General features: G+C 41.3%; 2 protein-coding genes across 3 annotated transcripts in view; both read left to right on the plus strand.

Annotated features, from left to right (window-relative positions):
* The first annotated feature begins 30,770 nt into the window (after window positions 1-30,770).
* Window positions 30,771-49,647, plus strand: LOC147429726 (uncharacterized). The gene is made up of 3 exons (XM_086495964.1): window positions 30,771-31,097; window positions 48,577-48,807; window positions 48,968-49,647. Exons 1-3 carry the CDS (start codon window positions 30,999-31,001, stop codon window positions 49,232-49,234), a joined length of 597 nt encoding a protein of 198 aa, XP_086352090.1. The 5' UTR covers window positions 30,771-30,998; the 3' UTR covers window positions 49,235-49,647.
* A 22,221-nt stretch (window positions 49,648-71,868) lies between these two features.
* Window positions 71,869-72,089, plus strand: part of LOC147429727 (uncharacterized) — a 2,327-nt gene continuing 2,106 nt past the window's right edge. Inside the window, exon 1 of one of the 2 annotated variants that reach the window (XM_086495963.1) lies at window positions 71,869-72,089. This exon is cut by the window's right edge and continues 463 nt beyond it. The gene's annotated coding sequence lies outside the window, so the exon portion shown is untranslated. The other variant, XM_086495962.1, reaches the window with a different exon arrangement.

Below are 72,089 nucleotides of genomic sequence, written 5' to 3' on the forward strand. Positions count from 1 at the left end.
TCTCTCTCTCTCTCTCTCTCTCTCTCTCTCTCTCTCTCTCTCTCTCTCTCTCTCTCTCTCTCTCCCTCTCTCTCTTTTGCACCCTTCCACCACATATCCCCCCCCCCCCCCCAACTCTCCCTTCACCAGATTTTCCCATTAGCATGAATACTAGTGGGAAGGTGGTGGCAAATACCCACACATACACATATGCACACACATGTGTATGTATACATATGTATGCATACTTATAAATATGTGTGTGTACACACACACAAACACACATATATATTCTCCAAAATTGTGATGATGAGAGTCGCAATGGAGAGCCCACATTGTGGATGGGAGAGGAAAGTGTGTAGGTCTAAGTCATGGGCGAAAATGTGAGGGAAGCAAGTTCATATGTGATCAAAAGCTGAGCACTCTAGTAGTGTGCGGTACTTTTGAACTTGTAGTGAGCATAATGTGCACACTGGATTTGACTCTTATCCATGGCCCCAATGCCTTGTCTCGCATCAAAGGGAGTGGGAACTAAGTCGAATGGCTGTGAATGTGCGTATCATTGATAAGGGGATAGGGCTCAAGCTTGTAAGGGTAAGTACGGTTTCCTCTTTCAGCAAGAACATGGTTTTGTAGTTGAGGGCAATATGGATGTTAAAGGGAGGGAAGGAGGAAAAGAGACATCATGGGAGTGGGATCTCTCTAAAGAAAGATATAGAGGAAGAAACAATAAGGAAGGGTGTAGGAGAGGGATACACTAAAGCAAGATGATGGCAGGAGGGGGGAGAGAGAGATGTGGACATGTTTAGAGTGTAGGACAGGTATAGAAATAGATGGATAGTGTTAGAATTAGGGTTGCAGGAAAACACACACAGCTTGGAGAAGACAAAGGAAGCTCAAGGCACACAACAGAGAGTGTATTACTTAGAGTGCAATGGAAAGATAGATAGCCCTAGAGTGATGGGCGTATATACAATGCACGGGGCATTTTTTTCCCTCCAAAAGAGGGGAAAAAATGCCCTAGCGGTCCTACTGTGTTCACACACATCACTACCACATGTATATGGTAACAAATCCCCCCTGGAGTGATGCAGTGAACGAGAGCTGGCACATGAGTAAAGGGAAGTGCCATGCACGGAGGACATGATCACTCCACAAAGAGGAGTAAGCTCAAAGCTTTATGAAAAGCTTCGAGCTTCTCACAAGACAATGCCTTTGTGAAAAGATCTACAAGGTTGTCCTGCGTTGGCACATATGCCAAGCTGATCTCTCCTGCTCAGAGCCTCTCCCTGACATAGTGGTAATGCACCTCAATGTGCTTTGTGCGAGCATGAAAAACTGGGTTCCTGGCAACTGCCAATGCGCTCTGACTGTCAGTGTAGATAGTGTTGGCAGTGTCCTGTCCAACACCCAAATCAGCCATAAGGCATCTGAGCCATACACACTCAATCGTAGCTGTGAAGCTGCCGTGTACTCATCCTCACAACTAGAAGTGGCCACAGTAGATTGCTTCTTGCTCAACCATGATATACATGAACTACCAAGCATGAAACAAAAACCACTTGTGGACACTCGTGTGTCAAAACAACCAGCCCAATCTGAGTCCGAGAAAGCATGTAAGTATGGCAGCAATGATCCCCCTCTAGGATAAAACAAGCCAAGATGTAAAGTGCCACTAAGGTAGCAAAAAATCTTCTTGACATCCTGCCAAATGCTTAGATCCTGGGCTATGCATAAATCTATTAACCTGTGAGACTGCAAACTGAATATCCAGCCTCGTGTTGCATACATAAATGAGGCATCCAACAGCAGTTTGGTAATGAGTGACATCTGCAGGATCACCAGCATCATGAAGACTCAATTTCAAACCTATTTCCATGGGAGTGCCAATAGATTTGCAATCCTCAAGTCCAAACTTACATAGCAATGTCTTTATGTAACTTTTCTAACACAAGGCAATACCACCATCACACTGCTTAAACTGTATACCCTTGAAAGTAGCATTCAAATCAACCTTAATTTTCGCAATATGTCTCTCATTTGGTCCAGTGATCAGCAAATCATCTACATAAAGAACCACAATGAGAAGTACATCACCCTCACGCTTTACATACAATGTGCTTTCTATTGTACTGTTACGAAAGCCTCGTTTGACCAAATGAATGTCAGCTTTCTCATATCGAGCACGAGGAGATTTCTTCAACCCATACAAAGCCTTCTTACATCTGTACACTTTGTCCTCTTGTCCTTTCTTGACAAAACCATGAGGCTGTGTTACATAAACTTCCTCAAATATGTCACCATTCAAGAAAGGAGTAACAATGTCTGATTGATGTACATCCCAACCAAAATGAGCTGCCAATGCACATAAAAAACACAGAGTAGTCATACGACAAGTGGGAGAAAAATTCTCTTTGTAATTTATGCCTTTTTGTTGTGCATACCCTTTGCAACAAGCCGAGCCTTATGGCAATCGATCTCACCATCTCGCTTGCATTTCAACTTGTAAACCCACTTTGTACCAATGGCCTTTTTGCCAGGAGGCAAATCACATAAAGTCCATGTGTCATTTTCTATAAGTGCATCATATTCTGATTGCATATGGCACCTATCCAATTTTTTGAATTCTGTGCTTCATCAAAAGACAGATGTTCATCAACATCATGTAAGCTAGACACAGCCAAAGCATAACAATCTGATGCATAAGTTGCATGGCGAGAGCCTGAACGAGTACGACTAGACAAAGGTGCATCCAATTTATTGTCACGCAATGTATGCACCAGCCATTTTGGCATACCTCTAGCCTGCTCATTTTCAGCCCTTTCCTCAACAAGTACATCATGTACATCTGCATCAATAATAGACTGATTTGTAACATTTTCAAAAACCCCCCATAGGCTGTACATTTGCCTCATTGGAATTTACATTCAAACTTCCACCACTAAAAAGAGGCAACAAAGTGTCATAAATGTCTTGTGAGCTTACATTACTATCTCTAGTACATGACAGCAAAGGCTGAACAAAATCTTCCACAAACACTACATCCCGTGAAACTGGAATACACTTTTTTTGTGGATGATACAGCCTGTAACCTTTGCTTTCAGCACTATAACCAATAAAAATACATTTGATAGCCTTATCATACAATTTTTTGTGTTGTGTTTGTGGCACCAAGGCATATGCCAAACAGCCAAAAACACACATGTGCTCAATAGAAGGCTTTTTATCATGCCATGCTTCATAAACTACAAAGATTTTGTAGGACACCTGTTAAGTACATAAGTGGCATGCATGACGGCCTCAAGCCAAAAAGAATGCGGAAAGGCTTGACTTTTGACAATACATCGTGCCATTTTTGTTAGTAACCTATTTTTCCTCTCAGCAACACCATTTTGTTGAGGCGTATAAGGCACTATACATTGGCATTTAATCCCACGACTAGGTAGAAATGCATTAAATTCATGAGACATATACTCCCCCCCTCGATCGGAACGGAGGGTGCCCATAGTACATTTTGATACATTTTCATCCATAGCCAGAAATTGTTTTGAAGCACATAAAAACTTTGGACTTTGCTTTAAGCGGAAATACCCATGCATGCCTGGAGTAATCATCAATGAAAGTCACGACGTAAAGGTAATTTCCCAAGGACGGAGTTTGCATGGGCCCACAAACATCACTATGCCACAAGTTGCAACTTGCATGTGGCCCTAACTGAACCATCCTTTGGAAAATTTCAACATGCATCTTACCCAAAATACAGCCTTCACAAACATGTTTGATAGGTGCTTCAAGAGGCAGCAAAGAAGCAACCATATCAGATTTCTGCAAATGCAGCAAGCTGGTATAATTTAGATGACCAAAAGGTGCATGCCAAAGTTTTGCATCTGAAGTAGCCCTTGAATCTGCAACTGCATTTGCAAAATTTTGTCCACAGTTTTCATACAAAGTGAGCTTATAGAGCCCACGGCACAAAAGGCAGATGCAATAATTTCATCACCAAAACTGAGATCATGAGTTGTACATCTATCATCCACAAATTTGACTACAAGTCCAAGTCTAGCAAGTGCAGATACAGACAAAACATTATTCTTGATCCCAGGTACATAAAGTGCATCAACAAGTGTGAAAGAACTGCCATTTGCAGCAGTAAGCACAATCTTCCCAACTCCCTGAACCGGATAAGAGGCATTGTTGACACAAGTGACAAAATTTCCATGAGGGACAGACTCGAGAGAGGTGAACAATTTACGATGTGAGGTAATGTGCTTTGTAGCACCACTATTGAAATACCACATATGTAAATCTGCAGCAAAAACTAACATGCATGCATCATGGACAACAGGATTGTAAGTTCACTCTGCACTAAAAGCCCATTTTGTATCAACATCAGCATCACAGTCTTCTTTCATAGAAGACTCAACAATGGTTGCATTTGTAGTGGAACTAGCATTTGCAGTGGAACCACCCTCTTTCTTCTTAGCCTCTTTGGCCTTCAACTTAGGACACTCCTTGATCAAGTGATCATTAGCTTTACAATAATGGCAACGCGTCTTCTTTTTGCCCTTATCACCAAAATCTCCAAATGAATTGCTGCCAACAGAAGCATTAGGAACAAAAAAATTTCCACTCGCAACAGAACCATAAGAAGTGGCTGCATTATTTTTACCACCCTTTCTTTGAGAAGCAATAAAAGCCTCTTCAACTGCATGCTGCCTAGTCCTTTTTTTTTTGGAAAGTGACTCTTGCAACAGCAATGTGCATAATGCATCAAACTTGACAACTTCGATCAGGATTTCCTTAGGTCATAAGTCTCCAAGTACTAGCAAAAGTCTGGTAAGAATCTTGTAAGGCATCAAGAATAGCCTGCACAAGGGAACTGTCTGAAATGACTTCACTTGCAGAAATAAGTTGCTCATGGATATCCTTGACACCAGCAAGGAAAGTGTCCATATCATCTTCCTCGTGCATAATCTTCGATTCCAGCTCTTCACACAGCAAAGCAATTTTTGCCTCATTGCGGCTTGCATAAAGACCTGCTATAATATCCCAAGCCTGTTTTGCAAATTTCATTGAACGAATGTGAGGAGTAATGGTGTGCTTCACAGACAATGAAACCAACGCATGAGCCTCTGCATCCTTTACATCCCAACGAGCTTGTTCTGCCATAGGCAAAACAGCTCTAATAGCAGAAATCCTTTGCAGCAAGACCTGCAACATCCTCAACATCACCTACATCCTCAAAACCAGGACGTACATCAATGCCCTGCACAATATTCCAAACGCCCTTTGACACAAGAACATGTCGCATCATGTAAGCCCACATATGGTAAATTGTCCCCATCCAATCTGTCCTCAGCAGCAAATATCTTGAACACATCTGTGTTGTTGTCAGCCATGGTAAATGTTGCACCTGATGTGAAAACTACCCAAAAAGAGGAGAAATGAAGCAAGAACAACACGTGCTATATAGCACAAACCGTAGAAGACTATAAGGGACCTGTTATGCAAAAAACGGCACTGACACAAATTTTTTACAAAATGACAAAATAGCCTGTGCAGTATAGCTTATAGTGGAAACGGAGGTCAAAATGAGCCTGAATCAAAAATCTGAGTAGACTAAGCTCTAGGATCTTTCCCGAAATCTTTGTCAACCTACGAACGTTCGCTAAAGCTCACAAAAATTGGAGAAAGTGAGCAAGCATGTGCTGGAGCTGTTGGCGACTAAGCTCGAGAGGAATCAACCTACTCTGATATCAATTGTTGGGATTAGGGTTGCAGGAAAACACACACAGCTTGGAGAAGATGAAGGAAGCTCAAGGCACACAACAGAGAGTATATTACTTAGTGTGCAATGGAAAGATTGATAGCCCTAGAGTGATGGGCGTATATACAATGCACGGGGGAAAAAACATCCTAAAGAGGGAAAAAATGCCCTGGCGGTCCTAGTGTGTTCACACACATCACTACCACATGTATATGGTAACAGACAGGAAGAAAAAGTTCCACGGGAAGAGAGAGAGAGAGAGAGAGAGAGAGAGAGAGAGAGAGAGAGAGAGAGAGAGAGAGAGAGAGAGAGAGATTTAATTATCGTCCATAGAGGTCAGATATGACCTATGGGACCAAAACAAAACATTATGTCCATTCTTGTGGGGTGGGGGCCTAAGATACATATCATTTAGGGACTGAGGGTCCATTTAAGGGGAAGGAAAAAGAAGAAGGGTAGGAACAAGATCAAAATGAAAACCTAAGCGGTGTCAGGTGGAAGGGGAGCTAGCTTGGGAGTTCAAAAATCCTGAATGATGGCTTTACCACCACGATAGGCTGCCCATTTACCTTGTTTACAAGCTTTATGCATCTTCTTGAGCTCGCTTGCTTTATGCTTGAGTTGGTTTGTAGTCAATTCCTCGGCAATCCAAAGCTTTGTTCCCTTGAGGTGGTAGGATTGGCGTAGCAGCCTTTGTCCGTTCTTCTTTGTTTTTGAAAGTGAGGATGCATTGGTCAGGTGGTACACACCTATGTGTGTCGTCGATCCAAGAGACAGTGTCAGGCTTGATGTTGATTGGTTGAAGAGTGTCATTGAGCTTGGTGATGGATTCGTCAAGGGTGTCCTCCTCGGTGCACCATGGTGAGGAGAGTGCTCGAATTCTAATCTTGAGGGCAAGGGATTCTTGTAGGCGGAATTCTTGTAAGGCTTCTTGGATTTCACTGTCGATCTTCTTATGTGATGTTGCATTGGCTTCTTGATTAGCCACCTTGACAGTCTCATTGAGAGATGCTTCGACTTCGTGTTTTTTTGCAAGTAGAGTTTCATTCTCTTTTGCCGCACCCTTGAGCTTACCCAAACTTTCTTTAAGTGTAGCATTCTCCAAGACAAGTGCTTGGATCTGAGCCTCTAGGACCGTGATCCTCACGTCCTGGCGAGCTGCGGGATTCTTCCTGGGTACAGCTGCCACAACAAGAAAACTCTTGTGCGTGATGGGAGTCGGCGTATTGAAGGAAGACATGGCTTGAGTAGACCTTGACTGTAAAAAAACCCTTGAAGCTTGGCTGTGTGCAAACCTGTGGGACACCGTTCTTGCGGCTTTTCAAATCGACGAAGCTCTATGCAAAGCTACGGGATACCGTCACAATGACTTTCAATCTTGAAATTAAATGAGGCGGGGCATCAATGGCAGAAGAAACACAACAGTTTGTAGTTCGCAAAGTGTGCAAATGAAATCCAGAGCTCGTGAGGAATGGTGGAGCTGCAACCCTTTGAAATTTGTGGTGGCGTGACTAGCAAATCTCTTACGCACTTGATGCGTGTCCGCTTCTCTGTCTGCTGTGTTTGTAATTCTACATTTCACACAGTTCACCCAGAGAGAGAGAGAGAGAGAGAGAGAGAGAGAGAGAGAGCAACAGCAAGTAAAATGGAGGTGTCGTTAAATGTGGAGCAGCACACAGATCTGCTATTCCAAAAAAGTGGCTACTTGAAAAAATCGATGATGAGAACAGCGATGCTGGGCGAGAAGGAGACAGTGGTGGAGGGGGATACACTGGTAGCTTTGGTGGTGGAGGAAGAGAGGGTGGAGGAGAAGAGCTGGTGGCTTTGGTGGCCAATGAGGGTGGCAATGGTGGTGCACCGGTGGCTACCCCTCCCAAAAAAAATCTCGCTCCATATCCTCTGTGGAGGAGGCGAGGAGACATTTCAAGGCCCTCAAATCCTCCACTCTATTTCAACTCTTTTCTAGAAACAATCCACTTCAAAATCAAGAATTAAGGAATCTCATTTTCTAAAGCTTTAAAGTTTAAGAAAGCTAACTCATTTTTTCCAATCATGTGAACTTTTAATTGCTACAATTGAGTCTTTCCACCAAGGAGGTTTGTTTCTCAAAGAAACAATGCATAAAAGTATTCGTGTAAGAAATATTCACTATGTCATAAACTACAATGTTATTTTGAGTATAAGACTTTGGAATTTTAATGTGAGAAACTATAAACATTGTAGATACCTACACAAAAAGATAGTCACAAGTGTGGTCGGTACCTACTGTATTATATGAAAGCACTTTTGGATCGTCAATATAGTCATGAAAATGAAACAAAAACAATAAATACTACAACTTTATATTGGCAAATACCAATGCATTTTCTTTTATTAATTGACCGGTTTAACTTCATTGTAGATGTCAATGCTTGACTTACTACAATTCAGAATGGATATGATCAAGTATGTAGTAGATAGACTCTCAATAAGAAGTTGGGAGAAGGAAAAGAGCATACCTAATGTTGAAGAGCCTAAAGTTCCATGCGAGGTCTCAGATAAATACAAGGAGGAAGAACTAAGTTGGAATAGGCTCACAACAAATAAAAGAAGAATCATCAAAGATGCTACTATAAATTTGGAGCATGTTCTTGATCTTCCACACAATGGATTGGAAGAGATTAACTGGGAGATTTTAGATCCTCAAACAAGCGATTGTGTTCTCCAAGCTCCCAACCTCGACATGATTCAATCCCCAGATTTTTTAAGATCTCTGAAATAGAAGATCAAAGTGAAGGAAAGAAGAACGAGAATCAAGATGACAATGTAGATATTGAACATAAAAGAATTTTGTTGCCTATAAATGAATGGTAAATATTAAAAACACCAATAAAGTACTCCATTGATTACCATTCTTCATAAGAGGAAGAATAAACATTTGCAAACATAAAGAAAGTCAAAATGAAAACTTTTCCTACATAATGTTTGCATAAATAAAATCAAAATAACTTATGGTTTGGTCTGTTTGTTTATCAAAAGGTAGACTGGTCATTCACTTAGAGTGAGTTCTTTATGCATATATACATGTTGGACAAGAACTTCTTTAACACCTCTTTTGTTCTCATTAACTCTAAAGTCCTTCACTCTTCCTTTCCATGAAGCCAAAAACTCATTTGAGATCGTTTTTTTTTCTCTTTCTTGATTGAAGTATTATCTAAGAGCCTTTTGTTACCGCAAGTGGTATCCATTGATTTCTCTCATCAAGGGTGTTCAAACAATGATAGGCTCAATAGTTGCTAGTGGTTATCTTGATCTCTCCATAGAAGCCATGAAGAATGTAGATGGTAGAGAAGTTGTTTGTAGTGCTTGAGAGAGAGGAGACTACAATCAGGTTGAAGAGAAAGAGATCAAGTTGTCTCTTAATCCTCTTGTATCTCATTATTATGAGTGCCACTTTGAACGAGGAGAATTTGAGAAAGCTTCTCTTTTACTTGAAACTCTACAAAACCATAATCACGAGATTACTTTCACAAGATCTTATTCTAAAGGGTATTTTAAGTATTCTTTTCTTTTTGTCATTTGATTTTCTAAAGGGTATTTCAAGTATTCTCTCAATGCCTTGCGCATCTAAGTATGTCTCCCTTGTTTCATCACATAACATGTACCAAAGGCCATTCTCAACTATTTGTGCCCAACTTTCATTTAGAAAGTGCACACTACCAAACCAACGTATGCATTGAGTCCCTCTACTTGACATAGATCATTGAGCGGAGCCAAAACCTTGTGAACCCAAACCCTACACTACAAGAGGTGTTGAAGGCTTGTGACATCTGTAGCGACGGAAATGAATTAGAACATTTTTATCCTCGACGTCGCTAAAAGCGGCGGGATGAGCGTCGAAAAGAAAATGTTTCTATAAGTGTCGCTATGTGTGTTGCTATAGGCATCGCTATTACCATCTCTATATAGCAACGCTTATAGAAATGTTGCAGGCCCATAATAGTGACGTTGTACATCCCTTAACACTAGGTTTGTGTTTGAGCCACTTAAGTGGCTTGAGCTACAATAGTGGCTTGGCACCTCATTCTATAAAATTGGCTCTAAGATTGTCTATTCTTCAATAAACCATGATCATAGGATATCATTGAGGTCCTATGATACAGAGGAAAATTCTAGTAAAAAATTTAAAAAATTAGTTCTCTAAAAAAGAAGCCACAAAACTGGCTTTTAAATTTAACAGCATACGTGTTTTTGAGGCCTAAAACAAGTCGCCAGTTTTTTTTTAAAAATAGTCTATACATAGATTATCATTGTATACATATCCATGTATTTTTTAAAAAAGTTTCATTATGCTTTGAAGTCTTTTAAGGGATCTACAAGGGATATCAAAAAATTTGAGCGATTTTTCTTTGATTGTACCTAAAAGATGGCTCTTAAAAAATAATAATTTTAGATGAAAGTGTTTATTTCTATTTTTTTCAACTCCCTACATGCCTTGAGAACAAATCCCCTGAACGGTTTTGATGAGGTTTTCTGTGGTCTATGAAAATAAGAATTGACAAAAAAAGTTTCTTACAGCCACAAAAGTGGCTCATGTTCACACAACCTTAGTGTTAAAATAGCGACGCTCATAGCAATACCCGACTATAAAAATAATTGGTGGTCGGTCAAAAAATTTGGTGGCAGGGCATTGCCACCCAATCAACCATATATATTGAACACAATACAAAAGCATAGAATTGACAAAAGCAGTGTGAACATAAAATTGACAAAAGCATAGTGAATTGAAAAAAGCAATGTGGCACCGAATTACATTACATTGTTGTTAACAATCTACAAAAATGTACTACTGAACCAAATTATGTTGTTGTTCACAATCTACAAAAATTGTAAAACCAAAAGCCATTATAAAAAACTGTGGAACCTATTTACATTGTTGTTCACAATCTACAAAATTGATGTATACACGTCATCTCCTAATATACATGCTATATAGAAGGCTGCGACTTTGTAGCCTATAGAATATCACCTGCAAGAGCGATGTATCTTACATGAGTAGTGAAGGCACACAAGTCCTCTAAAGTCGGATGAGGCAAAATTTACCGACTTACTTATTCACAATGCTCAGGTAATATGAAAGTTTCTTAAAGGTTGATCCACTTCTTGGTTGAGTCTACCTCAAGGAAACCCGACTCTCCTCTGCACACAATAGCATTGCAGCCCTCCATGTTTATTCATGAACCATTGCATGTTGAACAAGTCCACAAAAAATCTATGTATTCTACCCTCAAAAATTCTTGTAGTGTGCCATAGGATCTGCATCAAGAGGACCGTTGTCGACTTGATTGTTCAAATTTTGGCATGAATCCACAATCTTTTGTAAAATGCTTTTTGCCAATCCATTGTACCCTGAAATTCCGACCTTTACACCATATGTTGTCGTGTGACACTTACACTACAACCAAAAATGATAATGAGTGATCGTCAATAGAAAAACATGCCACGGCTCTAAGATTAAAAGTATACATTGGGGTTGTATCCTCACGAGTACTCCCACTCCTCTTCAGTCACCTGTTGCCTCTAAATCCATCGTCATGTTCTTTTCCACACCGAGATTGCACATCACAATCCCAAAATTGCGCTCATCATCAATGGTGCACTAAAGCGTATCTCATGCACGATCATCTCTGAACAGAGACTCTCCAATGTACACAGGGGACTTTGAAACAAGCCAACCATCTCCCATGCTACCCTTTGGATGTGCCTTCTGACGCACATATCCCTTGAGCATTTTCATGAAACGTTCTAAAAGAACGTCCATCTAGAATGCATTGTGCCTACGATTTCCACCTTGTCAAACTACGCGAACGAGAAGGTGCACTTGAATGGTTAGCATGGTAGTAGGAAAGTGTGTCTCGAATGTGCAAACAACCTCCACGGTGTTCTGTTTGGCAAATGATGTAGAAACTGGATCGATCTCCTAGGAGATCCATTGCACCAATTTCGCAAGCTTGTAGATTGTTTGGCAGACACTGGGGGACAAACAATCCTCAATGACCACATCGACAAAATAAACTGCAAAATAGATTTAGCATTGGGATCAAAGTAGATTTAGAAAAATAGATTTAGTTCACTTCAAACATACATGACACATTTTATGCCAATCGTGTGACTTCAAACCAGTAAGTTTCCCTTCCTTTGTGAATGTTGCATAGAGTAAGTGCATTATGCCTGTGGTCGTACGTACGGATCGAGTTATCCCTTTCACTTTGCATTCTTGTTGTATTGTCAAGATCCATGGTGCTTTAGGTAGCTTTATTAATCCATCGTTTGTTGTCTGTGGCCAGTATTTCTCTATACAACCACATCCCTAAGGTTGATTCTTGCTTGTAGTGTATCTTTCTTGCCAAGAGATGGTCCTACAACAAATTACCCATATTCTTGAATATGTACATTGGATCCAGCAAATGATTGATCTTGAGTCTTTGTTAGTATGACAACTCATACCATAGAGAGAATTGTTGGCATACTTGCAATGCCCACCTCTCTCAGTTTTGCCACCACAATATATGTTGCACAGCTTGTAAGGCCCCCATATGAGGAGAAGCCAATGATGCACATATATATGGTGGATTCCAGCATTGCACACTGAAGAGATCTCTATTTGTGGTCATGGATGGTATGGAGCAAATTCAGGGCCGAAATATTCCTTTTCATCGGAATATCTTGGCTGGACGACGGCCGAAAGACAATTGGAAAATGGCTGGTGGTGGCCGGTTGTTTGTGGTCGACGGTCGGTGGTCTTTGGCTGGTGGCCAGATTTCCTTGGCCAGTGTGGTCGAGTTCTAGGAGGACTTGTCTACCCAAAAGCAGCTACACATGGGAAAATGGGAGAGTCCTACTTTGACTTTTGGCTATCTAAGGGCAGTTGCACATGGGCTTTAAGAGGCTCCCTTACATCTATATAAGGAGGCCTTCTCATGAGTAATTTGGCAAAATGGTCTGCACACTTGGAGCACACAACACATCCTTGTGTAAGGATTGTTAGTCCCTTGTATTCCTACTTGCTCTAGTTGTCTAAATCGCCATCTAAGCTCTACCTTAAGAGCACATGGGTGGATGATGCCATCACTTTGTAATAGTGTGCTAATCTAAAGTTTTTGATTTTCCACTAATCTACTTTGCATCGTATCTCTCTCTACTCTCCTTGCTACTAGATCCTTATTGTATTCCGCATTTCTTACAAGAATCTCTTCATCCCAGGGGGTAGACTGTCTTCACACATTTCCTTCTGCCCTAACCATGCTTGAGCAGACATCCTTGGCGGTTTTCTTCCCAAGTAACCCTCTCGTAACTCCTGATTCTCTAGAAGTTGGGCTCGATGACCTTCATAGATCGGCTTCTTGAGTGAGGATGCTCGACGTGCATTCATTTTGGGGCCACATGTTGCGCATGCATTGTAACCACTTGTTTGAAGACCTACACCCATACACATGACAATAAACCAATTGAAGCTCTGCACTCATACACATGACAATAAACCCGGTCACATGAGTTTGAGTCTCACCTGAGATTTTTGTTAGCCTGGGATAGTCATGCATCGTCCACCTTAGAATGCATCCCATCAAAGCATTGCATCAACCTACATGTCAGCTCATATCTACCACTTTTATGCCTATAAACAATTGTTGCAACTCTTCCAATAGTGGACGCAAATACACATCCATATTCTTCACTTGATCTTTACTCTCTTTTGAAAGGACTCACCCAAGGCAAAAGAGCTATCGCTACCTTGAACTCCAATTTTCACCTCATCGCTCACTGCTAGAACAAAAATGCTAGCTTGACAAAGATACAAGAGCTCTTGTGCAACAACATTCACTCAAGTGAGCACAAGCAAGCATGACACACACACAGACGCCCTTCCAAAGCCGAGACACTCACCCACACAAAAGCACACAGATGCAAATATGGGCGTGGATGTAAGTGGGCACACATGCACACACATTTGTGGGAGTGCAAAGCGGTGGTTTGATGGATCATTGGCATATGAAAAGACAAATAGTGAAGCTTTGAAAAGGGGTTTTTATGCTAATATGTGACAACGGTGCAAATGCATGAGGTAAAGAGACAAAGTGTTGATTTTATAAGATTGAGCAAGTTTTTTGATTGCCTGCATGAGGAGTTCATGGGATAAAGTGGAGGCGGATGGGCCCGTTGGATGAGGCAATCGATGTACTCCAAAAAGTAATCAGGGAGGAATTTGTTGGTTGTACAATTATTAGTGTGGTGCACCACATACCCACTATCATCGATACTGATATGGTCCTCACACTTCGGGATGGTAAGTGGCTTGCTCTGAACTAGAAATACTCACTGCATGTCACATATTTGCAATCTTGAGAGTGGTGTTTTTTCCTAGATTTGGTGGGACAACATCTTTCATCTCTCATTTGTGACAAATAAGTGGTTCAAGATTTGTGTGCAACCTTTTCGCATGCACACACACACACACACACACACAACTTGTGTAAAGAGCTAATGATGTGGCAATTGTACGAACACCTGCATTTTGTGATGAGTTGATGACTAGAAAATGACACATGGACTTTATGTGATTTGCCTCCTAGAAAAAAGGCCATTGGAGTGAAGTGAGTTTACAAGTTGAAACGCAAGCCGGATGGTGAGATCGATCTCCATAAGGCTTGACTTGTTGTAAAGGGTTATGCACAACAAAAAGGCATAGATTATGAAGAGACTTTTGCTCCCACTTGTCATATGACTACTGCGCATTTTCTATGTGCATTTGACAACTCATTTTGGTTGGGATGTACATCAGGTAGACATTTTTACTGCTTTCTTGAATGGTGACATATTTGAGGAAGTTTATGTAGCACAGCCTCACACTTTTGTTACTAAAGGGAAGGAAGACAAAGTGTGCAAATGTAAGAAATCTTTGTATGGGTTGAAGCAATCTTCTCGTGCTTGGTATGAGAAGGTTGACACTCATTTGGTCAAACGAGGCTTTCATAGCATTCCAACATAAAGCACATTGTATGTAAAGCGTGAAGGTGTTGTATTTCTCATGTCATTCACTATGTGGATGATTTGTTGATCACTGGACCAAAGGAGAGATATATTGCTCAATCTAAGGCTGATTTGAATGCTACTTTCAAGATGAAATATTTGGGGTTGTTGCATCATTACTTGGGTATACAGTTTAAGCAGTGTGATGTGGTATTGCCTTGTGTCAAACAAGTTACATACAGAAATTGCTATGTAAGTTTGGATTCAAGGATTGCAAACCTATTGCCAATCCCATGGAAACAGGTTTGAAATTGAGTCTTTATGATGCTGGTGATCTTGCCGATGTCACTCTTTACCAAACTATTGTTGGTTGCCTTATTTATGTATGCAACACGAGGCTGGATATTCAATTTGTAGTCTCACAGGTCAGCAAATTCATGCATAGCCTAGGGTCTAAGCATTGGCAGGCTGTCAAGAGGATTTTTTACTACTTGATTGTCACTTTACATCTTGGCTTGTTTTATCCCAAGGGGGGATCATTGCCGCCAGATTTACATGCTTCTTAGACTCAAATTGGGCTGGTTGTTTTGACACACGAGTGTCCACAAGTGGTTTTTGTTTCATGCTCAGTAGTTCATGCATATCATGGTTGAGCAAGAAGCAACCTATTGTGGCCACTTCCATTTGTGAGGCTGAATACAGTGCAGTCTTCATAGCTAAGGTTGAGTGTGTATGGCTCAGACGCCTTATGGCTGATTTGGGTGTTGGACACTGCCAACACTATACACTCACAGTCAGAGCGCATTGGCAGTTGCAAGGGACCCAGTTTTTCATGCTCGCACAAAGCACATTGAGGTGCATTATCACTATGTCAAGGAGAGGCTCTCAGCAAGAGAGATCTGCTTGGCTTATGTGCCAACATAGGACAACCTTGCATATTTTTTTTCACAAAGGCATTGTCTCATGAGAAGTTCCAAGCTTTCCACAAATCTTTGGGCTTACTCCCCTTTATGGCTGATCATTTCCTCAGGGCATGGCACTTCCCTATACTCTATGTACTAGCTCTCATTCACCGTATCACTCCCAGGGGGATTTGTTAACATATACATGTGGTAGTGATGTGTGTGAACACTAAGTTATACACTCTGTTGTGTGCCTTGAGCCTCCTTCGTCTTCTTTAAGCTGTGTGTGTTTTCTTGTAACCCTAATTCCAACACCACACTCCAAGCTCCTACAATCCCATGTGTGTTTAATCTTTTGAAATGTGGCATCCCATGAAGCATCCCCCCTTTGGACCCCTAAAGACCCCACCAAAAATTATACAATGGGTGTTTTACCCAAAACTCCTCCATTTGGCATTCAAGTTGTGTGTCAAAAGTCTTGAAGCTCGGACCCTAGACTTAACACTTTGGACCCCCAAAGACCCCTCCAAAAATTGTGCCACAATGGGTATTTTACCCAAAACTCCTCCATTTGGCATCCAAATTGTGTGTTGGAAGTCATGAAGCCCGGACCCTGGACTTAAGGCCCACAATCCAAGCATCAAATTTAGTATACAAAACCCCAATTTTCCCAATCATTACACCAATGTGTTGTGGATACTGAGTTCTTGCAAACCCATAAATGGTTCTAACTAAGTCGTATCGACCCCAAGTTTTGGGCCTGATGGACCTTGAAAAATGTGGCTCAACCTCAGTCTCAAATTCCAGCAATTTAGCACTATCTTTGCATAAAACATGTCAGTTTGACCATTTGTAATCAAATATGGCAATTACACCAAGCACTACACTATTCCAACTTGGAAAATTTGCACATTTGTGTCCAATATCTCATTTCTCCATTGGATTAAGTTGCTAGAGGTCCCTATTTGTGGCCTCACCATAGGACATGTATAGACGGGTATAGGTGCCTTGATGCCAAGTTGACAGTCTTTCAACAATTCTTTTGAGATGTGTATGCTAGAATATGCCCTGTCACCACTCTCTTTACATTTTATGCGTTGATCTTTTGAGTTGTACTTGAGATTTTGATCTTTGTATAGAGAAGACTTTGTCGGACTCTTCTCATGAGTCCTTGAGTTTGCTTACATCACTCTTTTTCATTTACATTGTGATGATTTTGTGGAATTTATAGTTTACATTTTGATATCCATGTGGAAAGACCCTGCTAAAAAAATTTTGTCAAAAAATTTTCCATAAGTTCTTAGCGTTACTCTCTTGTAGTTAGCTCTTTTTAGTATGGTTGGATCTTTTGAAAAAGAAGATTACTACATTAAGAAGTTTGATGGTACAAATTTCACTATATGAAAGCAAAGAATGCTTGATGTGTTAGTAAACAAAGGACTTAATGTGCCATTGAAAGAGCATGGAGAGGGTTGTACCCTAATGATCAGTGGGAGGAGCTAGATGCTTATGCCATGGAAACTAGTAGGCTGCATCTTGATGAGTCTATATTCTTCATGATTATGGACAAGACCAAGGCTAAAGAACAATGAGAGATTTTATTCTCAGCATGGGATGGTAAAAGTGTTGGGATTAAAGCCCAAGTGGCCTCTTATACGGATATGGCTGGCCGCCCGCCTAACTCACTTCTCACTAACTCTTTGTATATACTCATTTATACTTTTGTGGATAATAAGGTTTTTAGGAGATAACCGTTAAAACAACTTCTCTGAGTACTGTGTAAGCTCACTGTGTATCTCTGTGTGTGTGTCTAAGTCGATCCACACTCCGCTCCGCGACTTCAATTGGTATCAGAGCTTGGTTCAGTGCGGTTTTGCGTAATCGCGCACGCGCGCACTTTTCGGGCAGATTCTGGATCCAGAGCTTGAAAATTCACACTCGGCGTTCCGGGAGTATTTCCAGCAGGTGACCTGCGGTTTTATCCCCCTTTCGAAGCCGTTTATGCCCTCACAATTTCATTCTGAGCACTACATCAGAAGATAGGTTTCAGCCGCAAAGAAACCCGTCTTGTGTAGATTGGCAAGCAGGAGGTGGTCGGCATCAATATCGGCATCGACATACATCACTCATTCGTCTTCAAAGCATCATCTGTAGACCAGGTACACATATATATCATCAGATATATATATTGCAGTCTGCATTGCTACTTCTTGTGCTTGCCAGGTTCCAGGGGAGGTGTGGCCATATGACGGCTTGACACCACTAGCATGTATTGCAGATTGATGTACTGTGATTGTGGGTCTGCTAGTTGTGAGTCACGCTAGCAGACAGACCGTCGCAGTGGTCATAGGACAATGATTGGTCTATTGTAGGATGTATGCTAGTTCTGGGAAGTTTGCTGAGCCATTTGTGAGGGTTGTGTGTGACGTTTTTTGAAGCCAAGGTTGCTGGAGTTCCCCTCTACACGCATCCTCTTCGGCGACTTTTATCCCATAGGATGCATGACTTTGTGGAGACACTGGATTGCATCTTATGCGTCAGGCCGTTGAGGCATTGTTCAGGGTTCAGTCTTGAGACAGATACAGGTTCTGTCATTGCCCAGACAGGAGACAGTGCATGCTTACAGGATAGCATATTACAGAGATTTTCATATTTGTCAGTGGTCAGCTATTTATGGTTGTTTTTTTAGCTATCTTTTGGTTTCCAGAGCTCAGTTTACAGGGGAGACTCTGTCAAAAAAAAATACTGACAGTTCTTGAGGAGAGGTGTTCAGCTTGTTTACTGTATACAGAGGCCAGTTTACAGGGGAAACTCTGTCGGATTTTTCCCAAAAGTAAACAGTTTGGCAGATATGGCATCTTCTCAAAGTGAGAGTCTTTACAACATAAAGAAGCTGGATGGCACAAACTTTCCATTCTGGAAGAAGCAGATTTGGCAGGTTTTGGTGCAGAAAAAACAAGTGAAGCCACTGAAGCTCAAAGGGGAGAGACCAGAAGGTATGGCTGAAGATGAGTGGGAAGAGCTTTACAAGTTAGCTTGTTCCACAATCATGCTGACATTGGTAGAAAATGTTTACTTCAACGTAGCAGAAGAGACTACAACGTATGGCGTATGGCAAAAGCTATGTGGTATGTATGAGAAACAAAGTGTTGCTTCTCAGATTTACTGGCTCAAGAAATTGGTGGATTTGAAGATGAAGGAAGGCACAGCTATGTCAAATCATCTCAATGAATTTCACACAATTTTCAGCCAGTTAACAGCACAAGAGATAGTCTTTCTAGATTCAATGACCGGCTATGTTTCTCTTAATCACTTTGCCAGACAGTTGGGATACTTTTCGTACAGCGTTAAGTAATTATGTCGCGCCAGAAGGTCTTACAAGTGCCAATGTAGAAGGCAGCTTGCTCACAGAGGAAGTGAACAGGAAGAACATTGACAAAGGCAAAGGCAATAGTGCTTTGGTCGTTCGAGGGAGACAATAGTCTAAAGAGAAGAAGGGTAACAATGCACAAAACCGAAGTAAGTCTCGTGACTCAAAGTCAAAGGATGACATAGAATACTACCATTGTGGAAAGAAGGGTCACATGAAGAGAGACTGTACAAAGTGGAAACAAGAAAAAGGCAAAACAAAGAGTTCTGAGCAAGATGAAAAGAAGAGTTCAGTGAAGATTGAAGAGGTGAATGTCAGAGGATCTGGTTCAGACAGTGATTCTGGTATAGCAGCTGGTGACATCTTCCTCACAAGAAACCTTGATTCTGTTTTCTTGACTATAGAGGACAGACATGCTATGAGTGGTTGGATTATCGACTCAGGGGCATCTTTATATGTTTCTCCGCACAAAGAGTGGTTTACATCATATGTGACTACTAAAGATTATGTCAGACTTGGAAATGAGTAGGTTTGTGACATACTTGGAGTGAGAGATGTGCAGTTGAAGTTTCAGAATGGCTCTTCTTTATGGCTCAAGAATGTCAGACATGTTCCAGCAATCCGAAAGAGCTTGATCAGTACAGGGAAGTTGGATGATGCGTGTTATGTGACAGTTTTTGGGAACAGTGCTTGGAAGATCTCCAAAGGTTCAATGACTGTAGCACATGGTAGCAAGTCAGGAACTCTGTACACTTTACATGTTTCAGAGGTTAAAAACCATGTAATCAATGTGATTGAGCAGCCAAGTGTGTCACTGTGGCATCGTAGGCTGGGACATATGTCAAAAAGAGGAATGGAAATACTTTCTCATTATGGTTATTTGACTGGATTTTCATTTCAAGATTTCAAGTTTTGTGAGCATTGTGTTTATGGTAAGCAAACACAGGAACCGCACAGATCAAAGAGGAATCGCAGGGACGAATGGTTAGCTCTTGTGCACAGTGATCTATGCGGACGAATGCCTAGTTTGTCACTAGGGGGAGCAGCGTACTTTTGTACATTCATAGATGACTATTCTAGCAAAGTATGGGTTTACTTCTTGAAGCACAAGGATGAGGTGCTCAAGGTCTTTAATACATTCTTGCAGCTCATGGAGAATCAAAGTGGTCAGAAGCAGAAGTCCTTGAGAACTGACAACGGTGGAGAGTACGTTTCCAAAGCTTTTCAAGACTTTTGTGAAGAAAAAGGGATTAAGCAGGAACTTACTGCACCATATAATCCTTCACAGAATGGGGTTGCAGAACGTATGAATAGGACCATACAAGAGAAGGTCAGAAGCATGTTGTCAAATGCTGAGTTGCTTGATGGATTTTGGGCAGAAGCAGTGGCTACAGCAGTCCATTTGATCAACAGGTCTCTTAGTAGGGTTCTGGATAAGAGTGCAGTGGCCGAGATGCTATGGACAGGCAAGGCACCTTTGTATAAGCATCTCAGAGTCTTTGGTTGTGAAGCTTATAGCCATATTCGTAAGGAGTTCAGGAATAATTTAGAACCAAAGAGCAAGAAGTGTATATTTCTTGGCTACGGAGAATCGGGCAAGATGGGTTACCGGCTTTGGGATCTTGAGTCCAGAAAACTTATTCGTAGCAATGATGTGCATTTCAATGAAGCCAAGTTTCACCCTAAGCCAGAGAAGACAGAGGAGATCAGAAGAGTTGTCTTCAGGGAAGATGGACCTAGTGCTAGCACATCAAGACAGCATGGTCAGGCTCAGGAACAACCTATAGTGGCTAGAGAGGCAAAATCAGTTGTGGTGAGACGTTCTGAGCGTGTCTCCAAACCACATGATCGTTATGTGCCATCTCTAAATTATGCCATGCTCACAGATTGCGGAGAACCATCTTGTTACAAGGAAGCATTACAAGTGTTTGACTCGAAAAAATGGCAGTTGGCCATGTAGTCAGAGATGACAGCTCTGCATAAAAACCAGACATGGAAGCTAGTTAAATTACCACAAGGCAAAAAGGCTCTACCTTGTAAATGGGTTTACAGGTATAAGATCACCGCTCATGATAGTCAGCCAAAGTACAAAGCAAGGCTTGTTGCCAAGGGCTTTAAGCAAGAACAAGGCATTGACTTTGATCAAGTCTTCTCTCCAGTGGTCAACGTGACTACATTGAGATGCTTTCTTGCATTGGTTGCTATATTGGATTTGGTGTTGCACCAAATGGATGTCAAGACAGCATTCTTGCATGGTGATTTAGATGTGGAAATTTACATGCAGCAGCCAGAAGGTTTGTTGCGAAAGGCAAGGAAGATTTGGTATGCCAGTTGTTAAAAAGTCTTTATGGCTTAAAACAATCACCGAGGGCATGGTACCATAAGTTCCACCAGTTTATGCTTTCTCAAGGCTACAAACGTAGTGAGTTCGATCACTGTCTATATACAAAGAAGGCTAAGGATGGCAGTTGGCTGATCCTTATTTTGTATGTGGATGACATGTTGATTGCTGGCAAACACTTGGAAGAAATTTCAGCTTTGAAGTCAAAGATGGAAAAATCGTTTGACATGAAAGACATGGGTGAGGCAAGTCATATACTTGGTATGCGCATTGAGAGAGACAAATCAAAGAAGTTGATTTGGTTATCTCAAATAGAGTATATTGACAAGGTTTTGCAACGTTTCAATATGGAGAAGGGAAAGGCATTGAGTGTTCCATTGCCACCATATGTGAAATTTAGCAAACAAGATTGTCCTGTGTCTGAGGAAGAAAAGGCCGAAATGGATAAGATTCCATATGCATCTGCAGTGGGTAGTTTGATGTGTGCAATGATTGCTACACGTCCGGATATTTCATTTGCAGTGGGAGTGGTTAGCAGATATATGTCAAATCCCAGCAAGAAACACTAGGAGGCAGTGAAAGGTATCATGACATACTTAAAACATACAAAGAGTATGCGCATATGCTATGGTAGTCAGGATTTGAGTGTCAGAGGATACACTGACTCAGATTATGCAGGAGACTTGGATAAGAGGAGATCTACATCAGGCTATGTCTTTACATTGGCTGGAGGTGCCATATCATGGCGATCTTGATTACAAGATTGTGTTACGCAGTCTACTACAGAAGCTGAGTATGTTGCAGCAAATGAGGCATGCAAAGAAGCTATTTGGCTTGGTAGATTGGTAGCAGACTTGGGATCAAAGTAGATATGCCAGAGTTATATTGTGATAGTCAAAGTGCTATACAATTGGCAAAGAATCCAGTGTTCCATTCGAAGACTAAGCATATTGATGTGAAATATCACTTCATTAGGGAAGTACTTGAAGACAAGCAGATACAACTGCTGAAGATCCACACCAAGGACAATCCTGATGATCTACTCACAAAGGGCCTTCCAGGAGAGGGCTTTGTGCATTGTCGTGAGTTATTGGGCATTGGATAGATGGTAGCCATGTAAATCTTCGTACATTTATGTTCATAGATTTACAGTTACTTAAAGTGCCACATTGGACTTTAAGTGGAAGGTTGTTGGGATTAAAGCCCAAGTGGCCTCTTATACGCATATGGTCGGCCGCCCACCTAACTCACTTATCACTAACTCATTGCATATACTCACTTATACTTTTGTGGATAATAAGGTTTTTAGGAGATAACCCTTAAAACGACTTCTCTTCGTACTGTGTAAGCTCTCTGTGTATCTGTGTGTGTGTGTGTGTGTGTGTGTGTGTGTGTGTGTGTGAGTCGATCCACACTCCGCTCCGCGACTTCAAAAAGTGCATCAAAAAAGTGTTTTTGATGAAGAAGCTTATGTGTCTTAACATGAAAGAAGGTCACAGTGTCAGTTCACACCTAAACGAGTTTAACAATGTGTTTATTTAGTTGACATCAACTTAATTTCAATGATGAAATGAAAGCCATTTTCTTGCAATGTTCTTTGCATGCATCATGGGATACATTTAATCTGCCATTAGTGACTCCATTTCTAATGGCAAGATTTCTTTCAATGATGCTACTAGTGCTTTGCTCACGAAAGAGATTCAACATCAATCGACATTACTGGGCATGGTGATGTGTATATGGCTAGTGGAGGTAGCCAAAAGAACAATCAAAGGTAGAAAGGTCATAGTCGCAGTCATGGTCATTCTGAAGATCGCAAGAATGCATGTAGCAAGAGTCATGACACTTGGAACATTGAATGCTACCATTTTGCAAGAAAAGACACATGAAAAAGGATTGTTGTTTGTTGAGAAGAGACACAATTGTGATAGTCAAAGTGTTGAACCTTGATAAGTGTTGTTTGTTGGAAGATAGAGGAGCTCAATGTCATTGAGTCTCCACATGTTGATGTTGTTCTTGATGTGGTAAAGTCGTCACAAATATACTAGTCTTCACTTTTGATTTGAGTCTAGAGATGTTGTCAACTCTCGATGAATGCTATGCATAGAATCGGATTATTGACCCAGGTGCCAATTTCATGTTACTCCTCACAACAAGTGGTTCTCTAATAATGTTTCTACACATGGTTCAATTAAGCTGGATGATTCTCATCAGCTTGAGATATCTAGCATTGGAGATGTGAAGTTATGTATGCACAATAGTACTGAGTTCATGCTGCAAGGGGTTGGCCATATGCCAAAGCTAACAAAGAGGTTTCAACAAGACAACATGATGATCTTGGATACACTAAAGTGTTTGGCAATGGTTCTTGGATGATCAAAAAAGGTAAATTGGTCATGTTCAAAGGCCAAAATTCTAGCTCATTATATTCCTTGTACGTCTCTTCAGTGAAATAGAACTCTATCTATGTAACCAAGCTAACTTCTACTGAGTTGTGGCATAGCTAGATTGATCATATGAGTCAGGAGGAAATGACGTAGTTACAATATTTTGGCTATATTCTTGTGTTAAACTATTTTGATTTTAGCTCGTGTGAGAGTTTTATATATGGAAAACAAACTAGGTTTACATCATCACCACTAGATCCAAAGTTAGGGAGTCCTCTAGATTCAGTTCATAGTGATCTATGTGGGCCTATGACACATAAGTCTCTAGGGGGGCATTATATTTCATGACTTTCATAGATGACTATACTCAAAAGGTGTGGGTCTTCCTCTTAAAGACAAAAGACAAAGTCTTTCCTCTTTAAGACACTAAAGACAAAGTTTATAGTGTCTTCCAAAAGTTCCTAGCTATGGCTCAAAACTAATCAGGCAAGAAGTTGAAGGCTTTTCACACATACAATGGAAAAGAGTATGTCTCCATTGAGTTTAAGGACTTTTGTAGCAAAACATGCATTAGGAGGCAATTTACTATGTCGTACACACCTGCTCAAAATGGAGTCTTGAGCACACAAAAAGGACTATTTTAGAGACGAGCAATTCCATTCAATCTACGAGAAATTTACCTCAAGATTTTTGGGGAGAGGTTTTTATAACAATGATGTGTATCATCAATAGTTCTCCTAATACACTATTGAATTACAAGATTACATAGGAGATGTGGAAATCTAAATACAATTCAATAACTATTAATGAGACTTGGGAGCTGATGGAGTTTCCACAGGGGGCAAACAAGCCTTGCCTTGCAAATGGGTGTACAAGAAGAAGTAGATGGCAGAGGATCCCGAGCCTAAGTACAAGGCTAGATTGATTGCTAAGGGTTTCAAGCAAAAGTAAGGATTGGGTTTTGATGAGATTTTTTATCCAGTGCTCAAGATGACTACAATGCATCTTATGCTTGGAATAGTAGCCAGTGAGGACATAAAATTTGTTCAGATAGAGGTGAAGAGGGATTGCTTTCCTTCATGAGGATCTTGATGAGGAAGTTTACATGAAATAGCTAGAGGGTTTTGAAGTCAAATGTGAGAAGCCTTCAAGGGCAAAACCGGTGTGTAGATTGTGTAAGGCATCGCATGGCCTAAAACAAGGCTCAAGGTAGTGGTACATAAAGTTTGGCAAGTACATGCAGTCCCAACGGTATGTAAGGATCTATGAAGATCATCGCTTGTATGCCCAAAATTTGAACAATGGTTCATTTATCATATTGATACTTTATATCAATGATATGCTCAATGCTAGGAAGTCTAAAGACGAGATTTCCATCTTGAAATAGTCACTTAGTACACAGTTTGCTATGAAGGATTTGGAAGATGTGAGTCACTTTCTTGGTGTGCATATCAAGAAGGATAGAAAACGTGGACTACTAGATTGTCTCTAGAGACGTATATCAACACGGTCTTGTAGTGTTTTAATATGGAGAGAGGGAAAAGGCTACATTGAGTACCCCAATGCAGGCATATGCTGAGAAAGAGAAAACAACCAAGGTGACATATTCTTCAGCAATCGGATGTCCTATGTACTCCATGGTAACCACAAGATTGGACATTGATTTTGCAGTAGGAGTGGTTAGCAGATTTATGGAAAATCTTGGCAGAAAGCACTGGAAGGAATGAAGCATATCTTGACCCTTCTTGAGATATCTAAAAGGTATGGCAGACAAGTGCTTATGCTTTGGGAATAGTGATGCATCCAATGTGTGTCACACGAATGCGGGTTATGTGGGTTGTGCAGATAGTTGAAGACCGTGTGTGGCTCTGTTTTTCTACTTGCTGGAGCAGTCGTGTCATGGAGATCATATCCAAAACTATATGTCATCTTCCACCACAGAGACAAAGTATGTGGCAGTTTTTTATGTTAGCAAAGAAGCTGAGTGGTTAGCTTGCCTAGTGGGAGATCTTAGCATTACTCAAACTCTAGTGTTGCATTGCGATAGTCAGAGTGTGATCACATTAGCAAAGAACCCAGTCTTTAACTCCAAATCAAAACACAAAGACGTTCGCTATGATGTGATACGGGACATATTGGCTAGCAAGGGCACTGAGCTAGTCAAGGTTCATATGGATGAGAACCCTGTAGATGCTCTCATAAAGAGCCTTCCCTCATAGTCGTTTGCACATTTCATGGAGATGATGAGTGTGATCGCATTAGCAAAGAACCCAATGTTTAACTCCAAGTCAAAACATAGATAAGTTCGTTATCATGTGATACGAGACATATTAATAAGGGCATTGAACTAGTCAAGGTTCATATGGATGACAACCCTGCAGATGATCTCATAAAGAGCCTTCCCTCAAAGTGATTTGTGCATTGCATGGAGATGATGAGTGTAGGGTGAAGCCACTTGAATGCTTCACAGTTGTATAGGATGTACATATGTAGGCTACTTGGGCCACATTGGCCTTCAAGTGGGAGATTGTTAAGGTTCACGCCAACTAGCCAAGCACCCATCACACTAACCGTACTAACACTTATCTATTCTTTTGATCATATAGAACAATAAGGAGAGGTGAGCGATTAATCCTCACACTGAGCTCCACCAACATTGTGTGCTTATTCTTCTCCCTTGCAATCTCCACGCACCGTGTATTCCACAAATGAGCGGTTAATCTCACGCTAAGCTCCACCAACATTGTGTGCTTATTCTTCTCCCTTGCAATCTCCACTCACCGTGTAGTCCACAAGTATATAGAGCTAGAGTAGATATCTTATTTCGCATCATACATGACATCATAAGAAGCTTCAGATAATTCCAAATCCACTTTTGAACTCGTAGGTGCTCTTTTAGGAACTATCTTACTATGTCTAGTGAGTCCACACCATCTAAAAATGACCACCACGGTTGCCTACACCCTTTAGGTGTCTTTTTTGCATGCTACCACATAATTACATGCTACCAAGACATCCAGTAGACAAGAGGTATTACACACAAGCATAGGGTAAAGCCCATAAAACTCACACCCAAAGCATTAACTTTTGTAGAAAAGTCATCCTATTGAAGACACGTGTGTACTACTGCTTCTAGCTTTGCTAGAACCTGATCTCGAATATCTATCCAGTTTGGTATGCTTTCAACGCATTCTTGACATCCTACACCTATTGAACTGTGTATCCATGTTGTTTAGCCATATACTTGTCACTTGCATGCAAAATAGCTAGAATACTCCCAGTAGTCTCCATTATTTGGCAAGGCCTGATACCTGTTCATATAAAGTTGGGATGACTAATTGCACAAATGATTCAATCATAAGCTTGTTGGGTCCTCCTCATGATCGCATATCTATCTCGTAGCTTGTAAGGAGTCCCTTTGGATCATAATATTTGAAAATATTGCACTTGAGATACACAACATCCAAGGCTACTTCCACATAGTGTAGTCCTTTGATTCTTGTACCTCTTCATGCTAATTGATAAAGCATCAATATCTACATTAACATTGCAAAATTTGGCATCTTTTGTACCTCTTTGGAGTAGTATGTTGTGCTAATTTGATAAATTTCAACAGGACCTGCTTCACCTCTGCACGCAACACCATCTTCGCTCTCCCACGATGTTCAGATTCGTGTTGAGTTCACCAAAATTATATCAGAGTGCATCGTTCCCTAGTGGGGACCAAGAACACGATGGGCCTCTAGCTATGAGAGATGTGAGAGGGGAGCAAAAGCAGAGAGAAGGGAGTATATATAGCGCTAATTAGCATGAAAAAAGACAATTTCAGAGAAATTAAAGAGATAGGACATACTTTAAGCTTGCAATTGAAACCTACTTCTTCAATTCAATGATTTTGTTAGCCCAAAGTTTACAAATTGACCATACACACATTGCTGATGTACACGTCAATTCTATGTCCCAAACAAGAAGGCTAAACTTGTCATTTGATAGGCTCAATCCCGATTAAGAGCAAGCATTGTTACAATAATAGAGAGAGAGAGAGAGAGAGAGAGAGAGAGAGAGAGAGAGAGAGAGAGAGAGAGAGAGAGAGAGAGAGAGAGAGAGAGAGAGAGAGAGAGAGAGAGAGAGAAGAGCTCCATTGTAGAACAAGAGTTGTTGATTCCCTTCTTCTTCTTCCCCTTCAAAGTATCAAAATGTGTACATGCCATGAACATGCTCTTGCTCTTCTCCATTGCAAAAAGCTTTCCCGGATATCATAAACCTCCTTCAACTCTCCATCGAGAGCACCCAAAATCCCCACGGAACCCTCTTTCACATCAAGAGAGGGTGTTGGCCGGCTATAAAAAAAGAACCCTTCAAGAACTCCCCATAAGATCTCCTTCTCCTTCGTTCGCCCCTCCACGCGAGAGAGAGAGAGAGAGAGAGAGAGAGAGAGAGAGAGAGAGAGAGAGAGAGAGAGAGAGAGAGAGAGAGAGAGAGAGAGAGAGAGAGAGAGAGAGAGAGAGAGAGAGAGAGAGAGAGAGTAAAAGAAAACCTTGATGCTTGCTTCTCTTCCACAAAAAACAATCCATAATCTTCGAAATAACCCCATAATTTCTTCCTTCCTCCGGTAGAGAGAGTAAAGAAAACCTTGGCGCTTGCTTCCCTTCCACAAAAACTAGTCCATAATGTTCCAAATAACCCCAATCACCCCAAAAAAAACCTTTCCTCAACCCTTTTCTGTCTGGCTTGTGGCTTCCCAAGTATAACACAAAAAGTTTGGGCTTTTGCCAATTTTAGAAACACAATCCTCAACCCCTTGATATCATGCACAACACTTATCCTTCTATTCCCACTCATACCACCTTGAGCTTTGTGACGTTTCCCTTTGGAATGCTTGCGTGCAAATGCCCCCTACACCAAATTGGCCGCCAACGGACCTATAGTACAAGACCACCCACACCGCTAGAGTTCAACACCGATTGGCATGGCATTTGAGTGCGTAGACACCAACGAGGAAGACAAGAGAAACCTCCATAGCCTCAAGCTCTCAAGGTGCCTTCCCACAATTATGATAGCTTTGAGTAGCTTGCGTTCCATTATATATAGTCCACACTCCAAGCTCTTGCAACCCCATGTGGATATAATCCCTTCACACGTGGCAATGCATGAAGCATTACCTTGTGGACCCCCAAAGGAGAGCCCCACCAAAAATAGTCCCACAATGGATATTTTACCCAATATCCTTCCGTTTGGAGCCTTGAATGAACCCTACGCAATGGGATCAGGTGGAGAGAACGAGGGCACATTTCCCGCAATGCTTGTGATCCATCCGATAGGTCTAAATTTACTTTTTGCACCTGAGTGTATTGTTGCCTCGAGTGGTTTACTTTATAGACAAATGACGTGGCCTCATCCAGAGACGAGAACAACATGACAGTCGCCTCTGTCCACTACCCTTCTCACTGTACATGCATCAACTTGACATACAACAGTGAAGGGGGAGTTGTGATCTTTCAGTAGAAGCGCAGCAACAGAACGTCTAAATGCTATAACTCCTTCGAAATTTTTGTAGGATCCAATGACAACAACATTGACATTTTCTTCAGGCTCGATTACGATAGGAACTTCTACCGTCTGCATTGCCAACAGTCTCATAGCAACAACATAAAAATGTGTTGAATGAGCCTGCGAAGGCAATGAGTTTTGGTGATAGATTAGGCCAACTGATCATCGATTAAAATCTGATATCTTCTGTTTCAGTAGCACTAGAACAGACGTCTACCATGGGTTGACCGCACGAAACATCTGATCTTTGAGAGTGCTCATCACGTCGGCAAGCATCCGAAGTACCTTCCAGCTTGATGTTTTGCGAAATATAAGCAGGGTTTGAAAGGTCTCCAATACTCTTTTCCGGTTCTGCCCGGCTTGCTACTGCACGAGAAAACTTAGTGGAAAAGAATTGGTGTGAATCTTGATCAGAATTAGGCATGAAGATCTGCTGCATATCATTTCCATGAACATTGAAGGATGGCAGAGGGCACGGGATTGTTGAATCTGCATGAGCTATACTTGGAGTGGCATAATGTTGGCCATAACTAGTTGCACCTGCAGAAATGAGATGAGTAAGGTAGTTAAAGTTGGACATACTATTCAAATGGCCACTGGGTCTTCTTGCATATAAAGCTGCTATGATCGCTACGCGGAGAAGGCGCAGGTAGGCTTATAATTAGGTATTGACGCTTCACTACAAAAGAAGGCCGATTCCAATATGCCGATGGGGCAAACAGTGACATTCTCGAACTTGTACTACTGGAATGAATAGGGAGGAGCTTGGCCTATAGACTCTATGTTACTGAAGAACGCTCTCGTCATGTCGACGAGGTAGGCTTTTCTTCATGGCTCTTCGCTTTCATGTGAACATGTATAAGGTGCCAGTACCATAGATGCCACTTCCAACACCAAAGATGGTAGTTGCTCCAACACCATAGATGGGCGTTGCCACTTCCAGCACCATAGATCAGAGGATGAGAAGGCAACAGGGTCTACTTTTGATTGTTCCATTAAAGCTCATGCGCGAGCAAAGCCATCATCGCCTATGTACTATCCATCATAGCCTTCTCTCTCTCTCTCTCTCTCTCTCTCTCTCTCTCTCTCTCTCTCTCTCTCTCTCTCTCTCAAAGAGACAAACCTGCAAACAAAGCTCCGAGCTGCTTCGAGGAACTTGCGAACTGCTTGTGGAGAAAATCGAAGTGCCTCTGAGAGCAATCAAGCAACGAAGATTGCTTTTTTTATTTTATTCACTAGGTAGCTTTTCACACGCATTTTCGTTTTATTTAGCTTTTCATTGCAGAGATGTTTGTTTTTTAATTTAAATCTACTACCATGTGGTGGCTTCTTGGGCTCACCTAGGGACATACATTATACTACTTCACATTGTTAGTACTTTACAATGTGTAGTAAAGTATATACAATGTGCTTCACAACACATTGTACAATGTTTTGTGTTGTAATTGTAAATGTACTTTACAACACATTGTGTTGCCTTTGTTATGCAGCGCACTTCAGCAGTCAGGGTCCAGGGACATGGCTAGCCAGTTCTTCAAGCGCAGCTTCTGGTACTGGGAAAGGTGCCACGTTAGAAGAAGATGAAGCAGAAGTTGGAGGAGGAGGAGAGAACGAAGGAAGCGATGAAGAAGCAGCAGAGAAGCAGGCAGGCAAAAGGGCACTCATCTATGAGTTCTGGCATCGCAGTCATCTTGGCATGGATGTTCAGCGAATGCAGGAAACTCACTGCATTCACCCGGCTTTACAATTCGCTTGGTTGGGATTGTCTAGTCTGCCATTCCCATCCTCTCAAACTGTAAGCCTTCAACTACCAAGTATCAAAGTTGGTTCTCTGTCTATGCTCTTTTGGGTATGTTCTCATTTGAATGTGACCATTTTGCAAAGTTGAAGATGCCCATGCATGATTTGCAATCATGGATGCAAGTGATATGTGACTTGCTTTAGGTTAATTTCACAGAGGAGCTGAATGACCTCAGGGCGGCTTTCTATTTGCTTTAGGAATGACAGTCACTCATTTACTATTACTTGGGAAGATAGGGATAGAAGCCTAGTTGTTCCCACCCTTTGAAAGTACTTCAAATAGGTCAGCCACTTTGGACATATTGTAAGTTAGTGATTAGTCAGAGTGTGAACCCTAGGTCCTTTGTTTTTGAGAGTACTTTGGAGTTGGGATAGTTTAGCCATTTTAAACATATTGTAAAGTTAGTGATTGGACAAGTGTGCACCCTACGTTTTAGGGTTCCCTAGTTTTTGGACATTGCCACAAAGTGATAATGTGGCATGACCGTACCAAGGGGAGCAATGGTCGCATAAGGTGGTGGCCACGCGAGTCTTAGTTTCAGTTACTTGAACTGATAACTAAGCCTCATTCTTGGCCACACGCAAAAAAGAGCATTAAAATGAATAACTATGGTTACCCTTTGTAACTATGCCTATTTTGGCATAGTTGTGAAGTTCAAGGCATAGTTGGGAGGTTGAATGAGTAACTAAGCCTTGCGTGATTATGCAAGAGGCTTAGTTATTCATTTAATGCTCTGTTTGAGCATTGTTGGCATAGTCATCTGTAACTAATAACTAAGCCTCGCGTGACCATAGCCTTAGACCGGAACAAATGACCAAGATCTGAGCGTGGACGCATGTAAAAAGTGGCCGAATTCCCGGCGCGTTTGCTGGATGTTGATGTGGCAGCCGTACAGTGCTGACATGGCACTTGGATGTGGGGACACCATTTCCATTAAGTTATTGAAAGCGTTGACTTTCAGGGGCACCACAGCTAATTATCAGTTGCTTTTGGGCTTGCATGCCTATAAAAAATGCCTTGGGGGTCACTTCTGGCAGATAAGTGCATGGTTGTGACATTGCAGAGTGACCCGTGCTGTTGACTCTGTGATCATCATTAAAAAAGAAGTACTATGTGGGTGTTTGACCTAGGGGCTAGTGCATCTGGGTAGAGAACTACGCTCTATTGTGTCTCACCTCTAGTGCTCTTTTTAGTCCTCAATTTAGTAGTGTGTTTGCTGTTGATTCACCACCTTGTCAATGGCTTGCTGATTACAATGGTATCAAAGCTTCGGTTGATTCTTCTCTTACGAAGGATTCGATCCGATTTTTTGCAAAACACGCTATGGACGCATCAGACAAAGACTTTGAGGAGTACGAGAATGAGGAAAAAGAGGTTGAAGGGGAAGCCGAGGAAGAAGTCGAAGAAGAGGCTGACCTTGAAGAGGTTCAGGATGAGGAGCCTCGGCCTGAGGAATGTGCAAGGGAGGGTATTCCAATTGCAGAGTTCGATAGAAGAAAGAAATTCAAGAGGTTTTTGTTCCCATTCCACAATGCACAGTCTACTGCTATTCGTCTTGTGTTTGCTCTTGTTGCACATTTTGGATGATCCGTGGATGTGGAGTCTACTTTTCTAAATGGTGATTTAGAGTAAAAAATATGTGGGGACAACCCATGGAAGCATTGTCTTGATGTGAATCATCTTTCTCATGCACGACCAAATCGTCTTTTGAGTTGGTTCAAAAATAACTTAAAGTCGGCATTTGCTATGTTCGACCTTGCATATTGCTCTATTTTCTTGGCTTGCATGTATGGGGGTTTTCATTACGTATTTTCATCTATCTCAAGCAGTAGATAAGAAGCTTTTTGAGAACTTGACAAGACTATGAAGCGGAACATCGCGCTTCTGTATATTGTCTTATAAATCCTAATTTAAAGTTGATCAGACAGATTGATACTCCTAAGGTTGATGCTACTGAACATATGCAGCTTGTTGCTTCTCATGTCTATTTGGCAAGCACCCATCCTGCTCTTTCTTGTGCTAATGAGTTTCTTGAGTTAATTTTCTAGTTGACTTATTGATCTCGTTGGTAGGCAACTATAGAGTACAATGCGTTATCTTCGTGGCACCAATTGACTTTGGTATTGACTATGTCGATCTTGATTGAGCTGGTTGTATTGGATCTCCAATGCCCACTTTTGGTTATTGCTGTATGTTTTGCGTTAGAATTATTTGATGGAAATTTTATATGCAATTGACTTCTGTCTCTTCTTCAATCAGAGCTGAGTATGGTCGTATCTCGACACCATTACAAAAGGTCTTCGGTTTTGGATCATCCTGCTAACAATCATCTCCTTATTTACTTCAATCCCTATAGTGGTTTTGCTCTGGTATGTAATTTTTGTGGACGGACTAAACATATCAATGGTATTTGCCACTTTGTTTGAGATTATATCGAGTTTGGTCATATCAGCATGGGGTATTGTCTTGCAGACCTTCCTCAACATTGTAGACCTTCCTCGACCTACTTTGGATCATCTTCTTTAGCATGCTAGAGTTGGACCCATCACCACATGGTGGTACATAGGTTGCATCTCATGGTAGTATGACTAGTTTTGCCTTGCAAATACATTTTAGCCTACTCTTAACCTTCATCAAAATCTTTTGGCCCATGTAACCCCTAGCAAGTTGGGCACCTATTTTTTAGGTCCAGAACTGTAACGTGGGTGTCATACACCTCTCATAAGACCTCTCAAGATTGAGCTCTCCACCAAGGAGCTCTCTGCATAGGAGCACTAAGAATGGACTGTCCACCAGTCTCCTTTGTATAGATTAGGTCGTCCACACTTGGCTGGATGCTGGTTGAAAATGTGCCCAAGGAGCTGGGTGACACACGTGTCTGGCCTTCTATGCATCCGCGATCTTATATGCCATGTGTGCCTTGTGGTCCCCCAGCCAAAGGTAATGTTAGAAGATGTTCATATTTTGTCCTAGTTTTTGGCATTACTAAAGTTCCTTATTTTATATCAAATCTAAAACCAAATTTAGCTATTTGATTATGGCTTTGTTCTTACCTCGTTTGCATTTCCTTGAACAATTAGGTGGCTATATTATAGTTATTCATCATACTTTGGTTATGTCCTTGTCACTCATCGTAATACAACAACACTTTTTTTTACCTGAGAAAATGATCCTTCTATTAGTTAATAAACTGCCCATAGGTCTACAACCACCTCTACTAGAGAGGCTACATCAATCATAAGGGGAGACTCTCCCAATGGAAAAAAAGCATATGTACAATGAGGGCTAAATCAAGAGATGGGAGGAGGGAAAATCCACACAGGTGGACGGTAGTGCCATCTGAGCTCACGTCAGACCATGGTGAAGAAATGCACAGGGCGCCAGAGTCTAGGGAACTCCTCTCTATGCTCCTGCGGTCGGAGCTGCCCTGAAGTCTCTTGAACTACCCCCTGAGAGTATGAATCGACTCCGGCCAAAAATCTCGAACAACCTGTGTTGGGAGCTCGTTTGTGGCCTGACAGTCTGGTTCATTTGGCGGGCCCGTTGCTTCTGCATCTTCGAGGCTCACCAGCAGACCTGTGGGGTAAGCTCTGTAGCCGGCTGGAGTGTAGGCCCACCGCCCTGTATCACTTTCTATTGCACACTAAGTAATACACTCTCTGTTGTGCCCCTTGAGCTTCCTTCGTCTTCTCCAAGCTGTGTTTTCCTGCAACCCTAATTCCAACAGTTGTCTCAAGCGCTCCTCCGTGCAGGTGGGCTAGTGCTGCTCCAGGCCTCTTTGCAATTGCTCCCAAGAGCGAAGCAGGCTCACAGCAAAACGATCCTCCAGTCTCTTGCTAGACCAACTCTGCGCAGCTCAGTAAAGATCCATCTGATGGAAGATCTCCAAGGGCCTCCTGCCTGAGGCACTCGAGCTCGAAGCCGCTGAAGCAAAAGCTCCTTCGAGGGCTCCTCCCCTGGTAGTAGTCCTCTGACAACAAACTTCCCAAGAAGGGCTCTCCTCTACTATGATGGGTCTATGATCCCCAAAAACCCCCCCCGCCCGCGAGAACAAGGTAGAGTGATGACCTGCCATGCTATTTTGGCCCGGGCTATCTGAGTGTCGCGCCCTAACCAAAGAAAGTTTCTGATCAGCCTCTCTACCTGGCTGATGCAGGAGCTCGAGAAGATCCAACAAGATGTAATGTACCACATAGTAGCCAACAACACTTGGTTGGTCACTACAACTCTGCCTGCCAAAGAGAGTCGTGCCAAACTCCAATGTGATGGACAGGAGGGGAGCGATCTGCTGCTCAGGAGACAACAACCTGACAGCCCAAGCAGCAAACTGGAGGCCTTGGGGGAATCCATCTAAAACCCTCACCTAGCAGCCAATTAGGCGTTGGAGCGCTGCGAACCAAGAAAGTCATCGTCTTCTTCCAGTTGATCAGTGCGCCTGATGCACAACAAAACGTCTCTAGAGCATGCTCACACCTGTGCAGGTTGGCCTCCTGGCCCTCCAAGTAAAAAACTGAGTTGTCTGCAAACTCAGCATCCAATAGCTCATCGCCCTGAATAGGGAGCGCTTAACCACGTAAACCAATCTACTGTGAAACCAAGAATCTGCTCATCGTCTCAGCATACAACAGAAAGAGAAAGGGGACTAGAGGGCAGCCCTGTTTGACCGAGCGTGTGAGCATGAAACGCTTCTCTACCTCCTGCCATAAGCACCTGACTGTGTGCACGTCTGTAGAGAGCTGACACCTTTGATCCAAGCATCTGAGAAGCCCATCCTACATAGAGTATCCTCCAAGAAGTCCTAGTCAACTCTGTCGTAGGCCTTCTCAAAATCGAGAAGAAGTATCACTAGATCCTCACCTCGGAGGCGCGCGAGGGCATACGCCTCCCAAAAAGTGGAGATGTTGTCAAGGATATTGCGCTCAAAACCTGTCTGGGTCCCATGTATAATGCTCTCTAGAAGTGGCTGAATCCTCAAACTCAAAGCCTTGGCTAGAATTTTGTAGACTGAGTTGAGGATGGTGATGGGCCACCACTGCCGAATCTCATCCAAGGAGCCACCCTCCTTGGGATTGAGGTAGATCAAGCCCTCACTCATGTTGTTAGGCATCTTTCCTGTGCACAAGATGTACTAAAAAGCGCTGCAAAGGTCTGAGCCCAGTAAGTCCTAGTACTCCAGGAAAAAACCGGGAGTCAAACCATCCTCACCGGGACACCTACCTCGGGGAAGTGCTCTGAGGGCCACATGGAGCTCCTCTAGCTAGAGAGGCAACTCAAGCCTCTGACACATCTCCTCAGTCACAAGACAAGGTATCTGTGCCCAAACCTGCTCTCTTTGCAGCACCCTGACGCTCTGACCGAGGCTCTGTTGACAACAGGTCATCGTAAAAGTTAGTAGCAAGTCAGTAGCAAGTGCACTCATATCCTCTGGCATTGAAGCAACAGACCCGTCGCCTCTCCTCTATGCTGGCAAGCTCATGGCGAGCCTGCTGCAACTGCTCCTCCAACCAAGGACTGTCTGGGTGCTACTCTTGCATCGTCTGCAAGGAAGCAACACCTCGTCCGAGATGTTGCTCCTCCTCCCTCACTGCAGCCAGGCGGGCCGTAGACTCTTGGAGAAAGAAACGCCTAGGTTGAACAAGTCCAGAGGCCACTTTGTCAACAAGAGAGTCCTGCATGTCCAAGCCCTCTGTTCAAAGAGCCACCACTCTCTCTCTGAGCTCTGAGTCCAACAAGATCCTCTAAGGGATGCGTAGCATCGTGCTCCCCCTCCTCTTATCTTTCTCCGTGAGGATCACTAGTGCATGGTCCGAAAAAGATGTCCCAGTCAAGATGCAAGTTGATCCACCCAAGTCACAAACGTGGTCACTAGTGTAGAAGCGATCTATCCGAGATAGATTCACTCCTCTTACTTTGCGGTCCGAGCGAGAGAAGGCCAAGCTGTCTGGGGACCTCACAAAGCTAGAGTGCTGCCAAACATGTGAAACCCTCAAAGTCATACATAGCCTCTCCCAGGTTGCATGCGGCAGAGACTCTACAATGTGAGACCAGAACTCTGCACGTGCACTTGCCACGTTGGGCGCATAATACAACATCACTCTAACACATTAGACTTGGTATATGAATTCCAATGTATTCTAGGGCTCATTTCATGGTACCCAAGTTTCTTGCATTCACGCAAAGCTGGCATACAAAACAATCTTTTGCTGAATTTTGCGGTGACTTTTTTGACTTAATGCTACTTCTTCCGTATGCATAACATTTGCTTTACATCTTTGTAGTCATTTTCCAGGTATGGCAAGTACCTCAACTTTGAGACTTTAGATGAGCTCCTCACGGTAAGAACTGTTTACATCTTGCATATGGCAATATGTTAACCCCCAAATACTGAGGCATATAACTGATTTATCCTTTCTTGTCACATGACACATCCAATCCTATGTGTCCGTGGACAACCTACAGCATAACAGGGTTCAGTCAGTCCAGTCAGTCTAGAATTTGCTGAACAAAGAGAAACATTCGGGAGAATTTTATGTTATTGGCATGGATGAACGGGATGTAATTTTGGGAATGGATTGGTTGGCTGCGAATCATGCATTGATTGATTGTGAGAGGGGTGAGTTGGTTTTTAAAAACAAAGATGGTCATGCGATTAAAGTTGAGGAGAGAAATACAAAATCACTTCTAATTTCTGCCATGAAACTTTTGAGGGGGGTGAGACAAGGGTGTGAGACGTTTCTTGTGTTTGCTAACGAGATTAAAGAGGATTCTAGGAATAAACAAAAAGAGGCAAATCCAGAATTTGTAGAGGATCTCTTACATGAATTTAAGGATGTGTTCCCGGACGATCTTCCTGGTATGCCTCCGCCTAGAGCGGTAGACCACGCCATAGATCTATATCCAGGAGCAACACCTTATTCAAGGGCTCCATACAGGTTTAATATTGATGAGCTTAAAGAGCTCAAGATACAACATGATGATCTTTTGAAAAAGGGTTTCATTAAGCCTAGTGTATCTCCTTGGGATAGTCCTGTGTTATTAATTCCAAAAGAAAAAGGATGGTACATATAGGTTATGTATAGACTACAGGGGATTAAACAAACAGACCATTAAGAACAAATATCCTCTTCCTCACATAGATGAACTGCTTAGTCATTTGAGTGGTGCCACAATATTTTCAAAGGTTGAACTTCGTTCTGGCTACCATCAAATCCGTATAAAGGCAGTGAACATTCCAAAGACTGCTTTTCGTACACGTTATGGGCATTATGAATTTACAGTTCTTGCTTTTGGTTTGACTAATGCACCAGCAACTTTCATGTGCTTAATGAATAATATTTTTCACTCGTATCTTGATGACTTCATTCTGGTATTTTTGGATGATATTTTTGTGTATTCTAAGAATGAAGAAGATCATGCATTGCACTTAAAGAAAACATTTGAGGTTTTGTGTGAACATAAATTGTATGCCAAAGCAAGTAAGTGTTCTTTTGCAAAGAATCAGATTGTGTATTTGGGAAGAGTGATTTCTAAAGAGGGGATTCACATTGATCTTGACAAAGTTAAGACTATTGTGGAGTGGCCAACACCTAAGTCATTAAGGGATGTGAGAAGCTTTATGGGTCTAGCACAATATGAGAGAGCACACATTAAAGATTTCTCTAAGATAGCAAGTCCTTTGACCGAATTGATCAAGAAAGACAAGGGTTTTGGGTGGACTTCTACTTGTGAGACTGCTTTTGAGACCTCGAAGGCTAAAATAGCGGAAAATTGTGTTTTAAAAGTTCCTGAGATGGGTAAACCATTTGTTGTGTCATGTGACGCTAGTGGTGAACAATTAGGTTGCGTTTTGATACAAGAAGGAAGGGTGGTTGCATATGAGTCTAAGAAATTAAGACGACATGAATTGAACTATGCAACACATGATCTAGAATTGCTTGTTGTTGTTCATGCATTGAAACATTGGCGTCATCTTTTGCTTGGTGTCAAATTTGAATTGCGTATTGATCATCAAAGCTTGAAGTATATTTTCACTCAGTCATTGTTAAACAACAGACAAAGGAGATGGATTGAATTGCTGGCTAAGTATGATTTTGATTTGAAGTATTTGTGTGGAAAAGAAAATAAGGTTGCAGATGCTGTATTATTATGACTGCTTGTGTATTCGTGCAAATTTCTGCTTTTAAGAGTCAAATTCTGCACGAGTGTCATAATTCACCTTTTTCTGGTCATCTTGGATTGAATAAGACATATAAAAAGATTAAAAGTTCATTCTTTTGGCCGCGTATGAAATTGGATGTTAAGAATTATGTGCGTGAATGCTTTCAATGTCAACAAGTTAAAATTGAACACAAGAGGATGCCTGGTGACCTTCAACCCTTAGACATTCCTTTACAGAAGTGGGAGTTTATATCTATGGATTTTATCATTATACTTCCTACTACTCGTGGAGGGTATGAATCGATCTTTGTGGTGGTAGATAGACTCACAAAACAAGCTAACTTCTTTCCTGTAAAAATAACTGATACTGCTTTGACCATTGCACGCTTGTTTGTGAAAGAGATATTTCGTTTGCATGGCATGCCCAAGAGTATAGTGTCTGACAGAGATTCTAAGTTCACTTCTCATTTCTAGAGAGTGACTTTTGACTCTATAGGTACCCAGTATGCATGTCTACTGCTTTTCATCTTCAAACAGATGGGGAAACGAAGAGAGTGAATCGTATTCTAGAAGATATGTTACGGATGTATGTCAATGAAAACCAATCTAATTGGAATGAATATCTGCCTTTGGTTGAATTTGCATATAACAGTTCATATCATTCATCTATTAGGATGACTCCGGCAATGTATGGCTATAACTGTCCTACATGTATTTATTTTCTTAATTCGAGGAATAAGGTAGAACTGTCACGTGAGATGCTTGAGAAAATGGATAGCGAGTTGGCCAAAATCAGGGGGAATATTAGAGAATCTCAAAAGAGACATAAACTGTATTATGACAAGAAACATCGTGTTGTGGAGTATCAAACTAGTGATATGGTTTTCTTCAAGGTCATTCCTAAGAAGTCTCATTTGATTCTTGGAAAGGATAGAAGATTGTCTCCATGATTTGCTGGGCCATTTAAAATTTTAAGCACATTGGTTCATTACCTTACAAATTGGAATTGCCTTTTCATGTTAAAGTGCATCCTGTATTTCATGTGAGTATGTTCCTATTATAAAACAACTCTAAGTTGAAAGATGACAGACCATTGACTGTAGAACGAGACTTAATGCTAGATAGGCGTTTTAAACATCTGAGAAATAGAGACATTGTGGAAGTTTTGGTTAAGTGGCAGAACCATCCAGTAGAGGATGCATCATGGGTTGATGTTAGTGTTTTGTAAAGAGAATTTTCCTCTCTTTAGACCAACTCTGAGGACAGAGTTAATTTTGATAAGGGGAGAATGTAATAGGACTAGTCTTTGAAGTTCTTAAAGTCGAAAAGAATGTAGCAGGACATATCTTTCGTTTAGTACGATTTGAAAGATTGTTGAATAATCTATTAAATAGAGCTTATATGAATGAGTTTGAGATATTAAGAGAGAACATATATTCTTTTTTTAAATAATACACTAGAGATGTATTTGATAAAGATTAATGAATAATAGATAGTCTGTCTATGAACAGTAAAATTGAGATTTTTATTAATATCAGTGTTTTATATTTATGTGTTTTAGTTCAAAATGCATGGGTAGGCTTAAAATAAGTTGAAAAAGTAGTGGAGACCAAAAAATAGAGGTTTTATGAGTCGCGACCTAAAAGTTGCGTTTTCAGCTAAAGAAAGACGTTTTTCGCAATTCTGTCCGCGTTGCCTTGTAGACCAGACCTGTTCCCGTCGTTTTGAGTACCTGGATTGCTCTGTTCTGAGTTCGTTTGTAAAAGTTATGATCAAAACAAACAAAAGGCAGTAGCAGTGTAGTATACACAGGGACAGGCAGACATACAACATCATACAGCTCTCCTTGCTATCAACCAAGAAGTGGATTGTTTCTTCATGGTAAGAGTATTGCAATTGAGATTATGAAGGTATATAATTATGTTTTTTTTACTTTGATTATCATGTTGAATTGGTTGCACGAGTATGTTCTTTTGGCTATTTTGTAGGCGATGCAGAAATCAGTGTGTGAAACAGGATCTGTGCAAAGTTTCATGATAAAAATCTAACCTTCACGGATCGCTTAGCGATCACGTTTTTATCTTATTCTCGCAAGTATACTTGGTGCAAAAATCGCGCAGGCTTTTCGAGGAAAAGAAGGATAAAAGCACAACGGGTGGTGCATTTGGGGATCATTCAGAGATCTATCTTCTGCGAGTGCGAGTGCGAGTGAGACGCTGTATGCAAGCGAACTGAAGCTCGGGGGTGGTCGGGAGGTTCGAGCTCCGTACAACGGAGTGCGTCCATATATTTTATTGCTCCTCTATTGTATCAAAACTCTACAAAAATCCATCAATACAAAGATCTCTTTCTCTATCTTTTGCTGCCTATCTCTATTATTCTGTTCCTGTGACAAGAATCCATTAGAATCAGTTAGGGGATTTTTCTAGTGCATTTAGCCTATTTTCCCTATTTTTGACATTTTTCACTTATTATTTTTAAGTGACTTTCCAACAAAAGTAGGTAGGGCAATTTTGCTAAGTTTGTATATAAGCAAACCAAAGCTAGCACTCTTGGGCAGATGAGCAAGGAGCACGACAGGCCCCCAGGCAGCAGGTACTCCCTCTCTCTTGGCAAGAACCCCGCAGTACCTCCAACCTTGGCGTTTTCCATCCCCTAAGCCTAGCGTTTTTTGTCATCGCCCACACCATCCCCAAACTGGCGTTTTCAGCCTTGCAACCATCGCCAACAGTCCCAGATGCCCAGCGTTTTTACTAACGCTACCAAGATCTGCCAGCGTTTTCATTTTCAGCCTTTGGTGAAGCCATTGTACCAGCGTTTTCAGCATTCATGAACAACAGTAGATTCAGCCCTAGACATTGCAGAAGATCGTCATTTTCAGCCTCTCCAAACGCAGCCAAAACCAGCGAAACAGTCCCAGATTTTCAGCCATAGCGTTTTTATGGACAGCAGATAGAAGGTCGTAGATTTCAGCCCTTAAGTCGTCGTCGTCATCCCCGTCGTCGTCACCGGCATAGTCCCAAGTTGGATCAGTGCCATGCATCATCATTGTACCACTTCGTGCAATCAATAGTAGACCACTCTCGTCGACGAGAGTGGGGCCTTCGGAGGAGGGTTTTACGTCGTCTCCGGTGTCGTATCTCTCTTCTCTCTCTATCTCTCAGTCTTATACACTTGCACGCACAGTGTCTATTCACTTTGTTTGTGGTCATAGCATGTCTCATTAAGAACGGAAGGCTCTACCTTCATAAGAACAAAAAGAACCTTGAGCACAGTTCGGAGCACTTATCTTGAGCAAAGCACAAACATTCATTCCGCTGCACCTAACATTGGTATCAGAGCTTTGGCAGTGTTCTGTATAACTCAAGGAAAGAACCACAAGAATCACAATAATTTTTTTTTGGTTGTTGCGGTTGCACGAATTTGGGTGTGTTGATTCCTAATCGTGTTTTTGAAAGAGTGACAGGAATCCCAAGAAAGAAGGGCTTGTCCTGCCTCCCCTTGTGTCTCTTTTCACTCATTGAGAGCGGACCTTGCACTTAGCGGCCGGCCACTCGACGTGAGGTGGGAAAAAGCAACCTTGGTATGAGCGCAAGGTCGTCAAGGGGTGCGCCCGCAGAAAGGAGTAGAACTCGGGTGAAGAGAAGATCCTTCTCAAACACGATTGGCAAGCGAAAGAAAACCTCAAGAACCTCAAGAACTTCAAGACCCTCAAGAACCCAAGAACCTAAGACCCTCAAGAACCCAAGTTCCTCGTGGACTTAAGAACCAAAGATCATAGTGCATGGTCGTCACCCGAAGCGGAATGGATACTTCGCATACAGGTGATGAGCATGAGAGAGGCGACGAAGAATTTTCTCCACCAGGAATTTTTTCGACTCTCCCCCTTCGCCATCTACGCCACGAGTTGTACTAACTCCTATGAAGATGATGGTCAAGTCAATGATGGACATGATGCTGACACAACAAGAAGCGACTCGCATTACTGGAATGCAATGAAAGAAATGCAATTTAACAACAAGAAGCGACTCGCATTACTTTGGAACGAAATGAAAGAAATGCAATACAACAACAAGAAGCGAATCGGGTTGCGTTGACACAACAAGAAACAAATTGCCTTGCTTTCGAACGTGAGCGCGATGAAAGAAATGAACGAAAAGCAGAAAGGGAGGCCGAGCGTGAAGCTCAAAGAGAGCTACGCACTCAAGAATTGCTTCGACAAGTGTTAGCCTCGAAGTCCGAACCACCCAAAGATCGTGGGAGTTCATCAAGTGGCGCAAGCCACGATGCGGATTCCAACAACTCAGTCACCGAGAAGTTGACTTTGAGTAAGTATGATGGTAAGATGGATGCTACGGTTATTCATTCTTGGTTGCATTAATTTAATGCTTATTTTGCGACAATCAAGAAGACAGGAAATAGCAAAGTTTTGACGGCAGCTATGTACCTTGCCGGTGATGCCATCAATTGGTACCATGCATGGCAAGAGGCACAGCTAGCCGTGCACCTAGAGGAAGCCGACGAATTCACGTCCCTTTCCTTCAATTGGGCTGATGTCCAAGACAAGCTCAAGGTGCGGTTTATGCCACCTCAGCACCTCGCAGGATTGAAGGACAATTAGCGCGCTCTCAAGTAAAATGGTATGCCGGTTATGTCTTTTTCTGAACGTGTTTTGCAGCTAGGCACCCAATTACGCAAGTCGGATGATAAACGCAAAGAGGCATTCCTTTTTGGATTGGACGACTATATCAAGTTTGATGTAGAAGTCTTTGATCCAATCGATCTCAACAAGGTGGTAGCGATTGCTCTCGCACAGGAGATGAAGCACAACAAAGAAAAGCCTAAGGAGAACAAGACGTCCACAAGTACCTCGCAGACTTCTCAGAACCCTCAGAACGGTAAGAACGGTAAGAATGGTAACTCTTCTAACCAATCTTCCAACAGTCTCTCAAAAAAGAATTCTTCCAATGAATCTAAGGGTAAGGCTAACACCATTGCTAAACCTAAGCTTACTCTAAATGAAAAAGTAGCACAAGGAGTTGTAGGAGGATACATCACGTCTGAAGAGCAAATCACTTATTCTAAGGAAGGTCGTTGTTTTCATTGTCACATTAAGGGTCACATAAAAAGAACATGTCCTAAGCTTGAATCAAATGAATCTAAAGAATCCACAGCACCCACTGCCTCTGTCAATGCAATTAATGATAACACGAGTGTGTCCCAAGTTTCTCATGACCCTCCCATTGATGATTCTCTCATTAAATGTTATGGTCGTACGTCGGGGCAGCGTTTTGTCATATTGTTTGACCCAGGTAGTATGTATGATGTGATCAGCCCCTCTTGTTGAGAGAGCCCGCCTCGAAGTTAGTCAGAGATCTCTTATCGAGGTCTCTGGCTTTCTTCCCGGTATGGACGCTCTCATCACGGAGGAGTGCCTTGATGTGTTGTTTGCAATTCAACAAGCTGCCTTCACTAGAAGATTTGTTGTCTCTCCTCTCTCAGGATGTGATATGATTTTGGACATTTGATGGTTTCGAGATGCTAACCCTCTCATTGATTGGGAGGTTAACACTTTCACTCTTAATGTCAAAAGTGGTTCTCCCATTGTCATTCATGGAGAGGACATTGTGCATTCTCCATCTCTCATTGCTAATATGCAGGACAAGATTGTGCATTCTCCATCTCTCATTGCTAATGTGTAGGACAAGGTTGCACGGATTCATTCGAAGGAGACTCTCTCAGTCTCTTTTTCTCCGAAGCATGACACATAGGATTTGCATGATTGTGAGCAGCATGATGATTTGATTGACAATGATAAGCATGATGATTTGGATGATAAAGACAAGCATGATGATTTGCATGATCAAGATGTGATTTCTCACAAGCATGATGAGTTGCATGAAGAAGATGTGATTGTTCACAAGGATGATGTGTTAGTTGATGCTTTTTCTAGCGAAGCTAACCTCGTTGCAGATTTGATCAATCACGAAAGATCGATCTTGGCTCTCGAGCCTAGATCCAAAGAACCCTCACAGGAAGTATTATGTGTTCGCATGATTGATACGCACACATTGTTTGAATGTTTCATTCGTGATCGTTTCCTGTCTTTTAGTCAGCATCGTTATGTGATCCCTTTTCCTAGGCATGACATATTGTATGTTGAGCACATTTCTCTCATGGATGAGCACGAATGTATGCGGATTTCTCATAAAAAGCTGAAAAGTATGTATGTAAGGAAGTCACATTCCATGTCTCTTCCTTGGCATGACACAGTTTCCGAACGAGCACATGAAAGTATGAGTACCAAGCATGGGCATTTCCATTGTGTTTTGCCACAGTTGATTGCTCTAGATTATAAGAGAAAGATTCGATCTCATTGTTTGCATGTGTTGGATGAACGGGTTGCCACTCCGTCTCTATGTTCATCTACATTGCATACACAGTCTTTAGCAAAGACAAGAGTTTTCCACTCACTTTACATAGAATGGGTATGTTCATGGTTTGGTGTTGGAAATGGTTTCAGGAATTTTCAGCCATGGAGATTCTTGAAGATGAAAGAAGCACGACTCTAGACGAAGTTGAAGCATCGAAGGAGCCACATAAGACTTTGTGTCGCTTTCGGCGCGGCCCAAAGAAGCAAGCGTTGCAGACCTTTATGAAGTTCAAGTACTGCACGACCCACACATCATAGTGGGCTGGCAAAGAGTCCCTTCCCAGATTCCGGATGTTATTGGCAATCTCCCTCGACGCCATACAGCTCGGTACCAGTACCTCACTTTGAAAAGGAGGGGATGTCATGTGACACATCCAACCCTATGTGTCCGTGGACACGCTACAGTATAACAGGGTTTAGTCAGTCCAGTCAGTCTAGATTAGAAGTGATCTGGCACTTTTGTGAGTCTATTCGTAGACCGTGCATGCCCAGTCACTTGGTATAGATGCATATCCTCTGGTTGCACACAGCATGATCATCAGTATTCCCATCAGAATCCATTAGAATCAGTTAGGGGATTTTTCCAGTGCATTTAGCCTATTTTCCCTATTTTTGACATTTTTCACTTATTATTTTTAAGTGACTTTCCAACAAAAGTAGGTAGGGCAATTTTGCTAAGTTTGTTTATAAGCAAACCAAAGCTAGCACTCTTGGGCAGATGAGCAAGGAGCACAACAGGCCCCCAGGCAGCAGGTACTCCCTCTCTCTCAGCAAGAACCCCGCAGTACCCCCAACCTTGGCGTTTTCCATCCCTAAGCCTAGCGTTTTTGGTCATCGCCCACACCATCCCCAAGCTGGTGTTTTCAGCCTTGCAACCATCGCCAACAGTCCCAGATACCTAGCGTTTTTACTAACACTACCAAGATCTGCCAGAGTTTTCATTTTCAGCCTTCGGTGAAGCCATTGTACCAGCGTTTTCAGCATTCATGAACAACAGTAGATTCAGCCCTAGACATTGCAGAAGATCGTCATTTTCAGCCTCTCAAAACGCAGCCAAAACCAGCGTTTTCAGCAGTCCGAAACAGTCCCAGATTTTCAGCCATAGCGTTTTTATGGACAGCAGATAGAAGGTCGCAGATTTCAGTCCTTAAGTCGTCGTCGTCATCCCCGTCGTCATCATCGGCATAGTCCCAAGTTGCATCAGTTCCATGCATCATCATTGTACCACTTCGTGCAATCAATAGTAGACCACTCTTGCCGACGAGATTGGGGCCTTCGGAGCAAGGTTTTACGTCGTCTTTGGTGTCGTATCTCTCTTCTCTCTCTATCTCTCAGTCTTATACACTTGCACGCACAGTGTCCATTCACTTTGTTTGTGGTCATAGCATGTCTCATTAAGAACGGAAGGCTCTACCTTCCATAAGAACAAAAGGAACCTTGAGCACGGTTCGGAGCACTCATCTTGAGCAAAGCGCAAACATTCATTCCGCTGCACCTAACATTTGTTTTTTGGCTGAGGGGAGCTTGAAGGCCATCCCAACCCTGTTGTTTTTGTAACTTTTTCGGGAGGACACAAAACCTGCTTGTACAAAATTATACAGGTCCTTTCAATTGAGTAACTTGGTTTCCTTACATTACTTTGAAGCTATAGGAAGGCACATGCATTGTCAGCTGGATGATATGGTGGGATTCTAGATAATCAGTTCTGTTATTACACAGTATTGACATATAGGACTCTAAATGTCTCTGAGATTTTTCACATTGGAACAATATAGCATGTCTTCATAAACCCGGTTGTTTCTTGGAAGTCACATCGCTGGCTGTCACTAGGTGCATTATGCCAATTAAAACTGTCATCACTCGCCTTCGCTTGCTCTTATAAGTACTTCTCTGAGCTCATCCAACGTTGTGATCTGAAGATGTCCTTTCTATCTTTAAATCTCCAAAATCAGTGGGAGGCCTCAAAATCTAAAAACGATATTAAACTGCGTTTTGCATCTAGTGATAACCAAATGCAAGTAACAGATAAGAGATTATGGAAAAGGCTGATGGAAGTAGCAGTCTTAGGGGGATGATGTTTTGGAACCAGGATGGCATTTATTTCAAGGTCGACATTTGGCGTGTCTTGGTTTGAGGGTGTTTTTCTTGAAGATTGGCAAGACATTGTGACATCTTTGCACGGTTGGGTGTTCTCTTAGGAAGCTTGAATGGAAACTGTAAACCAGATATGCTTATCATGAGGCAACGGGAGGTGGCTCTATCTTATGGGAAGTCTTAGGAAGCTTTAATGGAAACCGTAAGCCCTCTGTGCTTATCACGAGGCAAGGGGACGTGACTCTTATCTATATGGAAGTCTTGGGAAGCTTAAATGGAAACTGTAAACCAGATATGCTTATCATGAGGGAACGGGAGGTGGCTTTATGCTTATGGGAAGTCTTAGGAAGCTTGAATAGAAACTGCTAGCAATCTGTGCTTATCACGGGACAATAGGAGGTGACTCTTATCATTTATGTATATGGGAAGTCTGTATGCAGTGCAAGTAGGGAGCATCAACAAGTGCTGTGTAGAGGGCGTACTCATATGCCATGGTGACTGGGCCATGTGGTTATTTGGGCAATGCCAGCATGCTGCAAGTTGGTTAGGCTCATTAACACAGACATTCATTGTTTCAAGGATATGAGTGCATTCAAATGGTTCATATAGGTGCTATGGGAAAGGTTTTGGTAAATAAGGCTTTGAACATCGCGATCTTAAAGCCAATCTTCCTTTTGCAAGCTTCCCTTTCTAATTGCTTTTCTAGGCTAGCTAGCTTAAACTCAAGAGCTAACAATGTATTCGGGTTGGTGTGGATCTCATTAGTGTGTTTCATGGATTATCTACTAGGCTAGCCAATTATCATCTTGGAAGGTGGCCTGCCCTCACCCGGAGTCTCCACATGACAATGTTGGGCACTGTCAGTCCCAGAAGAGCTATTTCAGTGAAAAAAATGGGCTTTCTGGAGTTCTTTGTTCATCGTTTGATTCATCTTGTGCTATTGCTTCCATGTGTGTTTCCTTACCGTGGAGGTGGTTGCAGATTTTTCTTGGGCAGTGCCGAGAGGCCGATACTGATAAGGTATGATTTGATGTTCATCTTTACCAAATAGTCTGCGAACATCCAAATTTTCTCATTGCTTGATGCATGTTCCATTTAGTGGAAGTGAACACACACACACACACACACATGTATATAGAGAGATTGTTGAGCCAAGTAAATTTCCTCTTCTGATTTGCAGGACAAATTCAAAGTTGTGGAAGAGTCTCTTGCAGGATTGGTTTTGGATTCTAGTCCTGTGGAGTTTGAAAGTAGCATTGAAGCGAAGGTTTTCAGCCAACAAGTTTTAACACTACAACCAGGTAGGTCGAAAGCAGTAATCGAGCATGCAGCAATTGCGGTTGGCAGGGGACTTGATTTTGTTTTCTCCAAGCAGTTTGCTCTCCAAAGGAGAAAGCTTTGGCATGCACTCTACCCTTCCGCGAGCCTCTCACTTTCAAATTACTAGTGGGATCATACACAAGATATGCCAAGCTTATAGTGAACAGGGTATCATGCCCAAGTTTATGGACTGATGCAAAGATTGTCTGAAAAAGTAAAAGGCCCATGCACGTGTGCACACACACAGCGAAGTAAACATCTGCATGCAAGCCACAACAAAATAATGCACCCACCTTTACACTACTCATTGCATGAAGATGAGCTGCTGTGAATGTGCAAGAAAGGTTCAAGCATGCTCACAAACACTATGCAAGCAACTCAATGCACCCACAAGCAATTAGTGAGAGGAGCAATTAGAAAGAAGATGGAAGATTCTTCAGTTTGGGTCTCAAGCATCCTTCCTTCCAAAAAGCACGGTCATATGGTACATATTGTCTTGTATACTTGAGCATATTACATTGTATAATCCGGTTTAGCGATGATCAGACGCTCAAGGACTTTTGAAACCTGTTTGATCACAGATAACACCTCTCAAGCTTATGATTTAGCAATACATCTGCACTTCGACCTCTTACAGGGTGTAATTGGATCCTTGATTGGACACACCTCTCTTTGATCAGCTTTTGAATGTCTGACAGACACAACAAAAGCCTGTAGCAGTTCACTAACTGCCTTCCCTCTATAGCATGCAACATGCCATTTTCCAAACCCCTCTGAGGCCTTGCTAGCAAAAACGTGGGCCATGAGCACACTCACTGCTCATAATGATTCCAATCTCTTCCAACTGCACAGTCTGGCTCTCCTACGCGAAGACAATCGCCAAAAAGAAGCAGAAGCCAGGAAAGAAAGTACCTCAAAGCCAACGAAAACCATTTCATGCTGTGATACCTCTGGAAACAAGAGAGGCAAGGACTTGGTTGAGACTCTGGCAAGATTGGGCTGATTAAATCCTGGTGTATCTACCAGGTACCCAGCACTAGGTAGTTTCAGTAAGCTCACATGGCGCGTTGTATGCTTGCCACGATCGGTTCTCTCTGAAACCTCCCCTACTGTTTGCTCTTCATACACTCCACTCCAACTCCACACCTGCATAAGCATGGAGCTTTTGTCCTTGAAAACTGGTAAACAATGCGAACAAAGATCAGCAGCAACGCTATGAAGCACTACACACAGTTAGCTTTACAATTGGCATTCATTTATTCTTCATTATCAAGTTTGAAGACTGATTGATTGCATTAAGATCAAGCAAGTGGACCGGAATAAACTTTATATTAATCGAAGGAAAAGTGAATTTTTCATACAAGAGATTCAGTATTCAGGTCATATTATCTCTCAAGATGGCATCCAAATGGATCCATCAAAGTTAGAGGTAATAAAAAGATGGCCTAATCCAAGGAATCTGCATGAACTAAGAAGCTTTATAGGTATGTGTGCATACCATAGACACTTCATAGAAAAGTCCTCACAAATTGCGGGACCATTACATGACCTAACGAAGAAAAACGTTAGGTATATATGGTCCACCAAGGAGAACAGTGCTTTTAAAAAACTTAAACAGAAGCTTATCTCTCGACCTGTGCTTACAGTACTGGATCTCCCAAAGCCATTGAGGTCCAATGTGACACCTGTGAGTGGTGATTGCCTTGAGCTGTTTTGCTTCAAGAAGGACACGCCATAGCCTACAAAAGTCAAAGGCTCGACCCTGTTGAGCAAACTGTAGGGATATATGAGAAGGAACTTTTATCAATTCTACATGCTCTAGATTTGTGGAAACACTATTTATTGGGGACTCTTTTCATTCTGCGAACGGATCACCAAAGCCTTAAGTACTTCATGACGTAAACCAAGATCTCTGACAAACAAATGATGTGGGAAAATTTCTTTTCGCAGTTTCATTTTCATATTGCTCACATTGCTGGCAAGCATAATCAAGTGATCGATGCACTCTCAAGATGACCGAGAGTGAATGCGGTATCCATAGCAACTCACAATGATCTATCTTCTATGATAGATGAGTATGCTATCGATCCCGATTTTAGAGATGTGATTTCGCTCGATTAAGGCACACAACGGGCAAGAATCTTACAGGACATCAAAAGTACTATGCTAAGTTAGCAAAAAGATACTAGGGTCACTTTCAGATTCTTAGGCCAATCAATGAGATGACCTATCAACTCAAGTTCCCCAACCATTGTGGCTCATACACAATGCTTTCCATGTGAGCCTACTAAAGCCTTACAAAGGAGATTCACCTCAAGAAACAATCATTGAAGACCCACCAGAGATCGAGGACCAAGAAGAAGTGTTGCAGTCCGAGCATTCTCCGACACGAAGACAAGATATTACGAGGTGGTATGACTATCCGATGATATCTTATCAAGTTTAAAAATTATCCTTTTGAAGATGCTAGATGGATGCAAGGCATACAATTAAAGGATTACCCAAACATTGTCAATGCTTACAATGATTCCCTAGAGTAAGCAAATGTAAATATGTTTAAATGAACAAAGTTTTTGTCTTATAAGACTCTTTTATTTAATTGTGCACAAATGTTAATAAGTATGCATGCTTAGGATCATGTTTGCCAAAGACGATGTCTATCGAACACCAAGTAGAGCTTGTCACTCTACTATATATGCGTGCGCGGCAGCTAAGGCTCTCGAGCACCAAATGGACTAGTCATTTATTTTGGATGGTGTCGTATGGTAAAATAGGGATTCTCTACCGGCTAGCAAACGAACTAATGATTAGGCTTTATCTTCTCTACCTCATAGTAGAGGACGACTATAATTTCAAGAGAGAGGTAATGTCATAAAAACTAATATCTAATTCTCCCAAATGCTTTTCTCATGTTAAATTAATCATCATTTAATATGGGAAAGTACTAGGGAAGTAAAAGCTACAATATTGGTAAGGTTGTCAAACCCATTAGAAGAAATATGGACTTTGCATGAACCTTGTAAGGAATCCTAATTTTTAGAGATTAAGGCTAATGTTGTGTAGGGTTAAGGGGACAAGGGCATTCAAAAAGCTAGTTTTGAGTAGGCTTTTTTAGCTTTTTTTTTAGACACATGTAGGATATGGCCCTAAGAGGTCACTTTCTCTCTCTAGCTTTTTGAAAGTGAAGGGAGTAGGGGGGTGTGGCCACATCAGCAAAAACGTGGGCCACTAAGAGCCAATATTTGATTTTTTAAAAAAAGTTATTTTTACTTATTTTTGACTTAAAACTTCCCCCCAACATATATGCATAAGAAAAAATCATTTTTAAAAAATCTTTTTTAAAACCTACAAACACTGAAAGTCCTTTTTTTATAAAAAAAACCCTCCCCCAAACAAAAAAACCTTTGTTCTCTCCTCCTTCTCCCTTCTCTCTCCTTGCCCCCTTCTCTCCTCCTCCTCCCCTCTCTCTTTGTTCTCTCCTCCTCCTCTCTCCCTCTCCTCCCATGTTCCTCCTTCTCCCTCCCCCCTCTCTCTCTTCATCCTTTGCTTCCTCACGTAACACCTGCCATGGTGCTCACGGACATCACAAGTCATATGCCTCCACCACCATGTACTCCGCACAACAAATGCGTACATATTTGCTTGTCAGCGACGTTTGCACCGAAGTCCGCACGTGAGGGTGAGCAGAGGTCATCTCAGGAACGTCGTACCGTTGGTGAGATGAATATTGATGGCTCTTCAATATCTTGGGAGGGGAGAAGTAGGCTTGTTAGGCTATTGCAATTAGTTGTGTATGGGTGCAGGTGCATCTTTACATTCATGGATTCATAAATGTCAAGCTCTCTCAAAACAATGGCATTACAAGAAAGTATTGCCTCTTCAAAGAGGGAGGTTCAAACTCCCCAACAACAATTGCAAGAAAAGGATGTGTACATTATGAAGCTTTCCAATACCATCACATATTTGAAAGAAACACCCCTTGATGCAAGGTAACAATATACTTCTTACTTTTGGTTGTGTTCTTCTTATCATAGACTTTGAAGTCTAAGGTGTTGCCTCTACTTGTTTTGTAGTGCTTGGCATAAAGGTTGCTTTTGTGCACAAATAGTGAAAGCCTGCAGGTTAGAGAGGTCAAGTGTCACCACTTTTTCTCTAAAACAACCTTCTTTGTTACATCTTGCAGGTAGGTGCTTCAAATCCATGCTTATTAGAGGTGGGTAATCTCATCCTAATGTATAGTTTAGAATTATTAGATGGAAATGCTTGCAAATTGGTACAACATATAATTAACAAGTGTCTTTATTATACAACTTGCAAATGTTGAATTCATACATGTTTTAATTTGTTTGAAGAACATGTCTCTAACACGTCATGATACAAGGTGACCTCTTACTATGCTAGTTGAGTGGCGTTGTTTGCAAGAATGGCTCAAGGAACTGGCATAACACGAAGCTTTTAGGATGGCACAAATCTCTCCTCAAGCAGTGTGGCTCCCACTATACCAAAAATCATTATTCTAATATGGAGAGATCCCTAGTAGAACAATACAACAACTTTTCATCAACAACACACCCTTTCCTAACATGAGGGCACCCCCACCAAAGATATTTTTATGTGATAGGTCACCCCATGAGCATACCATGTCATGGAATGGATGGAAGAACTATAACCGCATTACCCCTTGGAAGTTGTTCACGAATGTATGTTTATCAAAGTTAATGAGAAGAAATTTAGACTTTTTTGTTTGTTGATGTGTAAGAGCACTCTAGGTCTACCCTATTTTAGATTGTTTGATAAGTTAAATAAAATTTGTAGTCATTTAAAGTGTAAATTTGTTTTTGTTGGGTAAGATTGTACATGAGAAGACACGATAAAGTACAAGAGATCTTGATGGAATAAACCTCGATGCCACACCTCTCCTTGAACCCTTTAATTTCTATCGTTGTGGGAAGTCCAAGGGAAGCCTATTTTCAAATTTTTAGCAATAACTTTTTTTTGAAGAAAATTTTGGTTATTTTAAAGTTTGTACACAGTTTGGGAGTTCATTCTGATTGTTTTCCTTCGGTTTCAAAGTTTGACCAAAGGCACTCCTTGGAAGCCACTTTTAAAGGTGTTAGGACGAGATTTTGGAAAAGTTTGTATGTAGGAAATACAGTCCTTAATGCAACAAAAAACATTGGTTCTTTGAGTATTTGCATAATCCATGGTTTTAATGCTCGTTGAAGCCCGTAGATAAAGGAAAAAAGTAAGAAATGTCTGTTTTACATCATTTTTTTAGAAATTGCCAACTTGCACGTTGATTTTTGGAGAATCCGAACAAAATATGATTTTTTTGCATCACAGTTTAAAAGTTCAACGCTAAAAAAAAAAAAGAAAAAAAAAGTGGTCACAAGGGTGCGCAAAATGCCCATTCAGGACTTTTGGATGGGCATTTTGCGTGCCCTTGTGGCCACTCTTGGTGAGGGCCTTGGGGGCCTTTTATGGAAAAAATTTGTAAAAATTTGATTGAGGGCACTCTTTAGAAGCCACTGTTGAAGGTGTTAGGGCGAGATTTTGAAAAAGTTTTGTATGTAGGAAATACAGCTTTTAATACGATAAAAAGCATTGATTCTTTGAGTATTTTTAAATTCCATGGTTTTAATGCTCGTTGGAGCACGTAGATAAAGGAAAAAGTAAGAAATGTCTGTTTTACATCATTTTTTAGAAATTGCCAATTTGCACGTTGATTTTTGGAGAATCCGAGCAAGATATGATTTTTCTACATCACAATCTAAAAGTTCAACACTAAATAGTAATTAAAAAAAAGTGGCCACAAAGGCGCGCGAAATGCCCATCCAGGACTTTTGGATGGGCATTTTGCGCGTCCTTGTGGCCACTCTTGGTGAGGGTCCTGGGGGCCTTTACATGGAAAAAATTTGTAAAATTATTGTGTATGAGGATGAGATAAGGATATAAGTTAGATGTATAGAGAGCAAGAGCTCCCCCCTGGGGCCTTATAATGACAAATAGGGGCTTTTTTTAATGCATGGCCATGAGATAGAGGTGTAGTGTTTGATGTAATCAGAGCAACCCCCACCCCTTTTTCTCTATGTTCAAAGGTCTGGAACATTCACTATATAAAATTTTTCTATATCATGTGCGTTCACCAGAATGGATTAAAAGTACCCATTATAGGCCTTATCTACACATGTTTCTGTAACTTTACAAGAATATAAAATCCCGTCTGTTGAACCCATATGCTATGTTACATATACTTTGGTGAACTCCCCAGGTCAAAGGCCTCACAAATCCTGTGCACTAAACATTCAACACTAGAAATCGACCAAACAAGGAGCCAATTTTTACTTCCTTGTGTCCACCTCGTGTTCTTGGGAATGCTTTGGTTAAGCCATTTCTTTGGCATTTGAAACCACATGTGACTCCTATTGTTATAGTATCCAACCAAAGGTTTCTTGATTAACAGTTTGCATAGGCTCGAATGTTACATATCTTCTATGTTAACAATACACGTATCTATAATTTATGTTTACACTTTCTCTATCCAAATGAGCTACATAGTAAAAATCAAATCCGCAATTTAACAGTTAAGTTCACAAGGTAATAGTTATTGGTATCATCTTTAGCAATACCAAAGAAATAGCTACCAATAGCTCATGAATAGGGATATTTAAGAAGATTTGATACCAAAAAATTGTCAACACTACTCAAAAAGGTGGAAACTCAAAGGCTTTACAATATATGAATGATGAAACACAAGTCAATAATAAGTCACCCCTATACATCGACACCTCCATCTCAAGTTGTCATTTCTCTAAGGCAAGCTTGGCATAGGCATAGTATGGAAACAATAACATGTTGGAAAGAAAGAATTTAGCTTTCTCAACTTGTGAAATGTTGCTAATGATATATATTCAATATCCCCAAATGAGGACATCTTGACAAAGGTTATGATCGACTTTAATAAGAATAACCATTTATGATTAAACTGAAATCAAAATATTGCTTGAATTTCTTCATGGTGGAGATTAAGACTTGAGATTTGAAACATCTTACAGGAAAATCAAAATATCCATAAAGGTCAACAATATTTCTCAAATTTGTATGGAACTCCACTAATCTAAATTAAATACTCTCACTCAATGCGACACCATTTAACCAAAAAACATATTTACATTGCATTAATAGAGGAATCAAGCTTCATGAAAATAATTACAAATGGAGACAATGTTGTTGTTGTTAGGCTTCTCTTACAAGTATTTTCCTTTCTCATCTAGAGATTCATATACACTTGAATATTTGTGTGTCTATGACACTAGGGAAGATAGTAGTACTATATGGATGGCTTTTCTAAGAGCTCCTAGAGAGCACCTTTTGGTTCAACATTCTACAAAAATTCTAATGTTCTTATAAAAATCCTTTAACATCATAGTGAAAGGCTCCTCACAGAACAAAAATAGAGTGATTTCCATCTCTGCACATGGTTGCTTGCTCATGTCCTCCGAAAAGAAGTTGACTCTGCAAAGTAAACAATAGATTATGTGAGTATAAAAGTACAAAATGATATCACTCTAATAATCTAATGACAACTATACAAAGAATAAATTATAAGAAAAATCTTTGATGACTCTCCATAGATAACACAACTTACTTGCATTGTGGGACTCAATCACATGCTACACAACTATAGATGGCGCACCAAAGCCATCAACAAAATAGCACCACCCAGTGTTATGAGGTGTGAAGCCTAAACATTGAAAGCCATGAAGAGGTTTATTCTCTCCAGCATGAGAAACTTAAAGATGGAGATGATGTTAAGCTCTAATGTAAGCTACAAGGATAGTTTTCTTACCATTCTATTTTCATGTTGGAAATGAACCCTTACAATGCCCACACACTATTCACACCTCCTATTGTTGTGGTATGCAAGTCATGTGAGCTTATACTTTTGCCATCTTTGGGAGTAGAGGTTTCCATGTAGTGTGAGTGAATAAAAGTAGAAGGAGTAGAATCTTGTTTCATGGTCTAATAGAGGTGAGAGAAAGAAGAGGAGCTAGCTTGGTGTGAAACTATGTGGTGGCCAAGGGAAAGAGATGGGGGAGGACCTTGCTTGGTGCTACAATGGAGGTGGGAGAAAGCTAGCAGAGAGATAATGATGGACTATAGGGGGTGCATGTGGTTGTTGCAACAATGGAGAGCTTAGAAAAGAGTTTGTAGAGAGAGAAAATCACTTTTTAGCTATAGAACATGTTTGGAAAGACTTTGGAGGGTGAAAAATGATGTTTTGAACTTTTTTGAAATTTTTTATTTTTTGGATTTTTTAGTGTACGTTTTTTACTTTTAGGTCAAAAATACTTTTTTGACCATGAAATAAGTTTGGGAGCCTTTTAAGGAGGGAAAACTTGAAATTTGATTTTTTTTTTTTTTGAAAATTTGAATCTTTTAGTGTATCTTTAAATCCGGGCCAAAAAGTAGAGGGAAAAGAGTTCAAAGTGGTCCCCCTGCCATCCCTTTCCCCTAGCCACCTCTCTTACCTTCTCACTAGGTAAGAGGCCATTAAGAGGTGTAAGGCTACCTTGTCCCCCTAATTTTTTGAGGGTACGTGTAGAGTGTGTCCACCACCCTCTTCCTATTGGCTGGCCTCTAATTAACCTTAATCCCAAAGGGTCCCTAGAGAGTTCATATTTTTCCTAATGCCGATCTCTGCAGAGATCCAAAGGAGAGAAATTAGAGATCCAAAGGGGGGTAGTCTGCAAAAGAGCAATGTGCATTAGTGAAGCTTAAAAGATCTAAGGTTTAGCTCCATTAAGACTTCCATAGGCTAAGGTTCCAAAAATTTAATTAAAAAGTCAAAATGGTCAAAGCTGGGAAAATTGAATGGTCGAGGAAATACTCAAAATTCTTCTCACATCCCTATCAAGGAGGGGGCGAGTCCTAAGAGTAGGGGAGGAGAGAGAAACACACACACACACACACACACACACACACACACACACACACACACACACACACACACACACACTCCAAAGCTTCCCTAGAGGGAATATTGGACACATTACAGACTCCTAGGCTAGTTGCCCCCAATCTTCCCTTAAATCATATTGGATGGTTATAGAGGTGGACCAATGAGAATTAGGTTAGAGTAAAATTAGTCTAATTAATTTTTAAAAGCTTGATAAAAGAACCAATAGAAATTAAGCTCCCCAGAAGACTATTGGACAGTCTACCAAGGGGTCCAATGAGCATCAAGCAACCCAATGGCTTGCCTGATTCCTATTGGCAAGAAGAGTAAAAGGTCCAATGAGAGTTTAATAAATTATTTTAATCACCTAAAGCTCTCACAAAAGGGGAAAGGGGGACACATGTCACAAGTCTATCGATTATGCTTCTAATTTGTGATTGGCTAAGCTTTGCAAAGGCTAGCATGAGCAATTTTCAAGAGGGGTCGACCAAGAAGAGAGACAAGGCTACATTTTTTACTAACACATTGCTACACACACACACACACACAACTCATGTGTGCAAGAAGAACTCCATCTCCTTCTCCAAGCATTGAGAAGTAGAGGCCTACACCAACAACTCTTGGCTATAAAATGCAAATCCAACCAAGAGCCAATCTTCAATGGCATGCTCATCTCCTCTACCATGCTAATTACTAAGCTAAGCTATGCTATCACTATAAGAGGAAAACTCCAGAACCGCTAGCATTGTTGCGGACTAACAAAGGAAAATAGAAAGAGAAAAATTATGTGTGCGGCAATAATAGGGGCAAAGGACGCGGTAGTGGTTTGACAAAAATATACGCGGTAATATAGCCACAAATATTAATGCCAATATTACCGTGCATATTACCTCGCATATTACCACGTATATTACCGTGCATATTACCACGTATATTACCTCGCATATTACCACGTATATTACTGTGCATATTACCTCGCATATTATCGCGTATATTACCTCACATATTACCGTGCGGATTACCGCCATACGGATTTTCAAAAATAAAGATGCTCATTTGGTCCATCCAATTTGAATGGCCCAGATGAGCATCTTTATTGTTGACCTATATAAAGTTATCTGGTGATCTATGACTGACTTCTTCAAGCACATAGTTCACATCAATAAATATTGTCCGCTTCTTCTTAATACTCTCGGGGGGTTCACCCTTCAGTACCCCTCTAGATAACATGTGTTCGCGGGGTATTAAAAAACCCCTCTTTTAGCATGTATGAATGAATAAAATGACCCCTTACTTTATGAAATTTTTCCTAAATTGAATATAAAACCCCCTTATTTTTAATGTATCTCTATCAACTTGCCTAAATTTTTTGCATTTTAAAATCCCTCTTTTTGAACTTACGTTATACATTAACATGATTACATACTGCACCCCCTGAGTTAATACTTTTCTCTCACAAGGGCATTCTATTTATTGTAGGGGGTTTGTATACTCATCTTCGACATTGAAGAGTGAGTCAAATCAACCAGTCATTTGGAAGCTGATGTAGTTGATGATTGACTTAAGAACCTTTGTGCATGATCATAATTCTAGTACTAGGAGCACACTCATAACCTTTAAGATAAGCATCGTATTTGAAACTTTGTAGCATTTACTTTGCCATTGCCATGTTTGTGCTGGCGTCCATTTTGCATTCTCAATGATTATGCATTCGGCTCATTATGACATCTATGATAGGTAGATATAGATAGACTGTAAATAGATTTAATTATCATCCACAAAGGTCAGATATGACCTATGGGGCCAAAAACAAAACATTACAAAGTTTCTTCTGAATAAATGGTTTGTTGGATCTCGAGGGCTCCACCTAAAAATATATAAGCGTAGCATGTGAGTTCACCTAGAGGGGTTTTCTATATACCAAGAGTTAGAGAATTCCATGTACAAGAGGGGTTTAAAAATGGGAAATTGAAAAAATTTACAGGTTTATCAAGGAAGATGGGTCTTTTAATCCATCATGAATTGTGTGTGTATATGGGTTTTAAAAGTAACGCTTGAGCACACGTGCTATAGGTACTTTTGAAAAGTGTGCACCCCCCCTGCGGGTGTTGGATACATCTCAATTAAGGAGTAAAGGTCTAGCGAGGTGTGATAAAGGGAAGATAAGATGAAATGAACAAAACCTAAAAAGGGGTAGGTGAGGAAGGAGCCAGTTTCGGAGTTCAAAACTCTTGAATAATGGCTTTACCTTCTGATAAACAGACCATTTCCCAATTGAGTGCACTTCTCATATCTTTTGGAGTTCTTCCTTCTTCTGTTTGAGTTAGGTGGGTGTTAGATATTCTACAAACCAAAATCAAGTGCCCAAAATCTGGTGCCCGTGATGGAGCGCTCCACCAACGATCGATTGTGCATGTGTGTGTGTGTGTGTGTGTGTGTGTGTGTGTGTGTGTGTGTGTGTGTGTGTGTGTGTGTGTGTGTGTGTGTGTGTGTGTGTGTGAAAAGGAGAGAAAGTAGGTGTGAGAGAGAGAGGTATGAGCTTTGAGAGGGAGAGAAGGAGAGAAAGGAATGTGAGCTTTGAGAGGGGGAGAAGAAGAGAATACAGGTACAGGTGTGATGGCGGTAGGAGTATGTAATGGAAATGGCCTATGAACTTTGAGAGTAGGGGAATTAGGAAAGTAGGTGAAGCACTTTTAAGAGATTACTTTGTGAGCATAGCGGGTGAACTTAATTGATGGTAGCAACATAAACATGGTACTTAGTTAACTTAGCATGAACAATACTTTTGCAAGAGAGAGAGTTTAGAGAACACGACAATAGTTGAGGACCGGATTCATATGAAGCCGGTCTCCCCTCTAATAGGCATTTGTATTATAGTTTCTTCCATCAAGAGAGACTTGGTACAATACAATCTTTGTTTTCCTTGTGACCTTGGTGATGCAATGAAGATGGAAAGCTTCATGCATCACAAACATAACATAACATAAACTTGAAGAAAGCATTAACTATCCCAAGCCTCAGTCCCAAGGCCTCAAACACCTTCGAAGGTGGAGAGAGCTAGCGGGGAATGAGGACAGGGAAGAGGAAGAAGAAACATTCCATAGGAGAAAGAAGTAGTTCCTCACTTATCATTACTCTTCTTGCTAGCATACATAATAGCATAGTAATGGAGATGGAGAAGATGGCAAGCTTAAGCATTGAAGCATGATTCTTGGTTGGATTTGCATTCCATAGCCAAGAGTGTTGGTGTAGGCTTTCACTCTCACAAGCTTGGAGAAGGAGGTGGTGTTCCTCAACTTTCCCCAAGTGAGAATGGTGTCTCCAATGAGTGTGTGTGATGGTGTATATCCCCCTAGCACCCCCTTTCTTGCTTTGGGAGAGAATTCTACTTGCTACAAGCTCATTGGACCCCTCTCCCCTTAGCCAATCACATCTAGCATGCAGTCAACCATATGGGTAGTCTTTTGACAAGTGTCCTCCTTACCCTTAGAGAGAGAGCTCTTGAAAATATCTAGATATTTGTTAGGTGGAAGTAAAAGCTCATTGGACCCCTCTTTAGCCCAACCAATAGCATTCAAGCACCCATGTGGTTAAGCTTAGTGAGAGTCTGACATGTGTCCCATGTGCTCTTTTAGAATTCCCCTAACTTTGAGATTTTATGCATAGGAAGTTTCTCAAGCAACTTCCTCATTAAGTGAGTAGATTCTCTTTTTGACTCAAGCATCTTACCGCCCATGCATAGGAAGCTTCTCAAGCAACTTCCTCATTAAATGTGACAAGTACCTCAAGTACCTTAGTCATCAAGCATGACAAGCACCTTAGGTGGAGTTCCCACCTCAAGCACAGCCCTAGCTTGCCTAAGTTTAGGTCGGGTTCCCACCTCAAGCATAGCCCTAGCTTGCCTAAGGTTCTCACCTCAAGCACAACCCTAGCTTGCTTAAGGTCAAAAGGACCTTTAACACTAACCATTGGAGGTCTTTAATGAAGCTAACCCTAAGTTCTTTTAAGCTTCACTAGTTAACCTTGCTCTTTGGCAGACCATCTCTCATTTGGGCGCCTTTACCATTGGCCTCGTGTTGAGATAGATCCGTAAGCACATGTCTATATTCTAACCCTTGTTCCCGTTTATTATCCCATATTAAATGATCAATTTAATATGAGAAAATCATTTGGGTTGGTTAGATATTAGATATTTGATGACATTACCTCTCTCTTGAAATCATTGTCGTCCTCGACTATGAGGTAAAAGGGATAAAGTCATAGCCATTAGTCAATTTGTCTTAGCGGGTAGAGGATCCCTTTTTACCCTATGACATCATTCCAAGATGGATGACTAATCCATTTGGTGCTTGGGAGACATAGCTGCCGCAAGCATGTCTGCTCTTTAGTACATTTCATCCTCCCAAGTAGAGTGACAAATTCTACATGGTGTTTGAGAGACGTCGTCATCCCAAACATGATTCTTAGTATGCATACTACTTAAATTTGTGCACAATAAAGAGAGAATTAGTCTTATAAGAAAAAAACACTAATCATTTGAAAGAAACATGTACATTTGGTTACTCTAATGTAGCATTGTAAGCGTTGACAAGGTTCATACTATCCTTAAGCTGGATTCCTTGCATCCATCTAGCATCTTCAAAAGGATAATTTTTGAACTTAATAAGAACTACCATGCTGTAGTACCTTGTCTTCATGCTGAAGAATAGCTTCGGGTTGTAGTACCTCTTCTTGATCTTTGATTTTGGGAGGGTCTTCAATAATTGGTTCATTTGGAGGTTCTCCTTTATAGGGCTTGAGTAGGCTCACATGAAAAGCATTGTGTATGAACCAATGGTTAGGTAAATTGAGTTGATAAGCTACCTCATTGATTGGCTTCAAAATTTGAAAAGGACCATAGTATCTTTTTGCTAGTTTAGCATAATACTTTTGATGGCCCGTAGGGTTTTTGCCCGTCGTTTGCCTCAATCGAGCCTTAGGAAACTTAAGTAAGACCCAATTATTTTCTTTGAACGTTAAGGCCCTTTTTTGCTTGTCAGTAGCAGCTTTTTGCCTTAGTTGGGAGATGGATATAGCCTCCTTAATCTTTTGAAAAGATGTTTGCAGGTCATGGCTATACTCATCGGCAGCGAAGATCTTCCCATGTACTTTGAGTAGCAAGGGACTTCTAGGTCTTCCTTCTATGATTTCTAAAGGTTCTTTTCCCGTAGAAGTATGGATAGTATTATTATACGCATACTCTACAAGAGGTAAGTACTTTTCCCATTCTGAGCGTTGATCTACTTCTGTGACATAGGTCTTTAGTAGATCAAGAATCGTAAGATTGGCTATCTCACTTTGGCCATCCGTTTGTGGGTGATAGGTCGAAGAGAAATTGAATCTTGTACCTAGATTTTCAAAGAGACCTTTCCAGAAATTAGTGGTCATTCTAGGATCTCTATCTGACACGATGGACGTTGGCAATCCATGGTGTTTGAAAATCTGTGATATGAAGAGAGTTGTCATTTGGTGTGCCTTAATAGTCTTCTTGACAGGGATAAAGTGTGCTTGCTTGCTAAACCTGTCGACTATTGTCCATATTCTTGTATTCTCATGGATAGATTTTGGTAATCCAAAGATAAAATCCATGGATATACTCTCCCATGGTGAATTAGGAATTGGCAATGGCTGGAGTAATCCGGGTTGCTTCCCTCTATCATACTTGGTCTTTTGGCATACTACACATTTTGAAACATACTCCTGTATGTCCACTTTCATGGTAGGCCAATAAAAGTACGTCGAAGAGTCTACTCCTCGAAGAGTAGGTTGAATGCCTCTATGCCCCGCATAGGGAGGAGCGTGGGATTCATACATGACTTTCTCACGAAGGGAGTGGGTAACACATAGCCTATTGCCATGGAGAAGATAACCATCCTGCAAGGTGAATGGTTCCTCTTTCTTCTCCAAAGCAAGGGCTGACATTATGTCTTTAAAACCAGGGTCAGTAGCATACTCATCTATCATAGAAGATAGATCATTGTCAGTTGCTATTGACACAACATTAACTTTTGGTCGTCGCGAAAGTGCATCAGCCACTTGATTGTGCTTACCAGCAATGTGCTTACCACTTGATTGTGCTTACCAGCAATGTGAGCAATGTGAAAATTAAATTGTGAAAGAAAATTTTCCCACCTCATTTGTTTGTTGGAAAGATTTGTTTGCGTCATGAAGTACTTGAGACTTTGACGGTCTGTTCGTAAGATGAATGGAGTCCCCAATAGATAGTGCTTCCATGTGTCTAAGGCATGTAGAACAGCTAACAACTCTTTCTCATAAATGCCTAAGACCCGTTCATCCGTGTTGAGCCTTCGGCTCTCATAGGCTATGGCATGCCCTTCTTGAAGCAAGACTGCTCCAAGGCAATCACCACAAGCATCACATTGGACCTCAAATGGCTTTGAGAGATCCGGAAACATAAGGACTGGTTGGGAGATAAGCTTCTCTTTGAGCTTGTCAAAAGCACTTTGCTCCTTAGCAGTCCATGAATACTTAACGTTTTTCTTTGTTAATTCATGTAATGGTCCTGCTATTTGAGAGAATTTTGCTATGAAGCGTCTATAGTATGCACACATATCAATAAAGCTTCTTAGCTCATGTAGATTCCTTGGATTAGGCCATGCTTTTATTACTTCCAACTTTGATGGATCCACACGGATACCATCTCGAGAGATAATATGACCTAACTATTGAATCTCTTGAAGGAAAAATTCATTTTCTTTTGATTGAGAAAAAGCTTATTCTCCCTTAATGCTTGAAAAATCACTTAGAGATGTTGCTTGTGTTCCTCCAAGGAATTGGAGTAGATGTTGATATCATCAAAGAACACTCCAGTGAATTTGCGGTAGGGTCTAATTTTTTTTTCCATTAATCGATTGAATGTAGCTGGTGCATTAGTCAAGCCAAACGGCATGACTAGATATTCATAAAGGCCAAACGTTGTACGAAACGCAATCTTTAGGATATCTTCATTCACTATCCTTATTTGATGGTAGCCACTTTTAAGGTCAATCCTACTGAAGTAGGTAGATCCTTGTAGCTTATCAAACAGATCTTCTACCCGGGGTACGAGAAATCTGTTTTTGATAGTGATATGATTTAGTGCGCGATAGTCCACACACATGCGGTATGTACCATCTTTCTTTTGCACAAAAAGGACTGGAGAGCAAAAGGGAGAGGAGCTAGGTCTCACCATTCCTTTGTCTACCAATTCTTGTACTTGCCTCATGATGTCCTCTTGTTGAGCTTGTGAAACTTGATAGGGAGGTTTGTTAGGCGGTGAGCTTCCTGATAGGAGCTCAATTTGACGGTCATCATCCCCTTGCTTTGGAGGTAAGTCCATAGGGATATCATCAATGAACACATCTTCGAATCCTTTTAGAAAGTTAGATAAGTCTAACTCTTCTTGATTCCTACCATTCACCTTTGATGAAACATTAGGATCTTTTTTGGATTCTTTGACAAAAATCATGTACACGGAAACTGAGCTTTTCATTGATTTATCAAGGGTGAGAGGATTTACAAGTGGTATAGTACGCCCAGACTCATTAGCATCTATATACATAGTCTTTCCCCTGTAGGTGAAGTAGATTCTCCTTTCAGGGAACGTCATGTTGGTAGCCATGCGGTTGAACCATGGTATCCCTAGGATAACATCCTCATGTTGGAGAGGAGAGATGAAGAAGTCTTCTTTGTTGACATAGCTTTGGACATGAAGACTCAACTTTCCAATCAAGGGAGTAACGGAGGCTTGTTGTCCCTTGAAAGCAGCATCGGCCGCTACAGCATCTCCATCTCAAAAGCTTGAATACCAAACTTGGTGGCCAACTCCATTGATATGAAGTTGAGACCAGAACTAGGGTCAAACAGGATAAAAGCATCATGCTCCCTTACCTTTCCCCAAGCATAGGAGAGAGGTGATCCTTTGCAATGAGTATCCTCTTTGGAAGCTTCAATAGTGGAAGCTCTAGGAGTCTCATTGCGAGCATTTCTTTTGGGGCAAGAACGATAGCCATGTCCTTGCTCTCCACACTTAAAACATTTGTGATCCTTGCGAAAAGCTTAAAACTCTTCAGGAGAGAGTTTATTTTTACCTTTGTGAACTCCTTTCTCCTTGGACCGATTGTTGTTGTTGTTGTTGGAATGGTCGTGGAAAAAATTTTGGGCATTAATTTTTCCCTTTGCATCACTTTTGTCTTTATTTTCCATGGGTTTGACATTCCGTCTAACCCCTTGTTGGAAATTTTTGCGTGAAGCAACCTTGGTATGGTGGATAAATTCGCTGATAGAGTCAGGCCGTTGAGAGTTGACATACTCGGCCATCTCCTCAGGTAATCCTGCACAGAATTGTTGTTTTTGCTCAGCAAAGTCTATCTTTTGAAAGATAGCAGCCTTGAGATGTAAATCCCAAAACTTGTCCACATATTTGTGGATAGACTCATGAGAGAGAATCCTTAAACTCCGCCATTCGGTGAGCACTTTGTCCTTTGCATCACTTGCAAGGAATTGCTTCATGATGGAAACTCGTAGAGTTTTCCATGTCTTTGGTGCTTTGCCATTGCCTCAAAGACTAGCCCACCATTGACGAGACGATTTTTGGAAGTGCATAGCTACATGGTGTAGCTTGGAGGACTCTGTGAAGCCCTCGTCTCCAAAGGCCACATCAAATTGTTGGATGAACTCCAATACTTTGTCAATAGCACCAAAGGTTCCATCATAGGTGAGAAAAGAGATACTCTTTCCTCCCTCTTTTAACTTCTTCAGCTTTTGTGACCTTTGCCATGCAAGGTAAGATTTGCGATGTCCTCCCCTCTTATATTCTCTAGGAGAATAGCCATAGATTTCATCGGTAGAGGAGGAAGGTGAAGAAGAAGGAAAAGAGGTGACCTCTTTCTTGCCCTTTTCTTCCTTGGTTTCCTCTCTTCCCTTTTGGAGTATTGAGGAGAAGGACTATGGGTTAACCGTTTTCTCTTGGGAGGAGTTGGCGATCATTTAGTCTTCCTTCTTCGTGGAGCCACATCTTTGGAGGAATTTAGGGATTCATTGCTTTCTTGATCTTTGGATTCCTCCTCTCGTATGGGAGAGAGTCTTCTTTTGGGGGTCTCTTCAAGAGGCCTCGTAAGCTCTCTCTCCTCTTGGAGAGGAAAGGAAATCCCATAAGCACGAAGTTGTTGAGTAACTTCGGCTTGCAAAGTGGGGTTTCCCATAGCTTGTTGCAACCTAGTGACAAGATAATTAACAAACATGGGAGCATCATCATTGGCACATTCATGTGCAAAATCAAAGTTATCAATGTTCATTCTCCTCTCTTGATTATTGTCAGCTATTCTAATTAAACTTACGGGTTTACTTAGTGTATGCTTTGGCAATTCAAAACCTTAGTTGCTACTCCTCTTAGCCTTTGAAAATAGGCACTTAAGTATCTACACCCACGAGTCGAATTGGTTAATTATAGAGAGTAGTGGAATGAGTCTAACATAGCGAAGTTGTCGAGGTATAGCTCCTTTCGGACTTCTTATGGCTCAATAATGGTAAATCCATAGGCAAGTCTAAATAAACTCCATTATTAAGTCCAAAGCTCCCAAGGTGTGCACCATATCCCACATAGTGGGCTCAACAAAACCGATAATAGATCCCAGTCCCACTTACCCTAATATAATTAACAAAATCAACCATTAATAGGCTACTTAAGGACCTCTCTTCTTAAGCAAGAAAAGAGAAACCAAATGCATTGATACCAATGTAACAGAAATGGCCTATGAAATTTGAGAGTAGCGGAATTAGGAAAGTAGGTGATGCACTTTTAAGAGATTACTTTGTGAGCATAGCGGGTGAACTTAATTGATGGTACCAACATAAACATGGTACTTAGTTAACTTGTCATGAACAATACTTTTGCAAGAGAGAGAGTTTAGAGAACATGACAATAGTGAAGGACCGGATTCATATGGAACCGGTCCCCCCTCCAATCGGCATTTGTATTATAGTTTCTTCCATCAAGAGAGACTTGGTACAATACAATCTTTGTTTTCCTTGTGACCTTGGTGATGCAATGAAGATGGAAAGCTTCATGCATCACAAACATAACATAACATAAACTTGAAGAAAGCATTAACTATCCCAAGCCTCAGTCCCAAGGCCTCAAACACCTTCAAAGGTGGAGAGAGCTAGCGGGGAATGTGGATAGGGAAGAGGAAGAAAAAACATTCCATAGGAGAAAGAAGTAGTTCCTCACTTATCATTACTCTTCTTGCTAGCATACATAATAACATAGTAATGGAGATGGAGAAGATGGCAAGCTTAACCATTGAAGCATGATTCTTGGTTGGATTTGCATTCCATAGCCAAGAGTGTTGGTGTAGGCTTTCACTCTCACAAGCTTGGAGAAGGAGGTGGTGTTCCTCAACTTTCCCCAAGTGAGAATGGTGTCTCCAATGAGTGTGTGTGATGGTGTATATCCCCCTAGCACCCCCCTTTCTTGCTTTGGGCAAAAATGCTACTTGCTACAAGCTCATTGGATCCCTCTCCCCTTAGCCAATCACATCCGGCATGCAGTCAAGCATATGGGTAGTCTTTTCACAAGTGTCCTCTTTACCCCTTAGAGAGAGAGAGCTTGAAAATATCTAGATATTTGTTAGGTGGAAGTAAAAGCTCATTGGATCCCTCTTTAGCCCAACCAATAGCATTCAAGCACCCATGTGGTTAAGCTTAGTGAGAGTCTGACATGTGTCCCATGTGCTCTTTTAGAATTCCCCTAACTTTGAGATTTTTATGCATACGAAGTTTCTCAAGCAACTTCCTCACTAAGTGAGTAGCTTCTCTTTTTGACTCAAGCATCTTACCCCACATGCATAGGAAGCTTCTCAAGCAACTTCCTCATTAAATGTGACAAGTACCTCAAGTACCTTAGTCATCAAGCATGACAAGCACCTTAGGTGGAGTTCCCACCTCAAGCACAGCCCTAGCTTGCCTAAGTTTAGGTCGGGTTCCCACCTCAAGCACAACCCTAGCTTGCCTAAGTTTAGATTGGGTTCCCACCTCAAGCACAGCCCTAGCTTGCCTAAGGTTCTCACCTCAAGAAAAACCCTAGCTTGCTTAAGGTCAAAAGGACTTCTAACACTAACCATTGGAGGTCTTTAATGAAGCTAACCCTAAGGTCTTTTAAGCTTCATTAGTTAACCTTGCTCTTTGGCAGACCATGTCTCATTTGGGCGCCTTTACCATTGGCCCCGTGTTGAGATAGATCCGTAAGCACATGTCTATATTCTAACCCTTGTTCCCGTTTATTATCACATATTAAATGATCAGTTTAATATGAGAAAATCATTTGGGTTGGTTAGATATTAGATATTTGATGACAGAGCAGAAGAGTAAGATATGCTACAAAAAATGCAGCATACCGCGCTCTCTTTCTTTCTGAAATTTGCGAGGTAATATATGCAATAAAGTGCAAGGTAATATGCGTGGTAATATGCGAGCCAATATGCACGGTAATATTTGCGATAATATACGCGATAATATTTAATTTACAAAATAAATCCTTCCCACTCTCCTCTCTCCTTTGGCTACCCCATTTTTCTCTGTCTCTCTACAAAACGCGGTAAAGGGATGCGGTAAACGCTTTGCAAGTTTTATAGTGTATTAGAGTGATTATGTGAGGAGAATACTTCTTTCTCGTAAGATACATCTTCTTCCTCTCAATCTATCCTCATTCCCTACTAGCTCTCACCATTTTTGAAGGTGTGAGAGGTCTTGGGACTAAGGCTAGCTGGGACACTAGGTGTGTTTTTCAAGAATAATTTGGTGCATGAAGCTTCCATCTTCATTGCACCAACGAGTTTTGTCAAGAAACACAAGAATCGTATTGTAAAAAAGTCTCCTTTGATGGGAGAAGCTATACTAATACAAAGCCTTTATGGAGGGGGGACTGGCTCCATGTAAATTTAGTTCTCAACTATTGTCAATTGTTCTATTTCTCTCTCTTTTCAAGTATTGTCAATGCCAAATTAGCTAGGTGTAAATTGCTATGTTGTTTTCTCAAATTAAGTACTCTCTATATGCTCATTAGGAACTTGTTCTTAATGAAATGTTCACTATGTTATCAATTTCCAGTACACACAAGTTACTAGTGCATTAAATGTTAGAAGATGGACCGTTCTACAAGCTCCAACGCAATGCATCTAGAATAAAGCAGCGAGCCGAACTCAAAGTAGTGAGTCTCAAAAGTTTTGGAGAGTGCCTCCAGAGGCTCCCATTCCATAAATGTTGATGGAAAAATGTTTGCACAAGCCAAACAACGTCCCGACAAAGTTTTCTCATTAGAGACTTCATGTGAAAGCATAGCGGTTTCTATAAACAACACTAGAAATACTTACAATTAGCAAGAAAGTGCTTGCGATCGGTGTCATTGATCCTTAGTTGAGAAGCTTTGTAGATGTGTGGTATCTTCACTTTCTTGCTTCCATTGGCCACCTGCTTCATCTTCAATATACGACCCTTCCAATGATGGGACTTCAGTCTGATGAAGAATCGATGAGAGACTTTGTGGGCTCCCTTTATGCGTGACCGCATTGTCACGCACATGCCTATCACAAAGGTTGTGGTTACCCAATGGTCAATGTCGTCTTGCTCGTTTTGCGACATAAGAATGAGTATACCCTTGAATGAGGTCTATGACTCTTGCTATCCAAGCTTGTTGCACTATGCAAGCTGAAGCTCCCTTACCCCTAAAATTTTCTTCATTTGGGAGTGATGGCCTTGGAGATGGAACTGCTAATGGATTCTTCTTCTAGATAATGGTTATTATGCTTCCATGGTGTTTTTAAGCTAACCCACTACAACCAAAAATAGTTGCTTGTGGTGAAAACTACCTAAATGTGAAAATTGTCAAGCGTCCAAATGCATTGAAAGCTGGTCAAAAGTGGAAAGCTAATAATCATCCATGCCTTTGGTGTGATAAACGAAGTGATCCCATTAAATGAGAGGCTCACATTTCTTTTGGAAGAGTAGCTCGTTCCTGGATTGCCAAGTTGCTCTAAAAAATGTAGCTCTAGGGGTATGTGTGTTTTTGAGAGAGGGTCTTTCCTGGTTGGAGTTTATTCTATTTTTCTTCACTTGATTGCCTTGAACCTCCATCGTATATTCTACCATCACGAACTCTCAAAGCAAGAGGCTCGACGTCTTCTCGGCTAGACAACGCACCCTTTGACATTGTGTGTGACACGGACATCAATACTCACTATGCCAAATGGCGTCCGACTGGCATGCTAACAGGTGAAGCATCAAAGCAATGAGCTTAGAAGTTATGGGCAATTATCCTCCATCTAGCACGGTAAACTACCACATGTGAGTGAAATTTAAATACTGCAACAAAACTTTCCGTCACATGACTATCCTCTATCATCTTAGTTTTCCTTAGGTACATTTCGCACGCCCCGAACGCAGTGTTTCCCTTTCGTCATGCCGCTTTGTCCATATCTGGAAACTCATCCTTGCTAAAGCTAGAGTCTGCCAGAAACGGAAGAGAAAATTCCATGCAGATTTCCTAACTCACAAAGCAACAAAATTGCTGAGCGCTTGTGTGCGAATGCGCTCTTAGTAGGCCCTAGTAACCTGTTACAGAAAACTGGGCCTCCGGTGACCATGCCCTTAGGCCTACCAAGTTAGAAGTCCAGGTCTGGCACGTGGCCTTACTTGATTGGATTGAGTTTTGTTTTTAAAAGGGGCCGGTTATAGTTCCGTTGGGAAGTGAACTTTGTGCATTTGAAAGTCCTGAGTACAGAAGAAGGGCGAGCTTTGGCTATGGCGAGCACTGGCGACGACGTCGACGATGCAGACAAGAGGAGAGAAGGTGAGCAGCCTCCTCCTACGAACGAGGAAGCCATTGAAGGTTATCAGATTCGTGTCGATGATGAAGATCTACGTCAAGGCGAGCGGCCGCATCCTGAAATTGGCGTAGATGATCTCCTGAAGCACTGCATGTCTCACA

Source organism: Adiantum capillus-veneris, chromosome 22 (assembly GCF_014529385.1).
Source record: "Adiantum capillus-veneris isolate H3 chromosome 22, ASM1452938v2, whole genome shotgun sequence".
Lineage (NCBI taxonomy): Eukaryota > Viridiplantae > Streptophyta > Polypodiopsida > Polypodiales > Pteridaceae > Adiantum > Adiantum capillus-veneris.

Bases quoted from the DNA above. Each gene is read 5' to 3' on its own strand.
- LOC147429726 (XM_086495964.1), top strand. From the start codon at position 30,999: ATGGATGTTCAGCGAATGCAGGAAACTCACTGCATTCACCCGGCTTTA. The intron at 31,098-48,576 runs GTAAGCCTTCAA...ATTATCTACTAG, and splicing joins CATTCCCATCCTCTCAAACT to GCTAGCCAATTATCATCTTG. The intron at 48,808-48,967 runs GTATGATTTGAT...TCTGATTTGCAG, and splicing joins GAGAGGCCGATACTGATAAG to GACAAATTCAAAGTTGTGGA.